Here is a 72,089-nt window from a genome sequence, read left to right on the forward strand (position 1 = left end):
GACCCATCTATATACTACCGACAACAGATTCACTTTAGACCTAAAGACACCTGCGGACTGGAACTGAGTGTGTGGAGAAATATTTATCACATGAACAGATGCCAAAAGAAAGCCAGGGTAGCAATACTTATATTGGACAAACTAGACTTTAAAAGGAAGAACAGAAAAAGAGACAAAGAAACGCATTATATAATCATAAAGGGAAGAATCCAACAAGAAGATAGAACAATTGTATTATTTGTGCACCCAACATGGAAGTGCCAAATATATAGAGCAATTAATAAGAAACACATGAAGAAACTAATTGATAGTTAACAAAATATAGGAATATCAATACCCCACTTACCTCAATGGACAGATCATCTAAACAGAAAAAATAAACAGGAAATTTTAAAAAATCTACCTTATTTTCCTTCTACACATCATGATTTGATTGATCATCACATTTATACTAACGAGATTGTTTTATAGCTCTTTCCAAGGTATTAGCAGATCTGTGACACGACAGGCAAAATTAGGAAGAATGAGAAATTCAAATAATTTTATTGTGAAAATTCAGATAATAAAAAGAAAATTAACCATTGGTTTAACTTTCATTACTATTCATCTTTATGTAGGTAAATACTTTATTATATAGTAATACAGTTTTCTTGTAAGAAATGGGAAATCATTTCAGAGTTTTGAAAAGAAAAATGACCCAAAGGCGTATGAAGAAAGCAAAATTTAAGGAAGACTGGCTTGTGCTATCTAGAAACCTAGAGCACACAATGACAGATACTTACACCTCTAAGCACAGAATGTACCACTGAGGTCACTATATTTTGTATCCACATCTGTAAACATTTGCTATGCTCCCTGAAGAATGGAAGAATGTTGTGATCATTCTTACAGAGGACAGGTAAGTATCCTGGATTTTTAAATGATAGAATTAGGAAGGGAGAGTTGCACATAGTGTTATAAAGGGTACACAGAGGAAACAATGATTTTCAGCCTATTTTTTTGCCACATTTTAGTATTTAAAAAACCTGGGGTCGTACTTGGAAAAATTACCTGACATAAAATACTGGAGTACTTGCAATCCTATTAAGCCATCATGCTCTACAATTGGCTAATCCTAAAATCTGTGAAATCCCACTGTCACTGTTTTCTCCTATATAATCAGGAGATAAAGTTATTCAACATATTTCTTTGCTGTCAACTTGATGGCATATGTCTTAATTCTCAGGTTCACAAGTAGTACCTGGGCTGCAGCATGTCCTATGCCTCACTCAGCAATATGATTTTTATGACAAGACTTGTTATAAAAATATATATATCCTGAATTATAACAAAAACACATTTCATTTGTTGATCAAAATTTGGCAAAAGCTATAAAAAGTTTGGGCTACACCATGGCACCTACGTCAAACTGGCTATGTCCTTTTAAGATGAATATATATACATATGTATGCATATATAAAGAAATTTGCACGTATGTATTATTCCACCATGCACACTTTCTATCCCTAGAAATAGAGGACATTTATCCAGAATAACCGGTTCAACAAAAGAAAGAATGATACTCAGAGATAAAGAAACAATAAGTCACATCACACAAATAAATAAGAACTTTGAGGGGATTTTCTTAAACTCATATGGGATGTTATGATTTACAAAGCATTTTTTTAAAAAACACATGTGATTTATTTTATTATAAGAGGCAACTTACTGTATTTTAAAGTACATGGACTTGAAAGTCAGATGGATTCCAGTTTGAATCTTAACTAGTAAAAGAGGACCAAGTAACAAATATTCTGGGGCCAGTTAATAACCAGTTGGAGTCTCACTTGCATCAGTGATGAAATGAGGGAAATCATAACTACCTGTCAGAGTTATGGTGAAGAATATAAATATATGAAACTCTTAGCTTACAGTTCTGACAACATCACTCAGCAAAGACAGAGTGAGAGATAAGCCGTAAGCATTGTACTTATTGTGAAAATTCCAGCTAATGTCTTAGTGCTTGAACCTTAGAGACCACCTCAGGCACTGCCCTGGGCATCAAACAAGTAGCCCAATAAGTTTTATGGTCAGGAGAAACTTTACTATATACACGGATGGTGGGGGACATTTAGCTAGATACTCAGAGATAAAGGAAAATTTACTAAATAAGTTGAATCATTTTATCTCCTGAGTTCACACTTTTCTTACTCCTTAAGAAGGAAATTCAAATATCACAGAACAGAAACAGGATCTTAAGAATTATGCAGGTTCAGAAAAATTGCTTGCTAATTTCTGTATTCCAGTTGAATTTCAATTGAAGTATAATTAGGGATCTCCTTATAAAAGCCAAGTATTTTTACACTTAACACATTCTCTACATAACCTTTTAAAATTACTGGGACATTTGTCAGGGCAGGAAAATGTCAACTACTTCAGCTTATCTCTCAAGTTATATTATTCTTTTCTGTCATAAATAGAAAAGTATAAATGGAAGAAAATTAGATTTTTAGATTTGTAGTAGCTATAGTCTCATACAACAAAATAATGATTTCATAGGTTGTGGGTTTTGTGAGTTACTATTAGTTTGGCATAAATTTCAAAGTCAGAACTATTGACTTAGGACAATCCTACTTCTACAAAACCTTTAACTTATTTTTTTAATAAATAATATTTAAGATTTTAAGTTTGTGGCTCCAATATTATGATTGAAGGGACATTAAGTCGGTAGTTGGTTTATATATTTGTTTACGTGTGCTTAGTAATCACAATAGAATATGTGTAGGCTAACCTAATTTGGGAAATACACATTATTTTGCCCTCTTCTGTTAAGATATTGTATCAATTCTCTTCTCAGTGTCACAGCAAATGCTGTGGTTCAATGTCAAATCAGAAAATGTTGACTTAAAAGTGCCCAGATGTTTATCTGAAAATATAAACTTTTTAGTACAAGACTGAGTTCTAAATTGGATTATAAATAATGATGCTATGAATACTGGAATGCAGAGATCTTTTCAAGCGAATGATCTTGTTTGTTTAGGCTCGGCAGTTTAATGAATTTTACTTTTTTTTAAAGAATCTGCAAGTTTTACTTAAAAAAATATGTTTCTTTAATTAGATTATGAATTTTATCATATAAAAGTATCATTTGATGGGAAACAAATGTAGCTCCAGTCCTCATTTCAACCCTGTCACAGCCCAAAGGGGACCATTCCCAAGGGGAGAGTATGGCTGGCTAGCCCTGAAGTTGGGGGAAGTATGAACAGCCACAGGGTTGCCTTACTCCTTGAACTTCCACTCTTTGCAGAACATGGGGCAAAGCTGCTGCACCTGCTGTGCATTGAGCCACTTGAGAATACAGTGCATGTGGTAGCAATGGGAGCACTGACCCCACACCAAGGGGGCAGCCATGGCAGGGCACCTTGCCTTCCTAGCAGCAGCCATTGAAGTCCATCTCAGAGATGCTGAGTCCTCCTCCTGGGCCACCCAGAGCCAAGTGGCCACACCCTTCCAGCACTTAATCTTTACCTTCAAGGTGGTGGAGCCTTCCTAACCACGTGCTGCCCTGCCCACCTTCTGTTTTAGTGTTTTCATTTTTTTAAATATATTCCCAGAAATAGAATTTCTAGATCGTAAGTTAGTTCTATGTTTAGTTTTTTCTTTGAGGATCTTCCATACTGTTTTCCATTATAGCTATACCAATTTACATTCCCACAAACAGTGTACAAAATTTCCTTAGCATTTGTTATCTTTTGTCATTTTTATGGCCATTCTAACAGGTATAAGGTGATATTTCATTGTGGTTTTAATTTACATTTCCCTAATGACTAGTGATATTGAACATTTTTTCATGTACCTGTTGGCCTTTCCTATCTTTGGAGAATATCAATTTAGGTCCTTTGCCAATTTGTTAATTATGTTTTGTTTTGCTACTGAGTTATATGCATTCTTTATAGGTTTTATATGTTAACCCCTCATCAGATATACCATTTGCAAATATGTTTTCTCATAAGTTGTCTTTTCACTTTGTTGGTTTCTCTTGTTGTATAGCAGCTTTTTAGTTGATGTAGTCTCGCTTGTTTATTTTGTTGCTTATGTCTTAGGTGTCCTAACCAAAAAAATTATTACCAAGACCCTGTCATGGAGCTTTATTTCTAGGTCTTCTTCTACAATTTTCATAGTTTCACGTCCCACATTTAGGAGTTAAGTCTAAGTCACATTTTGAGTTAATTTTTCTGACTGATGTAACATATGGGTTTAGTTTCTTTTACATGTGAATATCCAGTTATCTAGCACCTTTTATTGAAAAAACTGTCTTTTCTCCATTGAATATTCTTGGTTCCTTTGTCAAATATTAATGGACCTTGTATGCTTGGGTTTATTTTCTGGGCTCTTGATTCTGTTTCATTGGTCTACTGGACTCCTTTTACACTAGTAACATATGGCTTTGATGACTATATCTTATAGTGTAGCTTGAAATCAGGAAGTGTGTGATGAGGAGTCCTGCTTTAGTTCTTTCTCAGGATTTCTTTGGCAATTTAGGGTCTTTTGTGATTCCACGTAAATTTTAAGAGTGTTTTTTTCCTCCTTTGAAAAATGCCATTAGAATCCTGATAGGGATTGCTTTGAATCTATAGATGACTTCTGGTAGTATTGATATTTTATATTAATTTATCTAATCCATGAATATGGGATGTTTTTCCATGTGTCTTTTTCCATTTCTTTAATCATTGTCTTATAGTTTTTAGAGTAGAGATATTTCACTTCCTTTAATTTCTATTATTTTTGATGCTATTGTAAATAAGATTTTTCAGAGAATTCACTGTGTATAAAAATGCTATTGATTTTTGTATGGTAATGTATCCTGCAACTACACTTAATTCATTGATTACAACAGGTTTTTTGGCGGAGTCCTTAGAATTTTCTATTCCAAATTATGTCATCTGAAAATATAGATACTTTGACTTCTTCCTTTCCAATTCTGATACCACTGATTTTTCTTTCCTGGTAGTACTAGATAGTGCAATGTTAATAAGAATGGTAAGAGTGGGGACCTTTCTTTTGTTCCTGATCTTATAGGAAAAGTTTTCAGTCTTTCACCATCAAGTATGATGCTAGCTGTGGGTTTTTCCTATATGGCCTTATTATGTTGAGATATTTCCTTCTATGCCAAACTTAAGAGTTTTTATCATGAAAAAGTTTTTGTCATGAATAGCTATTAAATTTCATCAAGTGCTTTTGCTGTACATATTAAGATCATATAATTATTTTCTTTCATTCTATTAATGTGATGTATCACATTGATTTGCATATGGTGAATCATCCTTGCAGTGCAGTGATAAATCCCATTTGATCACAGTGGATAATCCTATTAAAATTCTGTTGAATTTGGTTTGCATTTTATTGAGAATTTTTGCATCTATGTTCATCAAGGATGTTGGCCTGGTTTCTGGTTTTGATATCTTCATAAAATAACTTTGGGAGTGTTCCCTCCTGATTTTTCTTGGAAGAATTTGAGGAAGACTGGGGTTAATTTTTATTGAAATATTTGATAAAATTCAACAGTGAAGCCATCTGGTCCTGGGTTTTTCTTCATTGTAAGGTTTTTACCCAATTTAATCTCCTTACTAGTAATTAGTCTGTTCAGTTTTCTATTTCTTTCTGTCTAATCATCACTTTTCTCATCTGAATGTGTGAATGTAATAATTATATTAAGATAAAAATTTGATAATGCATTTTCTAATTCAGAAAACACATACATATTACTCTGTAAATTGTACACATTCTTCACATATGATTTGCTCACATGTACAGCTATGGTAAGTTTATCCAATATATCTCATTCTATGCTATTTACATAAAGAATACAATTCCTTTGAGCAAAAATTCCTATCAAAGTATTCAAAACAGTCTATACATTTAGTAAGCAATAGACTCCAAGATTTTTGATGCTTTACTTAGTAAACAGGATGATGCTTAAAGACATATTTCCTATTTATTTTTTTAATATTCCCTAATGTATTTTATTTTATGTTTTTATTTTTTTATTTTATTTTTATTACGTTCAATTAGCCAACATATAGTACATCATTAGTTAGAATGGCTAAAATTAACAAGACAGGTAACAACAAATGTTGGCAAGGATGTGGAGAAAGAGGAACCCTTTTACTATTCATTTTTATAACTACTTTGTCATCATATATTAAGAGCCAATAACATGCCCTTACAAAAATAAAAAAAAGATGCTTACTTTTATTACTTTCAGTACATATCTCTTTCTTGACCTACATAATTTAGAGTCGACTTTACCCTATAAAGAGAAATTTAGTACAAGTAAGAATTCTTTCCCTTGTCATCAAATTTTTTGTTATTTGACTTTTAATGGCTTCCCTATTAAGTATATTAAACTCTCTTTATTGGGGTGCCAGGGTGGCTCAGTCAGTTAAGCATCTGCCTTCAGCTCAGGTCATGATTCTGGAGTCTGGGGATGGAGCCCCACATCAGGCTTCCTGCTCAGTGGGGAGACTGCTTCTCCCTCTCCCACTCCCCCTGCTTGTGCTGATTCTCTGTCAATTGAATAAAATCTTAAAAATAACCTATTAACCAAATTTACAGACTACCAATTGATTCATACTATAAAAATGAGAATATCAGGATCTATACGTACTTCTGCATAGTTTCCCTAACTTTCCTATTTATATCAAGTATAGCAGGACTTGTACAAGTAAAATAAAATCACAATTTGGTTACATAAACTAAAATAAAATCTGACTTCATCTTTCAAGGCTCCCCAAAATATGTAATTCTATAATAAGATTATAATCATGTAAACATGTTTGTAGAATAACTGTATTGTAGAGATGGAGATTGGAGCTATAGATAAGCATATGATTTTCTCTATCTCCAAATAATCCGTTTAATTCAGAATAGTTCCAGCATCCAAAATAAAATTTAAATTTCTCATGTTTTATTAAGTGATTAAAATCATGCTGCATGGGGTGTCTGGGTGGCTCAGATGGTTAAGTGTCTTCCTTCAGCTCAGGTCATAATTCCAGGGTCCTGGGATAGCGCCCTGCATTGGATGGGGCTCTCCGCTCAGCGGGGAACCTGCTTCTCCCTCTCCCTCTGCCTGCCGCTCCCTCTACCTGCCGCTCCCTCTGCTTGTGCACTCTCTCTCTGTCAAATAAATAAAATCTTAAAAAAAAAATTCATGCTGCACGTGTTTTTTTTCCCTTCATATTTGAACCACAGATATTTTATTCAATTCTTGTTTTCTCTGGAGTTTTTGTACCTTTTTAAAATATATTTTTAACACGAGGGTAAGCCTCCTGCAGTTTCTTAATATTAGAATCTTGGGATTTTCTAATGTTAATCAAACTGGTGGTCTTATATATCCATTTGTCATCCTGGAGCTTCTTTGGTTTATTTCATAAATGAGATCTACTATTTCCGGAGTAGCATGGCATCATCCTTTCCAGAGTATTTTAATGGCTAGGATATATAGTTATTTTTTCAAGATAATGTTCAAGAGAAATTATTTTTAATACTTGCCTGCCGAGATCTATTTCTCTTGTTAACATTTGGTACTTTTATTGGGTAGAGCATTCTAGGGTTAAAGTCATTGCTACATTGTTTTCCAACATCACTGCTATCTTCAGGCAAGTTTGGTACCAATTAAGTATTTTCCATTAAATGGAAAATCCTTAATTTAATCCAATCCCTGTAATGGTATCCTATGCCTTGGTCCTCTCCCTCAGAAACCATGGAATCTTTGTTTTCATTCTAGAATGTAGAAATTTTATGACAGTATTTCCAAATGTAAATCTTTTATAATTTTTTTTCTATCCTCTTTCTAAAATGCCTATTATATGGGTCCTCTACCTTTTTTCCTTATATTTTACATTTCTTTTAGTTTTCCCATTAACACATTTTTATATTTCACATGCTTTTACTTTCCCAATCCCTTGTTTTTTCCCAAAGCATTCCTTCTAGCTTATGGAGTCACTGTTCACTCAAATGTCTCTAAGGATACTAACTAGATATTTTTTATGTTTTTCTTCTTTTACATTATCATTTTCCTCAGGTGTTAGTTTTTATTTGTTCTTCTTGACCATTCTCTTTGGATTACTTGCCTTTCTCAAAAGTCTAGTGATCTTTGCTGGTCAATACATATTAATGCATAAAATACTATACTGGTAAATACAGATGTTGGAGTTTTCCTCTGAAAATGCATTAACCTATCCCTTCACTCCCGAAAGTTCTTGTTCCTAAATTCGGTGGCTGACTGCAAGCACTGTGTGCATAGTCTGCCAGACTTCACTTTAGAATAAGCAGGCTGTGGAGTGGTTACAAACTGGAAACTTACCTTATGCAATTACTTCACTATCTTTAACTGAAATTTTTGACTTCTATTTTTAGTATTCAAATAATAAATGCTGTCATATCTTCTTCCAGAGGAAAATTCTTTTACTAAGAAAGTATAGTAGCTGGGTCCACAATCTAGTCATAATTTATAAAAATTTCTAAATTTGAGTACAAATCAAGGGTATCCAAGAGTCTTATGACAATAGCAAGTGTTGGAAATCTGTCTCAGTTTGTGATAATCCATAAATATTAAAGACCATGGATACATTGGATTTTGGATCCTCACTTCTCTACATGCCCTCCATGGATGGATGAGTTATAAGGGATCTCAGGTTCTTTAGTGTTCTAGATATAATTTCCTTGTAACAAACTGCCTCAAAGCTTAGTGTCACAGAAAACCATTTATCACACTCAGGGATTCTGTAGAACAGGAATTTGGACAAGGCACAGCAGAGACAGGTTCTCTCTGTCCCACTAGGTCTGGGGCTTCAGATAAATGATGCAAAACCTTCTTCCTAGAATGATCCAAAAGCTCATTCCCCCATGTATCTAGAGGTCTACTTTGACTGATGGTCAGCAGCCTCAGTTACTCTCCACATGTTTTTTAAGATTTTATTAATTTATTTGAGAGAGACAGAGAGAGAGCACACATGCAAGAGAGAGCACGAACAAGGGACATGGCAGAGGAAGAGGTAGAAGCAGGCTCCTGGCTGAGCAGGAAGCCCAATGTGGGGCTCGATCCCAGAATCTGGGATCATGACTTGAGCTGAAGAGAGATGCTTAACAGACTGAACCAGCCAGGTGCCCCTCCATATGGTTTTTTAAATGGACTATGACAGCTGGAGTCCAAAGACAAGAAAGCAAAGAAGCAGGTAGACTCCTATCACCTATTATGACCTAACCTCAGAAATTACATAGTATCATTTCTGCCACATTCCATTAATTGAAGCCAGAAGCAAAAATAAACTACTTCTTGATAGGGTATGACAAAGTTCTGGAAGAGAATTTGGCCCTGGAATATTGCTGTGATCATTTTTGTAAATATAACCTGCCATCATCTACCATCTGTCCTAACAATCTCCATCCCTTTAACATGCAAAATATACTCACCCCTCTCCACTTAATATTGGCTGTGCTAATTACTTCAAAATGTAGAACTCAGTAGAGAGAGTGTTTCTCTGTTTCCTGTTACCAGCTGAAAATTTTAAGACTGAAAGTTAGAATTCTTTGAAGGTTCATCCCCTCATGTCAGACAGTTAATATCTTTTGCACGGGGCCTCTGTTCCTCTCCACATGGGCCATTTTGAACTTCCTCACAGCTTGCTGGCTAACCCTAAAGGGACGTGTGTGTGTGCACATGTGTGCAGAGAATAGGAGGAAAGAGAGGAAAGGCAGTCTAGGGGAAAGTCCTATCCCATTTTATGATATAGCTTTAAGAATTAGTGTCATTTCAGCTCCTTTTTAGTTGTTAAACAGTTAAAAATCTTGTCTGCATTTAAGGGGGAGAGAAACAGATTTCATTTACTTCAGGAGATGGGCAGATCTAAAAGGGCGTTTGGCCATCTTTGGAAAACAAAATCTGCCACACTTGGTTCTGTTCTACTTGACTCTACTTCCTATGTTGAAGGGCAGTGAGAGAGTGGGCAGCAAGAAGGTATTCATTATAGCCTAGGAACAGAAACAGACTTGCAAAAATTTCTCTTTGTATCATTCAATTCTTCTGTACTTTGCACCCTCTAAAATCAGTCATCACATCTCTAGAATCTTCAGGCTTTGGAGTAAGGGTGCTTTCCTGTTTGTGTGAGTAGTGCCCGTGTCTCTGTGTGCAAGTGCACGTGTGTGTGTTTGTGTGAGAGCGCATGTATCTGTGTGTTAAAGGATCCTTTCTGCCATTCTTTGTTTAATCTGTCTTTTCTTGCCCTGAGCAGTAAGCAGCCAGCCTGAGATCCAGGAAATGATCGATAGGGGGATGAATATGGTTCTGTTTGTATTCAGACCAAAGTCTAACTCAAATAGAAGCTGACAGTAAATCAACAAGAAAAGCAGACTTGGGACATTTCCCTCTTGTAAGAGTGCTGACTCATTTCCTCATCACATTAGAGAATGTATTATAGTCCTTATATGTTCTTATAGTGACAAAGGAGATAAGACTATGTGCTAATGGCCTTGTTGGACTCTGTTTTCTGTGATTCAGCACCATTTCATGGCTAAAGCAGCAGGGACAAGAAACATGTTTATTTTTTTAAATTATAAGACAAGTGAATACAGTATTGTTTTTCCTGCTAGATCTTAAATAATCATGAGAATACAACAATATAACGTGTAATTGGAAAGAAGGAAGTATTTAAAAAAGACAGTATGAATGTACCACTAACCCACAGCCTAGTGAGAGAAAAATTAATACTTAATCCGCTTGATCTGGTGGTTTGTATTATCACACCAAGATTAAATTAAAACTTTCTCCCCATAGGGATTTTCATACTATATAAAACATATATAGTGAAATTTAATAGATTTATATGAAGACTCTAAGCAGTTGACTAAATATCATGAAACACATATTAAGCAATTGGAAAAGATATATTTTATGTATTACAGTGAATGTTCTTATAGTGACAAAGGAGATAAATCAAAGAGTAAACATTAAACAACCTCTATGTTGGGCACAGTCCTAAGACGTATGTACCATAAATAGGTAAAAACCTGAAAATAATTTAAAAACAAAAATCTATTTGTAACCTTCATGTTCACAGCATTGAGCAAGGTAATTCAGTACTTAGGAAGGATATACTCTGTCCTTTAGAGATTTTATTTTTTTTATTTTATTATGTTATGTTAATCACCATACATTACATCATTTTTGATGTGGTGTTCCAGGATTCATTGTTTGCGTATAACACCCAGTGCTCCATGCAATATGTTTCTTCTTTAATACCCATCACCAGGCTAACCCATCCCCCCATCCCCCCTCCCCTCTAGGACACTCCATTTGTTTCTCAGAGTCTAGTCTCTCATGGTTCGTCTCCCCCACTGTATAGGTCTTAAACTATAAAACTTGTTAAGTGCTAAAACAGTATCTCCTTTCTATTCAGTACTATCTCAACATAGTGAGTGTGGATGATTTAGCTGCAGTAGTGACTTGAGTTTACCACAAGCAAGCAGTTACTGCAAATGCAATTTTGACGCCAGATACTCCCTGAAGGGACCCGTCTAGATGCTTGATATAGGAGAGACAGGTTGGCTTTGCTCAGGGCATTTCCTGACACAGTGGTGGTATTTCCTTTGAAGGTTGGCTAAGGTATTTAGCCTGATGCAATAAATATCTGTCCAAAACTCCACATCAGTGAGGGTGGTGGAAGATCACAGAGTTGGATGAGGACAAACTGGGTTCAAATATCAGTTTCATTATACACAATTTGTGCCTTAAGCAAGTTATATAGGGCCTCTGGACCCCAGGTCCCAAAGATAATAAAACCTGTCCTTTTTACAAGTTTATCGTGAAGATCGCGGAACTTTTTAGGGCAGGAACTATGTAAACACAGAGTTCCATACCAGCTTTAATTATACTTATTTTCCTATGGATAAATGAGAACCATGTTTCCCTCCCATTAAATTTTCATCAGTGTCTGCTCCTCTATCATACCTGAAAATTTCTATTTTGAGAGTGTTAGGGCCTATTCCCTTTCTGTATTTCCCAGATATACTTAGGTGCCAATTACTAGGGATTCTTTATTTCTAAAACTGAGTAAGAATTCAGGATTAAGGTCCAAAAACCAGGGGATAACTGAAAAAAAAAAAAAACCCACACATTTTGATCTGCAGTAAACCTTGAGGGATGTTTTCAAGTCTAGTTTACTCAGCACAGTCTGCTTTATGTAAATAAAGAACACGGAATTCAATAGGATTTTCAGAAATATTCAGCTCATAAATTGTTCCCACTGAGCATTACTATTCCATAGACATTACCCTAGTTTGGGAAATTGCCAGAAAACTTAGGTTGGTACACAATTAAATTTTCTTTCTTTTTTTACTATTCTTTACTCTGACAGATTTCTTCCTTTAGCTCTCCCAGAAACAAATAGAAATCCTTCTTTCTTTGGGTCTTAATTCCATATTGCAGCCAATTTGACTCAACCACAGTTATACTAAATACCGTCTTTAAGAACAGTCAAGTCCTAATTGTCCTAATAGAAACTGTCCCCAAAAAAGCCTGTAACAAAAAGCTACTCCTCTGTGGCAGGGCTTCTTGTCTTAGTCACCAGCTTGCCACTACTGGAGAAGGATGTTGGCTGAATTCATAAATATGTATTATCAGGCAAATACAGCATGGCATTTTTTGACTTATCTGTCTTTTCCTTGCAGTAGTTCCTTGCCAGGAGAAAGGGCATGCTACCTTTTTCAGCATATATTCTGAGCATCTCTGTGGATCACAACTGTGTAAGATGCTCTCTCCTCTTTTCTGGGTCAGAACATAGTGGAACAAATATGTCTTTAGCAGATAAGCATTTTCATTTTTACTGTCACACACAAAAGCACAAACATCTACAGAACAGTGTACCTACCATCCCTAACTGAGTGAATAAAAAGTAGCTGAAAACCAAACGCTGGATAATGAATTAAAACAGTACCATAAAAATAAAATGCAGATAATTAGAATCTAAAATAGTTGTTTTTAAAGTTCTACAAAGGCCCTTTAATGGGCGTGTTTATGTTTATATGTAGCAGATGGCTAGGAACATGCAGTGCCTGTAAATTTTAAACATTTGGGAAATAGTAGGCAAGTAATGTTTCTCCTAACCAATACATGTCCTCCTTTGCATGTCTTCCAGAATCTGTTTACTAGCTGCCATATTGGCTCTGTATATGTTCAACAAGTTTCCTTCTCTTTTCTTCTTCTATTATGGTAATTTTACTTAATTTGTTTAATGTGGTACCAGTACCTTATGGGCTGAGGGACAATCAGAGTGGTCAACTAGTCCTGGATATTTTAGAAAAAAAGACCTGCCACTGTTTGCTCTTGAGGGACTTTCTAGGGAGAGTAGACTGAAGGTCACATCGGTGAAGATGCTCCCATCATCATAGGGCAGAAGTTTCTCCCACAGAGAAAAGTAGTGACATTAGCCTTGATTCTCAATCATCATTAGTAATGGCTCTGTGAAAAATATTTCTATGGAGATCATTCTGTGGAACTTTAGGCAATATCCAAGCATAATTGCTCAAAATCCTGGGCGAGACCCTACTGAGACCCTATGCATGGCACAAATTTATCAGGATAGAAAGTTGAGCCATTAGCTAGAGATGACCAGAGGCTAGAACCACCAAGACTGATCAATCAGTGCACACAAAAAGCATATCAATCAGGAATAAACCCAAAAGGCTTCAGAAAAATTCACACTACAAAGGAATTTCCATTCAACTTCACTGAACTATGGCCATGATTTTCAAGAGTTTAGCTGCTTCCTTTTCTAAGAGAAGAGCCATAAAAAAAGTTCACTGTGAGATGCGTGCAGTTATCCAGGAAATCTAATTCCTTTGTAAAAACTGAAGTATTCTCCATGAAGAGAGAACCCAAAAGAAACTTCCAGGTGGCCAACACTGCACAATACACAGTTTGGCGGCCTACTACATATATCCTTTAAAACTGAAATTTAGGGGCACTTGGGTGGCTCAGCTGCTTAAGCCTCTGACTCTTGGTTTCAACTTGGGTCATGATCTTGGGGTCATGAGATTGAGCCCCGTGTCAGGGTCCACACTCAGCTGAGGGTCTGCTTGCAATTCTCTCTCTCCTGCTGCCCCTCCCCCTGCTCACACTTGCTTGTGCTCTTTCTGAAAATCTTTTTTTAAAAATTAAATAATGGAAATTTAGCTTGTAATTCCCACATTTATTCAGCAAATATTTATTGAGCACCCACTTTAAGTCAGACACTAGTCTAGAATAATCAGTGACCATCACAAAAAGTCTCAGCCGGGGATTTCCCATGCAAGTAAAACAATTCAACAGGTAAAAAGAAGTGTAGTTCAGAAGGCTAATAGCATTCGAATCACAATGTCATTCAACTGGTAAGTAGCTGAGTCTGAATTTGAACCCAAAACCAAAACCTATGTTTCTCCCACTGAGCAAATATACTAAAAGTGGGTCTGCATACCTATATTAATTACACAAAACCCACTAGCAATTTCTCTACAGTTAAGAGGATTTATGCCATTTGTATTGTAAGACTATCTAGTTTTCTTTTAAAAGGTTTATTTCCAGACAATGTTCATCTACCATTATGAGGAAAAAAAAAAAAAAACAAGGATTTTAGACACTGCAGATTGTAAAAATTTTGGTAAAAATCATATTTATACTATTTAAGAGGGCATATATACTGTACTCTTTATATTCTGTCAGTATAGGACTCTATATACTGAAAGATGCCATGCAAGAATCAGGCAATTATTAAAGAAACTGACATTTTTAAAGTTTCTTAAAATATAGAAGTTGTTTTTGTTTTATCTAGTCAAAAAATATGCTAGAAATTAGTTGATTTCATCTTTTAATGCATTTTATTTTTAGTTTTTGCAGAGCTCATAATCTAATATGAAATCTCTTAGGCTATTTTGAACAAGACATTCAATTTGACCTATTGATCTCTCAATTCAGAAGATGTCAATGACTGCCTGAAGGCAGCGTCAGAGAGCACAGATCTTCCTTGATTTATGATGGGGTTATGTCCCAATAAACCCACCATAAGTTGAAAATATCATAAGTCAAAATGTATTTAATACACATAATCTACTGAATATCATAGTTTAGCTTAGCCTACTTTAATCATGCTCAGAACACTTACATCAGCCTACAATCGGACAAAATCACTAAAACAAAGCCTATTTTATAATTAAGTGTTGAATATCTTATGTCATTTATTTAATACTGTACTGAAAGTGAAAAACAAAATGGTTGTGTGGGTACAAAATGGTTGTAAGTGTATCATTTGCTTATCCTCATGATGTTGGCTGAATGGAAACTATGGCTCACTACTACTGCCCAGCATCCTGAGAAAGTATTATACCATGTATTGCTAGCCCCAGAAAGATTAGAGTTCAAAATTGAAGTACAGTTTCTATTGAATGCATATCACTTTCACATCTTTGTAAAGTCAAACCATGGTAAATTGGGGACGATCTGTACCATATACTCCAACATGTGGAAGACAGAGGTGAGAATTCCCATAATCATCACCATGAGATGAATAAAAGTTTGTTGGTGATCTCCAAGATGTCCCACAGTTAGGAAAGGTAGGAAAATAAAAAGGATCATGGACTAGACAAGGGCAGTGGAGATGAAGGCCACTGACAAGATGAAGCCCATCAACACAGGATATGGATATGGCAACCTGGCAGGGGGAAAATCAGTTGTGTTGTGTGGGGGGGATAGGTGGCAGAAACTAAGAGGATAACAGAAGACAGTGGTCAGATTTTGAAGGGCCTCAAGTACTAAGCTAAAATGTTTGTTTTGTTGCTACTTTGAGGATCACTGAGATATTATAAGATGGAAAATAACATGGTCTTATTCTGGTTTTAAAAATTATTTTACCTGCTGTGAGGAAGGTAAAGTAGAGAGAATCAAGTCGGGTGGCCATCACAATAGTGACAGCTTGAATTATAACACTGGCAGCAAAGATGTAAAGAGATATTCAAAATATATTTATGAATAAAGTCAGCAACACATCTTTAGTGAATTGATTGAGTAGATATGGGGTACTTAGAATGAGGTGACTAGGCTGATTCCCAACTGTCTGCCTTAGATAGCTGAATAGAATATGGAGTCTAATTAGGGGAACAATAGAAACAAGTTTGGAGAAAAAAGAGGAGTCAGTTTTGGACTGGTGTTTTGGCACAAATGGATGTCCTATCAGCTTGTGTAGTGAGCTGTGGGATACATTGTTCCATAGTCCTCTGATAAATCTGAACTAATGGAGAAATAAAAGGAAAAACAATCCTACAGGCAGCCATGGCTTCCCAAGAAGCCCAGTTCACAAGTAGCATCTCTTCTGGATTCATCACAGTCTGATGTCTGGTTCTCAGTATCATAGACCCTGGGAAATTATTTATTCAGGATCCCAGAATTAATGGGACTAAAGTGTACTGACTCACACTAATAACATTTTAAGGAAACCAATGTATAAAGGAATATAACTGCATAACTTTACTAAAATAGAAAGTAATGATTAAGTACTTTAAATACTCACCAATCTACTTTTTTCATTCTACCCTCTAAGCAGTATTCAGGGAAAACCTAAGAATCGGAAGGTTGGTTGAGGAGCACAGAATCAAAATACTGATAATGCTGAGATAGGGAGCAAGATGGCAGAGGAATAGGAGAACTGGATTTCATCTGGTTCCAGGAATTCACCTGGATAGGGATCAAACCATTCTGAACACCTACGAACTCAACAGTAGATCGAAGAAAAGAATAGCAGCAACTCTCTGAACAGAAAAGTGACCACTTTCTGGAAGGTAGGAAGTGCAGAGAAGTGAATCCAAGGCAGTATTTGGGAAGATAGATGGCGGGGGAGGGGGCCTCTGTCAGCCGATTCTGGCAAGTGATAGAGCAGTGGAGAACAAAATCTGAACTTTTAGAAGTCGGCTCTGCTGAGGGTCATCGCTCCAGTGGCTAAGTGGGGGGTGGAACCCTCGCAGGACAGTGTGGTCTCAGGACCCTTGGGGTCACAGAAAGACTGGGGGTGCCTGAGTGTGGCAGAGCTCCCACGTATCGGAGCAGGGAAGCCGGCTGCAGAGGCGGAGCTGAGGAGCGGGCCTCAACTCAGGGTTGCCATAAACCGTGATCCCCGGCACAGTTGGTCCACTACTCCTCCAATAGGGACCCAACAAGCAGCAGATCCGGGGAGACTCCCCTTCTTCCCCCAGGAGGAGCAGTGTGGGAGCTCACTGCAGGGATCTGCTGGTTTGGAGACTCCACACCGAGTTGGGTGCCAGAGATAGAAACGCTTGGTCACAGGCTGGGTGAGCACAGAGTGTGGCTGGAGACCGGGGAGACAGGAGTGATTGACTGCTTTTCTCTGGGGGCTCACTGAGGAGTGGGGCCCCAAGTTCTCGGCTCCTCCGGGGCAGAGATTAGAAGGCCACCATTTTCCCTCTTCTCCTCCAAAGCTGTACTGAGAGCTTGCAGGGAACAAAAGCTCCCGAGAGCAAACCTGGGCAGATTACTTAGCCCGGACCAGCAAGGGTGGGGCAATTCCGCCTCTGGCAAAGACATTTGGGAACGATGGCAACAGGCCCCTCCCCCAGAAGATCAGCAAGAACAGCCAGCCAAGACCAAATTTACCGATCAATGAGAACGGCAGAACTCCAGCACTAGGGGAATACTGCACATAGAATTCATGACTTTTTTTCACCCTGATTCTTTAGTCTTTCAAAGTTTTTTTTTTTTAATTTTTCTTTTTCCTTTTTTCAACCAACATCTTACCAATCCCTATTTTAAAAAACATTTTTTATTTTTCATTTTTAGAGTCATATTCTATCCCTTCAAAGTAGTTACCCTTATTTTTGGCATATATATATATATATATATATATATTCTCTATTTAAAATTTTGAGATAGTTTCTTCTAACAGATCAAAATATACCCTAAATCTCTAGTGTATGGCTTTGTTCTAGTCTCCTGCCTGATCACATTCTCTCTTTTTTTTAAATCCTTTCTTTTTTTCAAACTTATCAATTCATTTTATAAAATTTATTATAATTTTCATTTTTACATTCATATTCCATCCCTTTATTGTATTAACCCTTATTTTTGTTCATATATAACTTTTACTTTCTTTAAATTTTGGGAGGCACTTTCTTCTAACAGACCAAAATACACCCAAAATCTAGTGTGTGGCACTGAACTATGTACCAGCCTGATCATATTTGATACTCTGTTTTTTTCTTTTCTTTTTCCTTTTTCTTTCTTTCCCTTTATCTCCCCCAGTTTCACATCTTTTCTGATTAGTTTAGAGTATATTTTCTGGGGATGTTATTACCCTGTTGGTATTTTGTTCTCTCATTCATCTATTCTCCTCTGGACAAAATGACAGGATGGAAAAAAATAACCTCAACAAAAAGAACAAGAGGCAGTACCAACTGCCAGGGAACTACTCAATACGGACGTTAGTATGATGTTGGAACAAGAGTTCAGAATGATGATTTTAAAGATCCTAGCTGGGCCTGAAAAAAAGCATGGAAGTTATTAGAGAAACCCGTTCCGAAGAAACAACTAAAATCTAAACAAGTCGAAATCAAAAAGGCTATTAATGCGGTGCAATAAAAAATGGGGATACTAGCTGCTAGGATTAATGAGGCAGAAGAGAGAATTAATGATATAGAAGACAAAATGATGGAAAATAAAGAGGCTGAGAAAAAGAGAAATAAACAACTACTACTGGATCACGAGGGCGGAATTCAAGAGATAAGCAATACCAAAGATGAAACAACATTAGAATAATTGGGATCCCAGAAGAAGAAGAAAGAGAGGGGCAGAAGGTATATTGGAGCAAATTATAGCAGAGAACTTCCCTAACGTGGGGAAGGAAACAGGCATCAAAGTCCAGGAGGCACAGAGAACCCCTCTCAAAATCAATAAAAATAGGTCAACACCCCAACATCTAATAGTAAAACTTACGAGTCTCAGAGACAAAGAGAAAATCCTGAAAGCTGCTTGGGAGAAGAGATATGTAAACTACAATGGTAGAAACATTAGACTGGCAACAGACCTATCCACAGAGACCTGGCAGACCAGAAAGAACTGACATGATATATTCAGAGCACTAAATAACAAAAATATGCAGCCAAGAATACTATATCCAGCGAGGCTGTCACTGAAAATAGAAGGAGAGATAAAAAGCTTCTAGGACAAACAAAAACTAAAGGAATTTGCAAACACGACACCAGCCCTATGAGAAATATTGAAAGGGGTCCTCTAAGCAAAGAGAGCCTAAAAGCAACATAGACCAGAAAGGAACACAGACAATATACAATAAGTCACCTTACACCTTCATTGTATTAACCCTTATTCTTGTACATATATAAGTTTTTCTTTCTTTAAATTTTGGGAGGCACTTTTTTCTAACGGACCAAAAGACACCCAAATCTAGTGTGTGGCACTGACCTATGCCCCAGCCTGATCATATTTCATCACATTCTGTTTTTTTGTTTTGTTCTGTTTTTGTTTGTTTGTTTTCTTTTTCTTTTTTCTTTCTTTCCCTTTCTTTTCACCCAGTTTCAGGTCTTTTCTGATTTGTTTAGAGTATATTTTCTGGGGAAATCGCTACCTTGTTAACATTTTGTTCTCTTATTCAACTACTCTCCTCTGGACAAAATGAAAAGACGGAAAATATCACCTCAACAAAAAGAACAAGAGGCAGTACCGACTACAAGGGAACTACTCACTATGGACATTAGTACGACGTTGGAACCAGAGTTCAGACTGATGATTTTAAAGATAATAGCTGGGCTTGAAAAAAGCACGGAAGCTATTAGAGAAACCCTTTATGGAGAAATAAAAGAACTAAAATCTAACCAAGTCGAAATCAAAAAGCCTATTAATGAGGTGCAATCAAAATTGGGGCTCTCACTGCTAGGATAAATGAGGCAGAAGAGAGAATTAGTGATATAGAAGACCAAATGATGGAAAATAAAGAAGCCGAGAAAGAGAGGGATAAACTACTGGATCACGAGGGTAGAATTCGAGAGATAAATATAAGATGAAACATTAGAATAATTGGGATCTCAGAAGAAGAAGAAAGAGAGAGAGGGGCAGAAGATATATTGGAGCAAATTATAGCAGAGACCTTCCCTAATGTGGGGAAGGAAACAGGCATCAAAATCCAGGAGGCACAGAGAACTCTCAAAATCATTGAAAATAGGTGAACACCCAGACATCTAATAGTAAAACTTACGAATCTCAGAGACAAAGAGAAAAACCTTGAAAGCAGCTCGGAAGAAGAGATTGGTAACCTACAATGGTAGACAGTACATTGGCAACAGACCTATCCACAGAGACCTGGCAGGCCAGAAACGACTGGCATGATTTATTCAGAGCACCAAATGAAAAAATATGCAGCCAAAAATACTGTAACTAGCAAGGCTGTCATTGAAAATAGAAGGAGAGATAAGAAGCTTCCAGGACAAACAAAAACTAAAGGAATTTGCAAACACAAAACCAGCCCTAAAAGAAATATTGAAAGGGGTCCTCTAAGCAAAGAGAGAGCCTAAAAGCAACATAGACCAGAAAGGAACAGAGACAATATACAGTAACAGTCACCTTACAGGCAATACAATGGCACTAAATTCATATCTTTCAATTGTTACACTGAATGGAAGTGGGCTAAATGCCCCAATCAAAAGACACACGCTATCAGATTGCATAAAAAAACAAGATCCATCAATATGCTGTTTGCAAGAGACTCATTTTAGACCCAAAGACACCCCCAGATTGAAAGTGAAGGGGTGGAAAACGATGTACCATGCTAATGGACACCAAAAGAAAGCTGGGGTAGCAATCCTTATATCAGACAAATTAGATTTTAAACCAAAGACTGTCATAAGAGATGAGGAAGGATGCTATATCCTACTTGAAGGGTCTATCCAACAAGAAGATATAACAATTGTAAATATGCCCCTAACATGGGAGCAGCCAACTATATAAGCCAATTAATAACAAAAGCAAAGAAACACATTGACAACAATACAAAAATAGTGGGGGACTTTAACACCCCCCTGACTGAAATGGACAGATCATCTAAGCAAAAGATCAACAAGGAAATAAAGACTCTAAATGACACACTGGACCAAGTGGACTTCAAAGACGTATTCAGAACATTCCATCTCAAAGCAATGGAATACACATTCTTCTCTAGGGCCCATGGAACATTCTCCAGAATTGATCACCTCCTAGGTCACAAATCAGGTCTCAACTAGTACCAAAAGATTGGGATCATTCCCTGCATATTTTCAGACCACAATGCTTTTAAACTAGAACTCAGTCACAAGGGGAAAGTCGGAAAGAACGCAAATACATGGAGGCTAAAGGGCATCCTATTAAAGGATGAATGGGTCAACCAGAAAATTAAAGATGAATTAAAAAAATTCATGGAAACAAATGAAAATAAAAACACAACTGTTCAACATCTTTGGGATGCAGCAAAAGCAGTTCTAAAAGGAAAGTATATAGCAATAGAAGCCTTTCTCAAGAAACAAGAAAGTTCTCAAATACACAACCTAACCCTACACCTAAAGGAGCTGGAGAGAGAAGAGCAAATAAAGCCTAAACCCAGGAGGAGAAGAGAAATAATAGTGATCGGAGCAGAAATCAATGAACTAGAAACCAAAGAACAGTAGAACAGATCAACGAAACTAGGAGCTGGTTCTTTGAAAGAATTAACAAGATTGATAAACCCCTAGCCAAACTTATCAAAAAGAAAAGAGAAATGACCCTGATAAATCAACAGAATCATGAATGAAAGAGGAGAGATCAGAACCAACACCAAAGAAATACAAACAGTTATAAGAACATATTATGAGCAACTCTACGTCAGCAAATTAGATAATCTGGGGGAAATGGATGCATTCCTAGAGATGTATCAACTACCGAAACTGAATCAGGAAGAAATAGAAAACTTGAACACACCTATAACCACTAAGGAAATTGAAGCAGTCAATAAAAATCTCCCAACAAAAGCCCAGGGCCAGATGCCTTCCCAGGGGAATTCTACCAAACATTTAAACAAGAATTAATACCTATTCTTCTGAAACTGTTCCAAAAAATAGGAATGGAAGGAAAACTTCCAAACTCATTTTATGAGGCCACCATTATCTTGATCCCCAAACCAAAGACACCATCAAAAAGGAGAATTACAGACCAATATCCTTGATGAACATGGATGCAAAATTTCTCACCAAAATACTAGCCAGTAGGATCCAACAGTACATTAAAAGGATTATTCACCATGACCAAATGACATTTATCCCTAGGCTGCAAGATTGGTTCAACATCCGCAAATCAATGTGATACATTAATCAAAAAAAGACCAAGAACCGTATGATCTCCTCAATAGATGCATAAAAAGCATTTGACAAAGTACAGAATCCCTTCTTGATCAAAACTCTTCGAAGTATAGGCATAGAGGGTACATACCTCAATATCATAACAGCCATCTATGAAAAACCTACAGCAAATATCATTCTCAATGGGGAAAAACTGAGAGCTTTTCCCCTAAGATCAGGAATGCGACAGGGATGTCCACTGTCACCACTGCTATTCAACATAGTATTAGAAGTCCTAGCCACAGCAATCAGACAACAAAAAGAAATAAAAGGCATCCAAATTGGCAAAGAAAAAGTCAAACTCTCAGTTTGCAGATGATATGATACTTTATGTAGAAAACCCAAAAGACTCCACCCCAAAACTGCTAGAACTCATACAGGAATTCAGTAAAGTGGCAGGATATAATCTCAATGCACAGAAATCAGTGTCATTCCTATACACAAACAAGACAGAAGAAAGAGAAATTAAGGAGTTGATCCCATTGACAATTGCACCCAAAACCATAAGATACCTAGGAATAAATCTAACCAAAGAGGCAAAGAATCTACTCAGAAAACTATAAAATACTCATGAAAGAAATTGAGGAAGACACAAAGAAATGGAAAAACGTTCCATGCTCATGGATTGGGAGAACAAATATTGTGAAGATCTCAATGCTACCTTGAGCAATCTACCCATTTAATTCAATCCCCATCAAAAGACGATCCATTTTTTTCAAAGAAATGGAAGAAATAATCCTAAAATTTGTATGGAACCAGAAAAGACCCCGAATAGTTAGAGGAATGTTGAAAAAGAAAAGCAAAGCTGGTGGCATCACAATTCCAGACTTCCAGCTCTATTACAAAGGTGTCATCATCAAGACAGTATGGTACTGGCACAAAAACAGACACATAGATCAATGGAACAGAAGAGAGAGCCCAGAAATGGACCCTCAACTCTATGGTCAACAAATATTCGACAAAGGAGGAAAGAATGTCCAATGGAAAAAAGACAGTCTCTTCAACAAATGGTGTTGGGAAAATTGGACAGCCACATGCAGAAGAATGAAACTGGACCGTTTCCTTACACCACACACAAAAATAGACTCAAAATGGATGAAAGACCAAAATGTGAGACACGAGTCCATCAAGATCCTAAAGGAGAACACAGGCAGCAACCTCTTCGACCTCAGCTGCAGCAACTTCTTCCTAGAAACATAACCAAAAGCAAGGGAAGCAATGGCAAAAATGAACTATTCGGACTTCATCAAGATCAAAAGCTTTTGCACAACAAAAGGAACAGTCAACAAAATCAACGACGACCGACAGAATGAGAGAAGATATTTGCAAATGACATATCAGATAAAGGGCTAGTATCCAAAATCTATAAGGAACTTATCAAACTCAATACCCAAAGGACAAATAATCCAATCAAGAAATGGGCAGAAGACATGAACAGACATTTTTCTAAAGACATCCAAATTGCCACAGACACATGAAAAAGTGCTCAACATCACTCGGCATCAGGGAAATCCAAATCAAAACCTCAATGAGATAGCACCTCACACCAGTCAGAATGGCTAAAATTAACAAGTCAGGAAATGACAGATGTTGGCAGGGATGCGGAGCAAGGGGAACCCTACTACACTGTCAGTGGGAATGCAAGCTGGTGCTGTCACTCTGGAAAACAGTATGGAGGTTCCTCAAAAAGTTGAACATAGAGCTACCATAGGATCCAGCAATTGTACTACTGGGTATTTACCCCAAAGATACAAATGTAGGGATCCGAAGGGGTATGTGCACCCCGATGTTTATAGCAGCAATGTCCAAAATAGCCAAGCTGTGAAAGAGTCAAGATGTCCATCGACAGATGAATGGATAAGAAGTGGTGTATACCCCCCCACACACACACACATATACAATGGAATATTATGCAGCCATCAAAAGGAATGAGATCTTGTCTTTTGCAACGATGTGGATGGAACTGGAGGGTATTATGCTGAGCGAAATAAGTCAGAGAAAGACATGTATCATATGACCTCATGATATAAGGAATTCCAAATCTCAGGAAACAAACTGAGGTTTGCCAGAGTGGTGGAGGGTGGGAGGGATGGGGTGGCTGGGTGATAGACATTGGGGAGGGTATGTGCTATGGTGAGCGCTGTGAAGTGTGCAAGACTTTGAATCACAGATCTGTATACCTCTGAAGCAAATAATACATTATATGTTAAAATAAAAAAAGAAGAAGAAGATAGCAGGAGGGGAAGAATGAAGGGGGGAATCGGAGGGGGAGACAAATCATGAGAGAAGATGGACTCTGAAAAACAAACAGACAGTTCTAGAGGGAAGGGGGGTGGGAGGGTGGGTTAGCCTGGTGATGGGTATTAAAGAGGGAACATTCTGCATGGAACACTGGGTGTTATATGCAAACAATGAATCATGGAACACTACATCAAAAACTAATGACGTAATCAATGGTGATTAACATAATAAAATAATACTGATAATGCCATGGAAAGGGAATAAAATATAATAAGCATCACTTTCAGGTAACTCACAAATTCAGTAATTTACACAATATTTTAACTGTCCAAAATCACGACTTTTTTCAGATGATCTCTGTGTTCAAAGGAAGATTTCATATTATTGTGGATGACTAAGTTTTTCATTTTACTCAGCAGTTATAAAAGTGCTAATAAGTATTTGTTGAATGAATTAATTAATTATGTCCAGGTTTAAAATGTATTTCTAAAAGATGGCATATGTTCCAATCATTGCAGATTCTTGATTGTAAGGGAAGTCTCTCATCTTAGTTAAAACTTAAAAGGGTTCCAAGTATGAATACCATAGCATCTAATACATCTTCTGTACTCGTTTTCTTCCCTACACCTTGACTATCCACTCTATCATCAGAGTATCAGAGGTATGAAGAATCTAATCCTTAGTCTTAGTGCTTCTCAAACAGGAGAGTACTCTAAAACCAGGGACATTTGAAAATATGTAGAGAAAATTTGTCATAGTGATTGCAGATCTTGAATTCACAGGCAGTGTTCGGAGGTAAACTATGCTAAAATATACAAGACATCCCTGCTCAACGAGGAACTCTCTTGCCTAAAATGCCAACCACCCCCTAGTTGGAAATCATAGATATGGAATGAAAGAAGTTTAGTGGATCTAGATCTAAATTCAGATTTTGTGACCCCTCAAAATACAAGAAAAAAAGAATCAAAGGAATAACTGAGGGACAACCTTAGAAGCCCAGCTGGATCTATTGCTTCCACAAATCTTAATAACTAGATCCATAGATATTTAGCTGAAAATTGAGAACCTAAGTTTATTTGATTTACTTAGGATAAAACTGCTCCCCAATTCAGCTGTGGTATGTGTGCGTGCACACGGGCATGTGTACATGAAAGGGACAGAAACAAAGAGTGACAGAGACTGAAAAGTATAAAGATATACTTTTAAAGATATTGGGAGTATTTTAAACACAGTGTGAGTATTTTTGAACTTTCCCTCCATTCTCCACTCCTACTGCACCCAATTCTGTCAAGAGTTAAAAGGAATCACTTGCCAAGGACACCTAAGATGTGCTAGGAAGGTTACTATCCTAAGACAAATTGGATGTTTTCTACAGACATCACTAGTGATCACCATTATCTGTTCCCCTTTCCTTTTTGGACATAAAGACCATACAACTTAGGTTCTCAGATTAGGCAAGATCAAGTTTCTGGCCAATGCACAGTGAGAGGAAATGCCTAACAAGATGAGGCAGTAAAAAGCCCTCGTAAAACCTGCTTCCTTCCTCTGCTGTTGTTCTCAGGAGGCCTTATGGTGGAAATGGAATCATGGATCAAACTAGCCTGGATCACTAATCACCATATAGAGGCCAACTGCTCTGGACAATTAGCTAGAACCTGAGCAAATTTTGAGCATAATATTTTATTATACGAAGTTACTGCTATATAAGCCCTGCTTATTCCTTCAACATAGGCACACCAACCTAACAAACTCATCTTGCTAACCCCCTCTTAGCAAAGCTTACAAAATATAAGTAACCTTACCTGGATAAGTTAGTAACTGAAGCAGGAAATAATCCAGATGTGGCTGCCATGGTAACCTACTGCACCACCACTACCTTCCACTGAATCCTGTAACTTTGTCCTCTGTAACGCCCCTCACATAGCACTTTTCGATCTCTGACTACCACATTGGCAGACTGTGAATGCTTGGCCTAAAGCAATGGTCTCCAATTCTCCTTTAATTATATTCTAACTCCAATCCAGTCTATGTAGCACTTCCTGACAAAATAATGTCCTAAAATACTCCTTGGAACATGAGTATTCTGAAAAGTTAATGCCCTGACGTGTGTAGGTTAAAATCCATTTAAAACATAAAAATTTCAGACTTAGAGGAACTGTACAATAGTATCAAGAAGAAATTAAAGTCTATAGTCTGGGTGACTTGCAAAGTTGGTGGGGGGATTTACTGAGGTTATGCATTCATAGAACTACCTAAACCCATTTTAATCTACTGTATAAGTTTGAGTTATAAAAAAAAAAAGTTTGTTATAGAACTATAACACCTTGGTTGAATCCAATTTCTGTCAGTTATTTGCTGTGTAAACTTGTCAAGCCACTTAAACTCTCAGAGCTATCTTTCCTCATTTACAGTCTGGGAATAATATTGTCTATCTCAAAGATTATTGTGAGGCTTAAATGAACTCATGTAAGTATTTAAAAGTGTCCTACAAAAGAGAGGTATGCCCTGGCCTGCTCCCCAAAGCAGGAGGGGCACACTTACACCGTGCACCCCCTGCACTCCATTCCTAGGCCCCACCCTGTGCTGAATCCACCTGTTTGCCTCTTTTTCCCCAGTTAGACTGGACTTTAATTATCTTTAAGCACCTAGCATAGGGTGCTGAGGTCCCTCAGCACCTAGCATAGGGACACGGGAAGACTAATACTAAATATCTGCTGGACAAAAAATTATGATAGGATATTTTAACTATTAAAAATTATCCCCCAAAGTCATAATCCAATAAAGGACTTGATTACTGTTAAATATATATATTACTAAATATATATATATAATTATATATAATATAAATATAATAATTATTCCCTCCCAAAACATTTTCTCTACTTTCAGTAGCCCAGTGTTCTCCTTTTCCTTAAGACATGCAATTTGAATTCACACTACTATACTTTTACCTTTCCCAGTTCCTCTGGTTGAGTACATATTTTCCTTTCAATGGTCAGTTTGATACCCCATCTGCTGTTTAAACCATTCTCTGAATGCCTCAGCCCTTGTGATCTCTCCAATCTTAGGACGGATAGTGTGTGTACATGGATGTTCACACACATCAATGTGTATATTCCACACATTTGTTGATTATCACATCCTGTCTTATATCATCTTGTTAGACTCTATACTTTTCTCAGCTTGAAGACTTTGATGAAAAAACTGCTATGTCAAAGAGGCCTACATGGCAAGGAATGGAGATCAGCCTTAGACAAAAGCTAAGTACTGAGGAGCCCTCAGTTCAACTCTTGAGGGCCTGAATTCTGCCAAAAAGCATATGAAGTTGGAACTGTATTCTCCCCAGTTAAGTATTCAGATGGGACCTCATCTGTGGCCAACACCTTGATTGCAGCCTTGTGAAATCCTGAAGCAGAGGACTCAGCCATAGCTGGATTCCTGACCCACAGAAATATAACAAATATTTATTTTAAGCTGCAAAGTTCACAATCATTTGTTTTATAGAGGTAGATAACTAACAGACCTGGGCCAGTTGGAGGGGAAAGGACAGAAATTAGAATCTCACTCTCAAGACTGAGCAAAGCAAACAACCCAGAAGTATGTAGACAAGTGTTGATAAAAGCTCATATGAAAAAAGGTCCTATAGGGGCGACTGGGTGGCTCAGTCTTTAAGTGTCTGCCTTCGACTCGGGTCATGATCCCAGGGTCCTGGGATCGAGCCCCACAGTGGGCTCCCTGCTCAGCGGGAAGCCTGCTTCTCCCTCTCCCACTCCCCCTGCTTGTGTTCCCTCTCTCGCTGTGTCTCTCTCTTCAAATAAATAAAGTCTTAAAAAAAATCCTATAGTAAATGTACTACATGTACATTCACATGTCATGTAGTAAATGAAGTAAATTGGAAGAGGAATTTAAGTTACTAGCAAGTTGTTGCTAGGTGGAGCATCTTAACATTGCTCAGCAAATGTTCTCTATCATCTGTAAACAATAGCAAAGAGCTTGGTGAACATGGCTTAAGTTCCCTAGCACTGAACAAAGAATCAAGAGACCCTTGGAGAACTTACAATTTAAACAAGACCAGACACTATCTCCTGTCCATATTCTCTCAAATCTTGTCTCTTATTTCTTGCTTTGTTCATTTTCTTCTTGCAAAATTTCTTTAGACGGATGTGAAATGTTATAATGTAGACTAAAAAGAGGACTTTTTGCCCTCCTCTCAGTTTAATTTTCCATATACTTCCTCAGAATATAGATAGTGCCTATTAACTTATAAAGAATTACAGCTCAGCTAAAAATATTTGCCTTATGGAAATGGTGCCATGCAGCTGAAAATATCTGTCATGTGGAAACTGATTTGCCTTAATTCAGTAGAGGTAGTGTGCCACAGAATAAGAAAGAACTTAGAATCTAGAAGACATTCAAGTTTGAATCTTGCTTCAATAATATACCAACTCTGACTTTTGTTTCTAAACCTCACCTTAAAACTGAGAATAATAACCCTATCACTGTGTATGTATGTATGTTTGAAGGTTTATTTGAGAGAGAGAGTGAGCAAAAGCAGGGGAAGGGGCAGAGGGAGAAGCAGACTCCCCACTGAGCAGGGAGCCTGATGTGCGGCTCAATCCCAGGACCCTGGGATCATGACCTGACCCGAAGTCAGCCACTCAACTGACTTGGCCTCCCAGATGCCCCTATGTCAGTGTGGTTTTGAGAAAGCTGGATAATGACTATAATGATCTTGTGACCTTGTAATAGTTCTGTTTTTAACTACTTTCTCTCAGCCTACTCCCTAACTCTTCCATGTACCACAAATACACAGGCAAAAATACATTTTTCCCCCTTTTCTACAGTTGTTTCTCAGAGAAAATCACGAGATATTTTGCTCTTGTGAGAGGTTATTTTTTGTATAGCACAGTAAAGTCAACAGCTCATAAAAACACTTCAACTTCTGGAACTATGGCCTGAGTTCCTTATTTCCCCTTGAAGTCCAGTGTAATTTTAATATGAGTTTATAGTTTCCACAGTTCATCTTTGAGACACTCAGATGAAGCTACTTATTAAACTAAATGAATCTGTGGTTCCAGGCAAGTTACATTTCAGAGATCATTCAGAGCTACCTGTGACCCTAATTCAGAACAGAATTTTTACTTTTACAGAAAGCTCTGATATATTTTTATATTTTCATGTTTGAAAATACTTATACTTAGGAGTGTAAATAGGGAGTTTTCTGTTAGTGGGTCAGTTGCAGGCTATCCATGTTGGCATTTGTCTATTCTTTGTCAGAAATTGATATATTTGCCGCATTTTTACTATTTTTAATTAAGGTGATGCATGTTATAAAATTCATAGTTTGAGTGGGCTTATTTTCCTCGGTTAGAATAACTGTTCTGATTTTTCTTGCCATTAAGTTAGATGAGAGGAAGTAGTTTAATTTGGTCTTAGACTGAATATAATCTTATTAATCTTGTGCCTCAAATGAAATCTTTAATTGAATTAATTGGAACCCAGTTTTTAGTGTGCATGTTGATATAATTATGTAATACTTCATTTATTATTTTAAAAAATAAGATTAGGTAACACTGAATGAACATTACATTCCCAAAGTCCATTCTTACATTGGAATGGCACTGCTAGCTAATTGGTATGAAATTTAGTGGTAGCCCTCGCCAACATACTACACCTAAAACCACACAGTATGAGGTATATATTCAGGCTTATTTCAATTTTTTTGTAATAAGATGTTAATGAGGTTGATATCTTACATTTAGTCCACTGAAATCCAACTTTATATATTACTGCCAACCTCAGCAAGAAACTCAAAATGCAGGTGTCTTGTCATTTAGAGTAAAAATTATTAATAACCACATGAAAAAATCTCTAATTTTTATTTGAAAATGTTTCCCCTTTAAGCCCTGTGAATACTGGATCAGTAGGAGAACCAGACAAAATGGAGTAGAAGATCTTCTAAGCAAGGTCGTGTCAGGGCACTTAGTTTGAATTTCCCCCATAACATCACAGAGGTAAAGACTTGGGTGCAGGAAGGTTATTTGCTATGTGATTCCAAGAAGTATGCATTAAAGGAAGGGAGGGAGGGAGGGAGAGAAAGAGAATGAGAGCACATGCACGCAATAAGACAGAGACAGAGAGAGACAGAGAGAGAGAGAGAGAAGGGGTATGTTAACAAGGTTTCTGCTGTAAGGAGTCCTCAATTCTTCCAGGACCTCTTAAAAATTGTATAGAATGCCACCAAGAATTGTTAACCTTATGGAGAGAAGGCTCTAAGATTTATCCCATTTCTGACACTCAACGGCTCAAGAATCATGTTTGGAAGCATTAACAACCCCACACTCTGGAATTTTCTAGTATGTAGGGGCAGCAATATTCCTTGGTATCAGAAAAGCCCCTGAGGCAAAGTGAGAAAAGATGAATGATGCAATCTGAAGCAGGAGACATCAGCAGCACAGATGAATTTAACCCTCTCCGAATTGCAACTGAATAGGAAATGTGTCATGGAATAGGATGTATACACAAAAGCACTTTCATAATTATTGAGTAGATCTTTCCCTTGAATTCTTTCAGCCAATTCTTAAAGTTTCCTTCTTGAGAAGCAATGACTTATCCCTAAATTAAAGCTACATTCAAAAGGGGAATGTTTTTGATAGAAAAAGCTCAAAAACCTTATATTAGGGAATTATCTGATATTAGAGACTTCAATCAGGGTAAATATTATGAACATACTTGGTACCTGAAAGGTGTGGGCATCAAAATATCAGAAGAACACATACAGTTAAGTCTATGTCACTATCATTTTTCCCCAGAAACCTGATCAGTAATATCACTTTCACATATTGGCAGAATACTATAGCTGAATTCCTAGCTGTACGCCCATACAAACATTTTAAGTATTATCTACGTTATCTATTGCTGTGTAACAAACTATCCCAAAACTCATTGGCTTCAAACAACAATTGTGTTATATCTCAAGATTTTGTGGGTTAAGAATTCAGGCAGCATGTAGCTCAGGTGATTCTTCTGTACCAGTTGAAGTCACTTTGTGCTATTCAGCTGGTTAACATCTTGGCTTGAGTCCAAATCTCTGAGATCTTGATGAAGATGGCTACAAGGCTGCACTAAATGATGACTGCCAGCTAAAAACCCTATTTTTGGCTTCTTTAACATGGTGCTTTCAGGGTTCTAGCGAGAGTAATCCTAGAGGCCTGGGCAGAACTTGAAAACTCTTAAAACCTGATGTTGGCATACCAGAATGTTATTTCTGTCATAGTATTAGTCAAACATGTTGCTAAGTCAGGCCAAATACAAAAAAAAAAAAAAAAAAGGAGAATTAGACTCTATTTCTTAATGTAAGAAGTATTTATAGCCATCTTTATCCTACCAGAGTTGTGATATTAGAGCTTATACTTGAATCAATCTTTTTAAGCAGTTTTAAGAGAGCTGTGAAGTTTTCATGGCATTCAGGCCTCTTTTCTTAAAAGGCAGGAAACTAAATCTTAGTTTACATGCCAGTCTCAGGAGGAGAAGGTGGTCAGAGACTAAACAAACAGAATTTTGAAAATAGATGGAAATTTAGCCAAGATTTACCCTACTTATAACTGTTGGAACTTTGAAATGTTGAACAACACAGGTTTGAACTTTGTGGGTCCACTTATACATGGTTTTAATAAATACAATATAGTACTATATATTTTCTCTTATGATTTTCTTAACATTTTTCTCTATTTTATTGTAAGAATATAGTCTATAACACATATAACATACAAAATATGGTTAATTGACTGTATATTGTCAGTGAGGTTTCCAGTTAATAGTAGGCTATCAGCAGTTAACTTCTTGAGGAGTCAAAGACACATGGATTTCAACTGTGCAGAGGAGGTCAGTGGCCTTAACCCTCACATTGTTCAGGGGTCAACTAGAGTTAAGTTCATACCTTGAAATGTCATGTAGTGAGTTACCCTTTGACAAAATTACATGAAAACAAGTGACCTAAAATATTTGCAAAACTTCCCATAAAGACTTCCATCATGTCTAGAAACAAGTATAGCCTCATGTTTTAACTAGACCTGTTATTGAGTGTATGCTTAAAGATGTCATTTTCAAGAAGTCTCTTTTGCTGAATTAGCAGCATAGAATCATCCTATCCCCTACAATTTCCCAGTTAATAGTTAACAAAACCAACCTCCATAGGAGTAAAGCTTCTTCTCAGGTTTACTGTTGGAGCTGATCTTATTTGTAGCTTTTAGAGTAAGTCATAGACTCGGTCTTCCATTTCCCCTGTGTTATACAGGAATGTGTTCAGCATCTGTGTGCTTATTTGGATTGCAATGAATTCCAGGGGCTGCTGTGTTTGTCTTAGCACTCCCAAAAGCACAACTTGAACAAAGATAACAGTCTCAGAGTCAGCAGACTGAGTAGAAAACAACTGCATTGGTAGCCTTGGGACACTTCCACTGATAGTTCAATAGTCAGAGAAAATTGGCAAACAGAAGAGCAGCAGTCCCTGCGTAGGCTCCATATGGAGGTCTAGATTTTTCCTCTCATTCTAGTCTCAGAATGCTAGCACTGGGACCACCAACCAAATGGTTGAGATGGACTAACTTTGAACCCAAGGTCAAGGTTTTAATGTAGAAAAAAATTGATTATAGCTCCTTCTCATGTGCTCCTCTCATATATTTTAAAGTTTCACCTAACCCTAGGTATCTGTCCTGTTCAGCAAAAGGCTTTTTACCAGCTAGTGAGCCAGGAAGAAAATGTTGATTTCAGGCCTATTAGTTTCCTAAATTTCCTTGTCTCTAATATTCTCCACCAATCTAATCTAAAGATCATTACCATATTAATCATTATAAAGGAAAGTTTGTGAAGAGTAGGAAACATTATAGCCTGGGATTTTGCAACCTAATCCATAACTTCATGCTTCACATCTCTAGGTCTTTCCATCATCCAAACTCACTCTTACTATTTTCACTTCCTGGCCTGCTCTTCTAACATGAAGACCCACTTAAAAAGTCATCTTCTGAAAGTCAGCTCTCATTCCCCAACTAAGATGATGACTTCTACCTTCTCTGAAACCCTATTATGAATCAATTACACATTTTTTTTATATCAAGTATTACTGGCTCTTTTGTAGCAGAGATATTTTGAATTACTCTCCCCTTCTTTACCACTACATGCACTGTTGAATAGACTTGGGACAGATATTTTATTTTGAAGTTTTGTATTATAACTTCTATTTGAAAAGTAAAATATACTTGGTAAGGGATATAAACAGAATGAAAACATATATAGTAAAATTTAGGCATCTTTTCAAATTACCTCCACAGAAGCAACAACTACTATTAATATTTATACTTCCAAGAAATTCTATTACATATACAAATGTATATTTTTGTCTTTATATACATATCCTTTTCAAAAACATGCATTATGTTTAAAAAAAAAGGAAGATAGTAGGAAGGGAAAAATGAAGGGGGAGAAATCGGAGAGGGAGATGAACCATGAGAGACTATGGACTCTGAGAAGCAAACTGAAGGTTCTGGAGGGGAGGGGGTGGGGGGATAGGTTAGCCTGGTGATGGGTATTAAAGAGGGCACGTACTGAATGGAGCATTGGGTGTTATATGCAAACAATGAATCATGGAACACTACATCAAAAACTAATGATGTAATGTATGGTGATTAACATAATAAAAAATAAAAAATGATGTAATGTATGGTGATTAACATAACAATAAAATAAAATTTTAAAAAGGGGGAGTAGACACTGTTATATGCTATGGGTTTTCTTTTCTAACAATTTACAACGTATACAATTTTTTATACTAGCACATATTGACCCATTTTAGCAAAATTAATCCAGCAGTATGTAAAATGGACACAACATAGACAAATGGAGTTTATGTCAAGAACGGAAGGTTGGCTTAACATTTAAAAAAAAATCAAGTTTATGTAGTGTACAATGTTAACAAAAATTTTAAAAAGGAAATGGATCCTCAACTCTATGGTCAACAAATCTTTGACAAAGCAGGAAAGAAAAGGAACTTTATGATCATTTTAATAGACGCAGAAAAAGATGCAATTGACCCATCAACAATCATGATAAATTTTTCCAAATTACTAATTGAAGGGAAATTATTCAACATGATAGGAAAATATGATCTCATCTTCTTTATTCAATATTTCCCTGGATGTCCTAGCTAGTGTGATAATATAATTAAAGGACATATGGCTGGGAAATAAAACTTTATTCACAGGTGATAGGACTATCTAGAAAAATCTTAAGGAATTTACAAAAAAGCAAGCTTTTGCACAGCAAAAGAAACAGTCCACAAACCAAAAGACAACCGACAGAATGGGAGAAGATATTTGCAAATGACATAGCAGATAAAGGGCCAGTATCCAAAATCTATAAGGAACTTATCAAACTCAACACCCAAAGAACAAATAGTCCAATCAAGAAATGGGCAGAAGACATGAATAGACATCTTTCCAAAGAAGACATCCAAATGGCCAACAGACACATGAAAAAGTGCTCAACATCACTCGGCATCAGGGAAATCCAAATAAAAACCTCAATGAGATACTACCTCACACCAGTTAGAATGGCTAAAATTAACAAGTCAGGAAACGACAGATGTTGGCGGGGATGCAGAGAAAGGGGAACCCTCCTGCACTGTTGGTGGGAATGCAAGCTGGTGCAACCACTCTGGAAAACAGTATGGAGGTTCCCCAAAAAGTTGAAAATAGAATTACCCTATGACCCAGCCATTGCACTACTGGGTATTTACCCAAAGATACAAATGTAGTGATCCATAAGGGTATGTGCACCCCAATGTTTATAGCAGCAATGTCCACAACAGCCAAACTATGGAAAGAGTCAAGATGTCCATCAACAGATGAATGGATAAAGAAGAAGTGGTATATATACACAATGGAATATTATACAGCCATCAAAAAATGAAATCTTGCCATTTGCAATGATGTGGATGGAACTGGAGGGTATTATGCTGAGCTAAATAAGTCAGTCAGAGAAAGACATGTATCATATGACCTCACTGATATGAGGAATTCTTAATCTCAGGAAACAAACTGAGCGTTGCTGGAGTGGTGGGGGTTGGGAGGGATGGGGTGGCTGAGTGATAGACATTGGGGAGAGTATGTGCTATGGTGAGTGCTGTGAATTGTGTAAGACTGTTGAATCACAGATCTGTACCTCTGAAACTAATAATACATATGTTAAAAAGAAAAGAATATAGTAGGAATGGAAAAATGAAAGGGGGGAAATCGGAGGGGGGAGATGAACCATGAGAGACTATGGACTCTGAAAAACAAACTGAGGGTTCTACAGGGGAGGGGGGTGGGGGGTGGGTTAACCTGGTGATGGGTATTAAAGAGGGCACATACTGAATGGAGCACTGGGTGTTATATGCAAACAATGAATCATGGAATACTACATCAAAAACTAATGATGTAATGTATGGTGATTAACGTAATATTAAAAAAAAAACAATTAAAAAGGAAAAAAAAAGAAACTAGAAAAGAGCAAATTAACTATAACCTCAAATAAGTCTATGAAGAAAATAAAGAGCAGAAGCCTAAATGAAATAAACAAAAGTTGGCTCTCAAAGTATCAAAACAGGAAACAGGAGAGAACCATGAAAGAGGGAATGTAATTACCACTCCTTTATATCTTAGTAGAAAGCCAAGTAAATACTATAGCAACTTGATGCCAATGAATTGAATAACTTAGAAGAAATGGACACAGTTCTTTCAAAAAAAAAAAAAAAACGCTAAAGTACAAGAACCCACTATGGAAGAAATAGATGATATGAGTGTTTTGATGTTTAAAAATTGATATTTTAGCTAAAAATAATCCCACATAAGAATCTAGTCCCAGATAATTTCATTGGTGAATTTTATCAAGCATTTAAGGAAAAAATGACAATTTTAAACAGCCTTCCAGAAACTTGAAGAAGGAACATTTCCTATCTCAATTTATGAAGCCAGTACTACTCCACTAACAAAACCATTTAAACATATGAGAACAGGAAACTATCAACCAATATCCTTTATAAACATATGCCATAACGTATATTAAGATTTTAGCAAAATTAATTCAGCAGTATGTAAAATGGACACAACATAGACAAATGGAGTTTATGTCAAGAATGGAAGGTTGGCTTAACATTAAAAAAAAAATCAAGTTTATGTAGTTTACAATGTTAAAAATTTTAAAAAGGAACTTTATGATCATTTTAATAGATGCAGAAAAAGATGCAATTGACCCATCAACAATCACGATAAACTTTTGCAAATTACTAATTAAAGGGAACTTTTTCAACATGATAGGAAAATACGATCCCATCTTCTTTATTCAATATTTCCCTGGATGTCCTAGCTAGTGTAATAATATAATTAAAAGACATATGGCTGGGAAATAAAACTTTATTCACAGGTCATAGGACTATCTAGAAAAATCTTAAGGAATTTCCAAAAATCAAGTAGCACCATTAAGTACTGGCAAGGTCAAACAAAGTTCAACATATAAAATATCAATTATTTTCTACATATTAGTCACAAACATTTGAAACCCAAATGTAAAGTAACACCATTAACAGCATCAGAAAATAAAGTATTTAGGGATAAATTTAGCAAAATAAATTCAATACCTGTAAATTGAAAATTATAAAGCACTGTGAAGAGAATGGAAAGAGAAACTATGTTTAAGGATCATAAACAGATACTATATTCTACTCTTGAGAAAGTCAATATTATGGTAATAGGTAATTCTCCCCAAATTCATCTATAGATTTAATACAATTCTAATTAAAATTTGATGGGTTTACTATAGAAATTGGTATGCTGATTTTAAGATTTACATGGTAATATAATGTGCCCAAAATAGTTAAAACAATCTTCTTGAAGAAAGATAAAAGGGGTGCCTGGGTGGCTCAGTCAGTTAAGCAACTGCTTTCAGCTCAGGTCATGATCCCAGGATCCTGGGATTGAGCCTCACATTTGGCTCCCTGCTCAGCAGGGAGTCTTCTTCTCCCTCTCCCTCTGCCTGCTGCCCCCCCTGCCTGTGCTCTCTGTCAAATAAATAAAATCTTAAAAAAAAAAAAAGAGGACCCACATTATCTAATTTTAAGATTTACTATAAAGTTATAATAAGATATATGATGTGAATAAGGATAGATATATAGAATAATAGACCAGACAGATCGAAATATACATGTGCAACTGACTTTTTGGTAAAGATGTCAAAGTAAGTCAATGGAACTAATATAGTCTTCTCCAAAAGTGGTCCAATAAACTAGCCCACTCCCTGAGGGCAGACTGAGTTCAGTAGCATAGGGAAGTATTAAAAGTAAAATAAATGGAGGCTGTATGCACTCAGAAGGAACAGGGATGGAAAATAGGTCCTAGAAAACATTTGGTGTGATTAATCAATGACAATTTTAGTTGCTTTTATCTCGTTTAATACAGTTTTCCATTAATCTAAGCCACTCATTTGAGAATTTTATGGTAATTCACTTTCTTAGTTGATGCCTATTAGTCACAGTATTAATGAGCTGATATTAACTTCTGTATTTCTTAGGAACATACAAAAGTGGGGTGTTACTGTTGGGCCACTATCTGCATTAGTTTTTTTCTTCATTAAGTCTGAGTTAAAGTGATTAAGTAAGGATATCATTAGACTGAGGTGGCTCTAATGCCTTAGTGGTTATGCAAGCATGGGACAGAGTCCTAGGACAAATTCAATCCACTAGAATTCAAGAAAATGAAATGTAAGAATAACTAGTAATTTCCAAAACAGCAGAATACTCATTCTTTAAAGTGCATATGGAACATTCTTCAGAATAGATCACATATTAGGCACAAAACAAGTTTCGACAAATTCCAAAAGATCAAAGTCATACCACGCATCTTTTCTAACCACATTATGAAACTAGAAATAACAAGAAAAAAACCTCTGGGAAGAACACAAAGACATGAAGGTTAAATAACCTGCTACTACACAATAAATGGGTCAACCAGGAAATTGAAGAGGAAATCAAAGAATACATGGAGACAAATAAAAATGAAAACAATCATTTTGCAGCAAAAGCAGTTCTAGGAAGAAGTTTGTATCACTACAGGCCTACCTGAAGAAAAATCTCAACCAAACAACTTAACCCTACACATAAAGGAGCTAAAAAAATAAACAAAATCCAAAGCCAGGAGAAAGAAAGGTAAGATTAGAGCAGACATAAATGATATAAAAACAAACAAAAATAGAAGAATGAAACCAGGAGCTGGTTCTTTGAAAAAAATCAACAAAATTGTAAACCTTTAGCCAGACTCAAAAACAAAAAATAAAACAGAGGACTCAAAATCAGAAGTGAAAGGAGAAATACCTGATACCACAGAAATACAAAGAATTACGAGATTATTAAAAAGTTATATGCCAACAAATCAGACAACCTAGAAGAAATGGATAAATTCCTACAAACATCCCAAAACTAAATCTGGAAGAAATAGAAAATTTGAACAGATCAATTACCAGCAAATGAAATTGACTCAGTAATCAAAATAATATTAATCCCAAACAAAAGTCCAGGACAAGAAATCTTCACAGGTAAATTCTACTAAACATTCAAAGAAAAATTAATACCTATACTTCTCAAACTATTCAGAAAAGAAAAAAAAAGGTGGAAGGAAATCTTCCAAATTCATTCTATGAGGACAGCATCACTCTTATACCAAAACCCAAAGCCCGATTAAGACACTATAATAAAAGGAGAACTACAGGCTAATATCTTTGATAAATATAGCCACAAAAATCCCCAACAGAATATTAGCAAACCAAATTCAGCAATACATTAAAAGGTCATTCACCACAATCAGTGGGATTTATTCCTGGGATAAAAACTTGGTTTATTTTTCACAAATCAATCTGATATATCACATCAACAAGAGAAAGGATAAAAACTATAGGATCATTTCAACAGATACAGAACAAGCATTTGACAAAGTACAATATCCATTCATGATAAAAACCCTTAACAAAGAAGGTTTAGAGGGAACATACCTCAATAAAGGCCATATATGAAAAACCTACCACTACCATCATACACAATGGTAAATAAAAACCACCTAAGGGTTTTCCACCTAAGATCTGAAACAAGACAAGGATGTCCACCCTCACCAGTTTTATTAAACATAGTACTGGAAGCCCTAGCCATAGCAATCAGACAAGAAAAGGCATCCAAATTGGTAACTTTCACTATTTGCACATGACATGATACTATATATAGAAAACCCTAAAGACTCCACCAAAAAGAACTTACTAGAATTGATAAATGAATTCAGTAAGGTTGCAGGATACAAAATTAATATACATAAATAGGTTGCACTTCTATACACTAATAATAAATCAGCAGAAATAGAAATTAAGAAAACCAATCCCATTCACAACTGTACCAGAAATAAAAATACCTAGGAATAAATTCAACCAAGGATATGAGAGGCCTGTACTCTGAAAACTATTTTAAATATTGATGAAAGAAATTGAAGATGACACAAATGTAAAGACATTCCATGCTCATGACTGAAAGAGAGGTTAAAGTGTCCATATTATCCAAAGAAATCTACAGATTTAATGCAATCACTATCAAAATACCAACAGCATTTTTCACACAACTAGAACAAAATCTTCAAACTTGTGTAGAATCACAAGATCCTGAATAGCCAAAGCAATCTTGAAAAAGAACAAAACTGGAGGTATCACAATCCCCGATGTCAAGAAATACTACAAAGCCAAAGTAATCAAAACAGTATGGTATAGTATAAAAATATTTACATACATCAATGAAACAGAATAAAAAGCCCAGAAATAAATTCACATTTATATAGTCAATTAACCCTCGACAAAGGAGGAAAGAATATGCAATGGGAAAAAGTCTCAACAAATGGTGTTGGGAAAACTAGAAAGCAACATGCAAAAGGATGAACCTGGACTACTTTCTCACACTATACACGAAAAGAAACTCAAAATGGATTTAAGATCTAAACATAAGACATGAAACCATAAAAATCCTAGAAGAGAGCATGGACAGTAATTTCTCTGACACTCGCCATAGCAACATTTTTCTAGATATGTCTCCTGAGGCAAGGGAAACAAAAGTAGACATAAACTATTGGGATTACAGCAAAATAAAAAGCTTCTGCATAGCAAAGAAACAACCAACAAAAAGACAACCTACTGAACGGGAGAAGAAACTTGTAAATGATCTCTCCAATAAAGGGTTAGTATCTAAAACACAAAGAACTTTTAAAGCTCAACATCCAAAAAAACAAGTAATCCTGAAGACATGAACAAACATTTCTCCCAAGAAGACCTACAAATATTCAAGAGATACATGAAAAGTAGCTCAATATCACTCATCATCAGGAAAATGCAAATCAAAACTATAATAAGACATCACCTCACACTTGTCAGATGGCTATAAACAAGAGAAGAAATAAATTTTGCTGAAGATGTGGAAAAAAAGGAACCCTTGGGCACTCTTGGTGGGAATGCAAACAGTATGGATGTTCCTCAAAAAGTTAAATATAGAATTACCATATGATCCAGTAACTCCACTGCTGGGTATTTTCCCAAAGAATACAAAAATACTAATTCTAAAAGATATATGCACCCCTATGTTTATTGCAGCATTATCTACAATAGCCAAAATATGAAAGCAACCCAAGTGTTCACTGATAGATGAATAGATAAGGAAGATGTGAATAAAGATGTATACACATACATACATCTACATAAATGGAATGTTACTCAGCCATACAAAAGAATGAAATCTTGCCATTTGCAATACAGATGGAGCAAGAGGGGATACTGTTAGATGAAATAAGTCATAGAAAGACAAATACCATATGATTTCATTCATGTATGTGCAATTTAAGAAATAAAACAAGAAAAAAAAAAGAAACCAAAAAACAAGACTCTTAACTATAGAGAACAAACTGATGGTTATCAGAGAGAAGGTAAGTGGGGGGTGGGGGGATGGATGAAAAAAGTGAAGGAGATTAAGAGTACATTCAGCCTGATGAGCACTGAGTAATGCACAAAACTGTTAAATCACTATATGGTATACCTGAAACTAATATAACACTATGTGTTAACTATACTGGAATTAAAATTTAAACAAATAAGAATAACCAGTCACAAAGAGCCAACTAGTCTTTCCCAATAAAGCAACAGCTTCAGTCATACCCAATCAAATATTCCTTGTTTTGCTTCCCCTTTCTCTATAAAAACTTTCCCCCTAGCTCCTATCAGTGGAACACTCCTAACTACTTTTGGTTTAGCCACACTCATTTCAAATTGATGTATGTTCAAATAAACTCATAAATTGTAATATGTCTCAATTTATCATTTAACACTCATGACTACCATGTGAGTCAATATTTCCAAAGTCATTGAACAAAAGAATAAAGCTATTATCCTGAGGTCAAAGGACTTCGTCTTTCTTTTATATATGACTGAAGCATGTGGAATATTGAGAAAGCTAAAACCAGTACTGCTACTTTAGAACTTCTCACACTGGATTGTACTAATTAGTTCTTCCTCACTTGTTGCTTAATTTACCCATTTAACTAAGAAATGAAGACTAATTTTGATGAATGACTTAGTGTTTTCCAAAAACACAAACAAAAAAAATTAACATCACTATTCCTCAACATTTTCCAAAGAACTGTGGAAGAAAGGTAAGTTAAATGAAGCAGAAATTTTAAAAGCATATGTAAATTATTCACCTAAAACACATCGAGCAGAAATCAGAAAGACACCTAGTTTCTATTTGAATCAGACTCAGAGTTCATCCAAGCAAAATCAGATTCTCTGAAATAGCTCTGAATTAACAATAAGTCCAAAATAGGGCCACTTTTTAAGGTAGCCTAAACATTACAGAGAACTGAAAGTACTTACCCATGTATGGAATTCAAGGTGGTACATTTTTTGGATGATTTGTTCCAATAAGCTGGCAAGAGCTCTTAGAAATTCATTTTGTAGACACTCAATGCTATGACACTTTTTATTTTGCTTTTGAAAAACATTGAAGTTGTTTTTTTCCTTTTTCCTCTTCAGAAATAAGAAGTGTGAGGTGGAAGTTTGGAGAATTGCTGAGGACAGCCCAAAAGCCCTGCCAAATGAACATCTTGGGGAATATAACTTCTGTTCATTAGAGCAAGGCTGGCTCACCCGCTGGACATGGGGGAGGGTATTAGGCAGGCAGATGATCATGATTCTTAAAGTGGCAAATTGAGCAGCTAATTTTAAAGGCTAGAACATTAGCTAAAGAATGGTCTTGAAGGACAATGAACTTGTTGACCTATTTTGGAGGATTTTTTTTTTAAATGTTCTCAAGGCACCAGCCATTTTTTTTATTAGGTAAAAGGGAAAAATTGGTCATGTCTAGTATTTTTCCAGAAATTTAAGCCAGCAAATATGGTTACATTATTTTGCTTCTTGTCTTTCACATCTTCAACTCCAGGTCTTTTGAAACTACTTTAACATACTTAGTAGAGGATCATTCTTGGATCCTCACCCTCATAGAGACTGGTATATTCAGGCATGTCAAATATTTGAGAATAGTTTTAATGACAAGTTAGAGGTATTGATCCTTGTGTTTTAGGGAGAGTCTTATCTTAAGAAAATAAAATATTTTAAGTCATTATATCTCAAGTTTTCATGTTCTAGGTCCCAATCAGTCACTGTATTAAAAATCTTGAGTCCCAGGGATGTCTGGGTGGGTACAGTCAATTAAGTATCCAACTCTCAGTTTTGGCTCAGGTCATGATCTCAGGGTCATGAGATGGAGCCTGACATTAGGCTCCATGTTCAGCTTGGATCTGCCTAAGTTTTGCTTTCCCTCTGCCCCACCTCCCATGCTCTAAAATAAATGAATCTTAAAAAAAAAAAAATCAGGATTCCCACCATGATGCTCATTCGTTCATTCATTCATTCACCATTCTTTAATTGAATCTACTACAAAACAGACAATGTTGTAAAAAGTGAAAATGTTTATTGGGTGAAATGGGGAAGGGGTTAGAGAAGAAACAAAAAAAAAGTCATTATATCGTACAATAGGAGATGATGAATACTAGAAAAAAAGTAAGGGGTGTTGGGAATACTGTGAGAGAAGCTGCAGTTATAAATAGGATGCCCTGGGTAGGACTCATGAGAAGGTGATAGGTGAATAAAGATTTAAAGATGCAGAGGAAGTAGGTCCTACCAACATCTGGAAAGACATTCCAAGTGAAGAGAACACAAGTGTGAAGTTTCAAGATTGGTGTGTTCCTGGTAAATTCACGAAGCAGCAAAGTAGAGCAGAGAGAGCAGGGAAAGAATGGCAGTAAATTATGTCAATATATAATACCATTTTCAGGATTTCCCATTTACTCTGAACCAAATAGGGTGTCATTGGAGGTTTTGAGGACTGGTATGAGCTAATCTGCCACACATTTTAATGGGATATTTTGAGAATAAACTATGGAGACGAGGATGGGATTAGGATGACCAGTTGAGAACCTGTTGTATTAGTCAATGCCAGAGATAATAGTGCTTGCAATCAGGGTAGGAGTGATGGAGATGGTGAATAATCGATGGTTCTAGATATGTTTTGAAGGTAAAATTACTGCTAATTAAGAGAATGCAGAGGAGGTGCCTGGGTGGCTTAGTCATTAACTGTCTGCCTTCGGCTCAGGTCATGATCCTAGGGTCCTGGGATTGAGCCCCACATCAGGCTCTCTGCTCAGCGGGAAACCTGCTTCTCCCTCTCCCACTCCCCCTGCTTGTGTACCCTCTCTCGCTGTCTCTCTCTGTCAAATAAATAAAATCTTTTTTTAAAAAAGAGAGAGAATGTAGCATGTGGGTGAAATAAAGGAAGACTTTTGCTTGAGCTACTGAAGATGGTGTTGCCAGTAATTGATATGGGAAATTACAAGTAAACAGTATCAGAAGATTATAAGGTTACATTTTAAACACAGTAAATTTGAGATGTCAAGAGGTCTCCAGAGTTTCCATTAGAAATAAGTTGAAATGTTATCCAATAGGTAGTTGGATAAAGAAGTATGGATTTCAGGGGAGAAGTCAAGCTGGTGAAATAAAGTTTTAAATTATCAGCAAGAGGTCAAATATATATGGAAATTAAATGAGTCCCCTTAAAGGGATTATAACTGAAGACAAAAGTTGTCTGAAGACTAAATTCTAAGGGACTCCAATCTTAATAAAGACTGAGAATGTATAACAGCAAGGAAGAAAATGAGAATGTGGCCACATGAACCCGAGGAACAAAGGTATTTCTTGATGGAAGAAATAATCGGATGTGCCACATGTTTTATTTAGGACAAAAATGTGAGGTCTGAAAATTGACACAGATTTTATAATGGGAAATTCACTGGTGATCTGGAACAAAAAGACTCACATTACTGTGCAAGTTTTTCATATGTTTACAGGCATTTTTAAGATTTTATTTATTTATTTCAGAGAGAGAGAGAGAGAGAGAGAGGGCACACAAGAAGGGGGAGTAGGAGAGGGAGAAGCAGGGCTCCCACTGAACAGGGAGTCCAATGTGGGGCTTGATCCCAGGACTCTGGGATCATGACCTGAGCCAAAGGCTGTCGCTTAACGACTGAGCCACCCAGGCGCCCGTTTACAGGTATTTCTTATGATAAGTAGAAAAAGAAATGCAGTGGTAAATTTGGGGAATATTTTACTGCTATGGCTAATTGCTAAAATTATCTTACAGTTCAATTAAGCTATTAATGTATCCTCTGAGAGAACAGAAATAGCATGGACTTTGCATGATTAAAGACATAAGCTTGAATCTTCATTCTTGAATTTATTAGTTTGCTTAAATATTCAAATTATTTAGCCACCTAGAAACTCTGTCATAAGTATGAATAAGAATAGTAATACTCAATTTATGGGGCTACTATAAATATTATATGTATACCATTCATAAATTCAGCAATGGTTAAAATAATCCATATGTAACATTAAATTATACCGAGTAGCTTAACTAGAATGACAGATTGAACACATATTTATCATTTTTTTCCTTCTGAGACTCAATTATAATGACAAAAAAATAAAAGGGGATAAATATTCAACAACAAGAACAACTAAATAAGCATCAGCAGTTAAAAGATTTCGGTATCATTTTTAGATGTGAAACTGATAAAGCAGGGCAGAAGGAGCTTCTTCCTATGATGTGTATGGTGCAGCCCAGCATGCCAAAAAATTAAAGTGCTTATTTCATTAATCCTAAGAACAATCAAAGAAATCATGTTCTTCCCTCCATTACATTGATGAGAAAACTGAAGCTTAGGCAGGTTAAGATGCATTACTATAATCTTAAAGGTAATAAGTGGTAGAGCCAAGATTTGATTCATTTTCTCCCCTAATTCCACTGGTTGATGTCAAAAGTGCCAACAGATCTATAACATATCCATGAATACAATGTGCCTATCCACCTATGAGATTTTTAACTATTCATGTACTCTAAGACACAAGTTTTGGTATCCTAAAACTCCTTAGTCTTTGAATGTCCTACATGTTTGCATTTCTTTACAATTTCTGAGGTAATATTCAAACAGGATCAATCACTTTCCCTTATTTTTTTTTAAAGGGAGTGACCTAAATACACCTAGAAAAGAGCAGATGAACTAATAAATTTTGACTAGCTGCTGTATAAACAAGAGCAGTTGAGCAATAGGTATAAAACTAAAGAAGGACAAGTTAGCATCAGCAAGATCACTGAAAAGACTAAGAAATGACAAAGAGGAACACTGAGTAGGGAATATGTTATTTATGGATCAAGATGCAACTCTGAGGTAAATTTGTCTTGAATATTATGAGTGATGGTCAGTTTAGTATCCTAGAGGAAAACAGTGTAAATGTGAGATTGGTCATTCTCTAAAACCAATTCCTAGATAGTATGATACAAATCTCTTTTGGGGCACCTGGGTGGCTCAGTTACTTGAACATTTGACTGTTGGCTTCAACTCAGGTGATGATATGAGGGTTGTGAGATCCAGCTCTGCGTGAGGCGCCACAATCAGCATGGAGTCTGCTTGACATTCTTTCCCTCTCCCTCATCCTCTGCCTCTATCCCTACTCACACTCTAAAATAAATAAAATCTTGAAAAAAAAATTACAAATCTCTTTTGACTTCAAGATTCTAGAAATTTTCTATGTCCTGAAATAGATGGTCTCCCCATGTCTAAGCAGCTATTCTTATTTAATGTCTATTATCATGGTAGTGACCCTAAGGATATTAAGTATTATTTGGCAATAAAAAGGTTATAAAATCACAAATTATAGTGCAACTCTAATCCAGTTATTCAATTTAAATCAAAGGTGTGTACACCTTTTATAAAGACAATTTTTAATGAAGACAAGAACAGAATGATAGTGAAATCTGTTGGGCTATTGCAGTGTAAGCCTTGTGGGTAAGTAGAATATGTGAGAGACTAATGCAGGATTCAGAAGTTCAATGTTTGCAGGATATCCAAAAACGATCAGTTTTGTGGCACAGATTTATAGATGTAGATGCCAGCAAGGAATTTAAAATAAATGGGTTATATGTTTAATCACCTCTTATTACTTCCAATTGTTTTTTTTTTTTTTTCTATTTGCAAGATATAATTTCCTAGATTCATTCTTTACTATGGAGAAATTTTAGAAAAATTGAAAGTTGAAGATTTTAAGGGATATATTATTCATTATGCTAGTTTCTGAGTGTTCTTTCTGTATATCAATTTACTCAAACTTGATTGCAATTTGGGAATCACTGGTTTAGTGGTAGTAGCAATGATGGTAGTAGTGGTAAAAACAGGTAATACCTGTTGGATATGAGCCTGGCACTATCTTAGGAACTTTAAATATATTAATTCATGTAACTCCTATAAATGACCCAATGAGATGGGAACTGTATTAGTTTTTTATATGGAGAAACTGAGACAGGTTGAGTAATTTTCCAGGTTCACACAGCTTGTTAATGAAGGCACTGGATTTCAAATCCTGGCACTCAAGCTCCTACTCTTTGCTTGCTTGCTTTCTCCCCTCCTTCCTTCCTTGCTTTTAGAGGAGAGAGAAGGGGAGAGGGAGAGAATCTTAAGCAGACTCCACACTGAGCACAAAGCCAGATGTGGGATTCAATCTCACAACCCCAAGATCATAATCTGAGCCCAAATCAAGAGTCCAACTTCCAAGCAACAGAGCCACCCAGGCACCCCTCTCTGCTGCTTTAAATGAAAATATATCCTGCTTTTGGAATGATTGTAACTTTTCTTGAAAACATTTTGCACCTTCAAATGGGTTCAAGTTCACTAATTATTCATTTTAGGGACATTCTCAACTGGAAGAAATATTTGCACTGATCCACAAATTACCACATATTTTTTTCTGAACACTGGCATATCTTTACAAAGAGGTCAGCCTGATGAGGAGGTAAGTCTCTAGTGATATAACTAAGACTCTTGGGTATTTATTAACAAAAATCTACATGATTCATGGATATTTATTAACAGAAATCTACATGTGATTCTTTAATTTGAATTTATAATGAATTATGCTAGTATTCTGGAGACTGAATAATTCTTTTCCTCCTAGAACGATTCTTCTGTGTTACTAGACAACATTTTGCTACATTGATTCTATTTGCTAGGATTTTATTTAGATTTTTCTGCTTTTATAAGAATATTTATTAATTTATTGGACAATCTTACCAGATTCTGATATTAAATGTGTCCTGGTTTTATAAAATTAGAAAGCTTTCCATTTTTTTCCTATGATTAAAATATGTTCTTTAAAATGAGACAGAACTACTATGATCTTCCTGATTTTTTCTTTTCCATTTTTTTTTACATGGAGATCTTTATTATTATATTCCCAAATAAGATCACGGAATTTTTTTAATTTGGTATTTGTTCTTTTTTAATTTGGTATTTGTTCTAGGGTAACATTATGGTAATTCACATTTTTACTAGAGAATCGGTTATGTCTTTCAGTGTTTCAAATTTGTTGAAATACAGTTACTAGTATAAACTTTCTTTTTTAATGTCTCCCAAATTTTTCATGCATGTCATTTTACTTTTATAACACTGAAAAATGAGTAATTTATGCATTCGTATCAGATTTGAAAGTGAATTGACAAAATTCAGCCTGTTATTCTAAAATATAAATAAAATCTTTCATAACCTAGTCTTAAGTATAGCTTAGATAATGTAGTACTTAAAAGCAACTAAAAGAAATTATTCTAGAGAGGTGGAGCAAGATGGCGGAGGAGTAGGAGACCTAGATTTCGTCTGGTCTCAGGAATTCAGCTGAATAGGGATCAAACCATTCTGAACACCTACGAACTCAACAGGAGATCGAAGAGGAGAGTAGCAACAACTCTCTGAACAGAGAAGCGACCACTTACTGGAAGACAAAATGACAAGACGAAAAATATCACCTCAGCAAAAAGAACAAGAGGAAATACCGTCAGCCAGGGACCTACTCAATACGGACATTAGTACGATGTCGGACCTAGAGTTCAGAATCATGACTTTAAAGACACTAGCTGGGCTTGAAAAAAGCGTGGAAGTTATTAGAGAAACCCTTTCTGCAGAAATAAAAGAACTAAAATCTAACCAAGTCGAAATCAAAAAGGCTATTGATGAGGTGCAATCAAAAATGGGGGCACTAACTGCTAGAATAAATGAGGCAGAAGAGAGAATCAGTGATATAGAAGACCAAATGATGGAAAATAAAGAGGCTGAGAAAAAGAGAGAGAAACAACTACAGGATCAGGAGGGCAGAATTCGAGAGATAAGTGATACGATAAGACGAAACAACATTAGAATAATTGGGATCCCAGAAGAAGAAGAAAGAGAGAGAGGGGCAGAAGGTATATTGGAGCAAATAATAGCAGAGAACTTCCCTAATGTGAGGAAGGAAACAGGCATCAAAATCCAGGAGGCACAGAGAACCCCTCTCAAAATCAATAATAATAGGTCAACACCCCGACATCTAATAGTAAAACTTACGAGTCTCAGAGACAAAGAGCAAATCCTGAAAGCAGCTCGGGAGAAGAGATATGTAACCTACAATGGTAGAAACATTAGATTGGCAACAGACCTATCCACAGAGACCTGGAAGGCCAGAAAGGACTAGCAAGATATCTTCAGAGCACTAAGGGAGAAAAATATGCAGCCAAGAATACTATATCCAGCTAGGCTGTCATTGAAAATAGAAGGAGAGATAAAAAGCTTCCAGAACAAACAAAAACTAAAGGAATTTGCAAACACAAAACCAGCCCTCCAAGAAATATTGAAAGGGGTCCTCTAAGCAAAGAGAGAGCCTAAAAGCAGCAAAGATCAGAAAGGAACACAGACAACAAACAGTAACAGTCACCTTACAAGCAATACAATGGCACTAAATTCATACCTTTCCATAGTTACCCTGAATGTAAATGGGCTCAATGCCCCAATCAAAAGACACAGGCTAACAGATTGGATTAAAAAACAAGACCCATCAATATGCTGTCTGCAAGAGACTCATTTTAGACCCAAAGACACCCCCAGATTGAAAGTGAGGGGGTGGAAAACCATTTACCATGCTAATGGATACCAAAAGAATGCTGGGGTGGCAATCCTTATATCAGACAAACTAGATTTTAAAACAAAGACTGTAATAAGAGATGAGGAAGGACACTATATCCTACTTAAAGGGTCTATCCAACAAGAAGATCTAACAATTGTAAATATCTATGCCCCGAACATGGGAGCAGCCAATTATATAAAGCAATTAATAACAAAAGCAAAGAAACACATTGACAACAATACAATAATAGTGGGGGACTTTAACACCCCCCTGACTGAAATGGACAGATCATCTAAGCAAAAGATCAACAAGGAAATAAAGACTTTAAATGACACACTGGGCCAAATGGACTTCAAAGACATATTCAGAACATTCCATCCCAAAGCAACGGAAGACACATTCTTCTCTAGTGCCCATGGAACATTCTCCAGAATTGATCACATCCTAGTCACAAATTGGGTCTCAACCGGTACCAAAAGATTGGGATCATTCCCTCCATATTTTCAGACCACAATGCTTTGAAACTGGAACTCAATCACAAGAGGAAAGTTGGAAAGAACTCAAATACATGGAGGTTAAAGAGCATCCTACTAAAGAATGAATGGGCAAACCAGGAAATTAAAGAAGAATTTAAAAAATTCATGGAAAGAAATGAATATGAAAACACAACTGTTCAAAATCTTCGGGATACAGCAAAGGCAGTCCTGAGAGGAAAGTATATAGCAATACAAGCCTTTCTCAAGAAACAAGAAAGGTCTCAAATACACAACCTAACTCTACACCTAAAGGAGCTGGAGAAAGAACAGCAAATAAAGCCTAAACCCAGCAGGAGAAGAGAAATAATAAAGATCAGAGCAGAAACCAATGAACTAGAAACCAAAAGAACAGTAGAACAGATCAACGAAACGAGGAGTTGGTTCTTTGAAAGAATTAACAAGATTGATAAACCCCTGGCCAGACTGATCCAAAAGAAAAGAGAAATGACCCAAATCAACAAAATCATGAATGAAAGAGGAGAGATCACAACCAACACCAAAGAAATACAAACAATTATAAGAACATATTATGAGCAACTCTATGCCAGCAAATTAGATAACCTGGAAGAAATGGGTGCATTCCTAGAGATGTATCAACTACCAAAATTGAACCAGGAAGAAATAGAAAACCTGAACAGACCTATAACCACTAAGGAAATTGAAGCAGTCATCAAAAATCTCCCAACAAACAAAAGCCCAGGGCCAGATGGCTTCCCAGGGGAATTCTATCAGACATTTAAAGAATTAATACCTATTCTCCTGAAACTGTTCCAAAAAATAGAAATGGAAGGAAAACTTCCAAACTCATTTTATGAGGCCAGCATTACCTTGATCCCAAAACCAGACAAAGACCCCATCAAAAAGGAGAATTAGAGACCCATATCCTTGATGAACATGGATGCAAAAATTCTCACCAAAATACTAGCCAATAGGATCCAACAGTACATTAAAAGGATTATTCACCACGACCAAGTGGGATTTATCCCTGGGCTGCAAGGCTGGTTCAACATCCACAAATCAATCAACGTGATACAATACATTAACAAAAGAAAGAACAAGAATCATATGATCCTCTCAATAGATGCAGAAAAAGCATTTGACAAAGTACAGCATCCTTTCTTGATCAAAACTCTTCAGAGTACAGGAATAGAGGGTACATACCTCAATATCATAAAAGCCATCTATGAAAAACCTACAGCGAATATCATTCTCAATGGGGAAAGGCTGAGAGCTTTTCCCCTAAGGTCAGGAATGCGGCAGGGATGTCCACTCTCACCACTGCTATTCAACATAGTATTAGAAGTCCTAGCCACAGCAATCAGACAACAAAAAGAAATGAAAGGCATCCAAATCGGCAAAGAGGAAATCAAACTCTCACTCTTTGCAGATGATATGATACTGTATGTGGAAAACCCAAAAGACTCCACCCCAACTCTGCTAGAACTCATACAGGAATTCAGTCAAGTAGCAGGATATAAAATCAATGCACAGAAATCAGTGGCATTCCTATACACCAACAACAAGACAGAAGAGAGACAAATCAAGGAGTCGATCCCATTTACAATTGCACCCAAACCATAAGATACCTAGGAATAAATTTAACCAAAGAGGCAAAGGATCTGTACTCAGAAAACTATAAAATACTCAGGAAAGAAATTGAAGAAGACACAAAGAAATGGAAAAACGTTCCATGCTCATGGATTGGGAGAACCAACATAGTGAAGATGTCAATGCTACCTAGAGCAATCTACACATTCAATTCAATCCCCATCAAAATACCATCCACTTTTTTCAAATAAATGGAACAAATAATCCTAAAATTTGTATGGAACCAGAAGAGACCCCGAATAGCCAGAGGAATCTTGAAAAAGAAAAGCAAAGCTGGCGGCATCACAATTCCGGACTTCCAGCTCTATTACAAAGCTGTCTTCATCAAGAAAGTATGGTAGTGGCACAAAAACAGACACATAGATCAATGGAACAGAATCGGGAGCCCAGAAAGGGACCCTCAACTCTATGGTGAACTCATCTTCAGAAGAGCAGGAAAGAATGTCCAATGGAAAAAAGACAGTCTCTTCAACAAATGGTGTTGGGAAAATTGGACAGCCCCATGCAGAAGAATGAAACTGGACCATTTCCTTACACCACACACAAAAGTAGACTCAAAATGGTTGAAAGACCTAGATGTGAGACAGGAGTCCATCAAAATCCTAAAGGAGAACACAGGTAGCAACCTCTTCGACCTCAGCCACAGCAACTTCTTCCTAGAAACATCGCCAAAGGCACAGGAAGCCACGGCAAAATGAACTATTGGGATTTCATCAAGATAAAAAGCTTTTGCACAGCAAAAGAAACAGTCCACAAAACCAAAGGAAACCAACAGAATGGGAGAAAATATTTGCAAATGACATATCAGATAAAGGGCTAGTATCCAAAATCTATAAAGAAGTTATCAAACTCAACACCCAAAGAACAAATAATCCAATCAAGAAACGGGCAGAAGACATGAACAGACATTTTTCCAAAGAAGACTTCCAAATGGCCAACAGGCACATGAAAAATGCTCAACATTGCTTGGCATCAGGGAAATCCAAATCAAAACCTCAATGAGATACCACCTCACACCCGTCAGAATGGCTAAAATTAACAAGTCAGGGAACGACAGATGTTGGCGGGGATGTGGAGAAAGGGGAACCCTCCTACACCGTTGGTGGGAAGGCAAGCTGGTGCAACCACTCTGGAAAACAGTATGGAGGTTCCTCAAACAGTTGAAATTAGAGCTACCATTTGATCTAGCAATTGCACTACTGGGTATTTACTCCAAAGATACAAATATAGGGACCCGAAGGGGTACGTGCACCCCAATGTTTATAGCAGCAATGTCCACAATAGCCAAACTGTGGAAAGAGCCAAGACGTCCATCGACAGATGAATGGATAAAGAAGAAGTGGTATATATACACAATGGAATATTATGCAGCCATCAAAAGGAATGAGATCTTGCCATTTGCAACGACGTGGATGGAACTGGAGGGTGTTTTGCTTAATGAAATAAGTCAGAGAAAGACATGTATCATATGACCTCACTGATATGCGGAATTCTTAATCTCAGGAAACAAACAGTGTTACTGGAGTGGTTGGTGGTGGGAGGGAGGGGGTGGCTGAGTGATAGACATTGGGGAGGGTATGTGCTAAGGTGAGCGCTGTGAATTGTGCAAGACTGTTGAATCACAGATCTGTACTTCTGAAACAAATAACGCAACATATTTTAAGAAAAAAGAAAAAGAAGAAGATAGCAGGAGAGGAAGAATGAAGGGGAGTAAGTGAGAGGGGGAGACGAACCAGGAGAGATGATGGACTCTGAAAAACAAACTGAGGGTTCTAGAGGGGAGGTGGGTAAGGGGATGGGTTAGCCTGGTGATGGGTATTAAAGAGGGCACATTCTGCATGGAGCCCTGGGTGTTATGCACAAACAATGAATCATGGAACACTACATCAAAAACTAATGATGTAATATATGGTGATTAACATAACAATAAAAAATTTTAAAAAAGAAATTATTCTAAAAATCTAAAGTTAATTTCTATTGAAATTAGGAGCTAAGTAAGCATGCCAATACACACCAGTGTTATTCAACATTGTATTGGAATGTCCAGTGAGAACACTAAGGTAAAAATCTCTCTCACATATTGGAAACAAAAAGCTTTTGATTGACCACATGATAGTGTATGTAGAAAATTCAATAGAGGGGTGCCTGGGTGGCTCAGTCAGTTATGCGTTTGCTTTTGGCTCAGGTCATGATCCCAGGGTCCTAGGATGAAGCCCTGCACTAGGGCTCCCTACTCAGCGGGGAGCCTGCTTCTCCCTCTGCCCCTCCCCCTGCTCAGGCTTTCTCGCTCTCTCTCTCATAAACAAAATCTTTTAAAAAAAGAAATTCAATAGCATTTGTCAAACACTTTTAATCTATATATTTACCAATGGAATGAACATTTTATAACGGAAAGTGGAAAAATTGTAGTTAGAAAATAAACTAAAATATTGAATTTGACAAGGAAGGCATCACGTTTATGTCAAGTAGACAAAAAATTTATTTCAAAGAACCAAGATCATAAGAAGAAAGTTAAACAGAAAGATAACATTCTTGAGTTCTAAGACCCAATATCCACCTTGTAAAAGCCAATTCTAATATAAAATTATAAATATTAGGGCTCCCAAACTTGACATTTTAATGTAATTCCAAATTGATCTACAACCAAATGGGTTTTTGTTGTAAAATAAATTTCATATGAAAAAAATGTCCAAAAGCCCAGAAATGTTTTTTAAAAAGATTAAAACTTGTAAAGTTTTAATGTAGGATGTAAACTTGCATACCTGGCACAAAAACAAACTATAAAGGTATGAAAATCAAATAGATATGGTAATAGCCTAGAAATAGAAGGGAAAAATTTAGAAAAAGAGATCCCTGGAATAGATTATAATGTGTTTGAGAAAGTAATCTATGCTAAGGGAGGTATTTTAATTTATTTAGGAAAGGAAAGAGTAATTAACATACTATTATGACAACAGGCTAATGTGTATGGAAGAAAAAAGTTGCACTCTGTATCAGGGTGTTCTTGGACAGAAGCAAGAGAAAACAACTCACATGTAGGTGTTGATCCAGCTTATGTAGCAAAAAGTCTACAAGTCAGTAGTATAGGCTGAGATAGATGTTATAGTATGTCATAGCAGTCTCCTGCTAGTTTTCTGCTCTTCCAGGTTTTCCGAGGAACTTTACATGATTATCCCTATGATCGCAAAATGGCTACTGCCATTCTAGTCACCCATGAAAGACGAAAAGGAAAAGCGTTTTCCCTTTGCTTTTGCTATTTTTGTAAAAGAAGTTGTGCCTTCTTAGGATATATCTGTATGCCTTTGGTCAGAATTTGATTCTTCTGGCTTCAAGGAAGTCTGCTGAAAGTGAACTTTCTAGTCACCATTATGAAATCAGGCCTTGAAGAAAGCAGTTTAGCCAGAAAGTTGAATAAGAATTTTCAGACTCTGAAAGTATCACTAACTTAACTTAGCACAAAACTATGTTTCAGAAATATTGAATATTTAAATGTAAACTAAAACTCATAGAAAAAAATTTTTCAATGTCTCAGGTTTCTAACTTTGTGAATTGTAAAATTCCCATTTACAAGTTATGGAGATACAGATTAAAAAAAAAAAACCTAGATTTCTATATTATAGAAAATCTAACAAGACTACATGAACTATCTGTGTGTGAAAGATACATTCTAAACCAAATTCTAAAGCTAGAGGCTAACAAAGAAATTAGAATCTTTTGTTTCTATTATGACATTTTCCTGCTTTTATCTTACTTTTTATCATCTTTAAAGATTTTATTATTTGTCAGAGAGAGCGCGCGCACATGCACAAGGAGGGGGGAATGACGGGCAGAGGGAGAAGCAGGCTCCCGGCTGATCAAGGAGCCGGATATGGAACTCAATCCCAGGACCCTGGGATCATGACCTGAGCCAAAGACAGGCCCTTAATTGACTGAGCCACCCAGGCATCCCTCATTTTTAAATATTTATGTTCATAATATAAATATGAAATAAAATGTTCCTTATAAATCTGCCATAGACTCTCTCCTCTTGGGACTCCCTATCAGTACTTCTTAGGGAGGGATTGACTCCTCTCATGCTCAATCTTCTAAATCAACATCTCTTCTCCATCAAGGCATTCACAAATGACATTCTACCTGAAACACTCCTATAACCCACTCCCAGTCCCAATCCACCTCCTCCTCCCTGACCACTCTTACTGTTTTATCTCTTAGGAGGTTTTCTCACCTTCTTCCCCATTGTATTAGGTTATGTCCCCCTTTTATGCCCTCCCATTACACCTTGTACTTGTTATATTAAGAATCATGTTATGCTCTTTTAATTACTGTGTGACTTCCCTGATGAAAGATTTAGATCATAAGGATGGGAACATTTCCATTTTATTTTCTGTTGCTCTTCCAGCATCTAACCTTACTTGGCCCATATGAGTCACTGAGTAACATCTATTGAATGAAGTCCTATAATTTAATGAACTGATAAACTGAATTGTCTTGATTGTTGGTCTGACCTCAAAAGGTAATAAGTCTTTGCTTCATGACCTCTGTTCTAGTGCCTCAATTCTTGACTTCTAGCATAGTAGAGACATGTAACATATAGCAGAGACATATGGAAAAAAGAACAAATCATCATGTTAAAAGGAGTATTTGTGTAGTGGGAAAACATAACCAGCGAAGTATTGGGCAATTTCTGATGGATCAAGTTTCCATTGAGAGAATGAAAATTTCCCCCAACAATCCCTTCTGTATGTTGTTAATTTCAGTTAAGAAATGAATTTCTATCAAAGTGAAGGAAACTAGGATATATTCTACTATAAACAAACAAAAAAAAATGGTTAACACTGATTCTTTGGAGACTCATTTTATACTTGAAGCCAAACTCAATTTGCAGCTAAATTCCCCAATATCCAAAGGAGGATTTACAGCTTAGATGCTATTTTCAAAGTCTGGCAAGAAGGAGTTTACATGCTGTGTCATTAAGCTTATCAAAAGCTTTTCAGATGCTCATTTTCACCTGTTTTTCCCAAAGCCTAATAACCATTCCATTACTGCCATTTTTCTTCCTATTTACATATTCTACTCCCCAAATACCCAATCACAATACACATTCCTTTATTATCCAAATCTCACTTCTGCCTACAGGCTGAAGGATGCAGAGCTGCCTTTTCATTATTCCTGTCCCTATATTGTCTCCCTCTACTGTTTGTGTACACATGCAGACATGTACACATTTCTCTTGCATCCTTATCCTATCATTTGAAATTTTCTTTCCAATATTGGTGAGCCAGTCAGATAAGAGAGCCATGCAAATATAGGTAGGAGAAAGGACATAAAATTTGTGTTTAGGGTAACATTTTTATATGCCTCAGTCCCATCTTAATTGCTTTATAACACTTATAATAATCTCAAATTGAATAAAAAGTTTTGTTGTTTTGATTCTGTTTTTCATTCTGCCTTAACTTTTTTTAAAGTACCAATAATTCATAAAGAAGATGTGGTATATATACACAATGGAATATTATGCAGCCATAAAAAGGCATGAGATCGTGCCATTTGCAATGACGTGGATGGAACTGGAGGGTGTTATGCTGAGTGAAATAAGTCAATCAGAGAAAGACATGTATCATATGACCTCACTGATATGAGGAATTCTTAATCTCAGGAAACAAACTGAGGGTTGCTGGAGTGGTGGGGGGTGGGAGGGATGGGGTGGCTGGGTGATAGACATTGGGAAAGGTATGTGCTATGGTGAGCGCTGTGAATTGTACAAGACTGATGAATCACAGATCTGTACTTCTGAAACAAATAATGCAACTTATGTTAAGAAAAAAGAAAAAGAAGAAGATAGCAGGAGGGGAAGAATGAAGGGGAGTAAGTTGGAGGGGGAGATGAACCATGAGAGACGATGGACTCTGAAAAACAAACTGAGGGTTCTAGAGGGGAGGGGGGTGGGGGGATGGGTTAGCCTGGTGTTGGGTATTAAAGAGGGCACATTCTGCGTGGAGCACTGGGTGTTATGCACAAACAATGAATCATGGAACACTACATCAAAAACTAATGATGTAATGTATGGTGATTAACATAATAAAAAAATAAAAAATAAAGTACCAATAATTCTAAAATATTTAAGTATATAACTTCTCTTCAGCCAGCCCATCTAAACAAATTATTTGTTCTACAAAATCATAGTTACTGGAAGGCCTTGCAACATCACTTACTTGATCAAAATATTACTTATGGCCTGATAATGGAAGATATAAGGAGTGGAGTGTTAAAGAACAGAGAAATTGACACAAACTTTTTCTGGAAGATAGTAGAGTAGCAGGATCCTGAGTTCCCCTGGTCCCACGGACATATCATATCAACAAACACATGTATACAACTAACTCTGAAAATAATCTGAAGTCTAGCAAAACAAATTTTTCACAGCTAGTTGTGGAAACAAGCCACATCTAAAAGGGTAGGAGAGGTGGAGACATGGTCAGGAACCAAATCCCCAGAGTGACTAAGCACCGACAAGAGGGTTATCACAAACACAGATGAGAGGAACAAACCTGAGCACCCCTAGCCCTAGGGACCCGTACTGGGAAGATGAGTCTCCTTAATACCTGGCTTTGAAATTGGTGCAGCTTAACTCAGAGAAGCAGAGGATGATAGAAAATTAAATTCTCACCCTTAAAGATCCAGCACACTAAATAGCTTGGCCCAAGATACAGCAGAGAAGCAACAATTTTTTAAAAATTTTTTATTGTTATGTTAATCACCATACATTACATCATTAGTTTTTGATGTAGTGTTCCATGGTTGTTTGTGCATAACACCCAGTGCTCCACGCAGAACGTGCCCTCTTTAATACCCATCACCAGGTTAACCCATCCCCCCACCCACCTCCCCTCTAGAACCCTCAGTTTGTTTCTCAGAGTCCATCGTCTCTCATGGTTCCTCTCCCCCTCCGATTCCCCCCCCTTCATTGAGAAGCAACAGTTTTAAAAGCCCCTGGGTGAAGGAGATTTGTTAACTAATCTTTAAAACATGTATGGGAGGGGCAGGGATCTGCAGAAAGTTCTTCAAAAATGAAAGTACTGCTGGGTGACCTTTTTCTTGCCATCTCCCAAGCCTAGATAGCCAGATGCTTGCAGGAGCCAATTCTAACACTTTCAATCTATGTTACTAGTACTCTATGCCCCACTTCAGCATTCCCCCGCAGATTCACTTCACCCAACCTACATACCTTGGCAGAAATCCCTCCAAAGTAGCCCTAATACACCCAGCAGGCAGTCTGGAAGAGAACCAATACCACTCTAGAGTGATTCCTGCACTGGGGAAGAGGGGAGACAACTCTACATACCAGAATGTCTGCAGTTCCTTCCGCCAGCCCTCTTAGCTGGCTACACAGGGAATAAGCCCTGTTCTTCAGTGCTCCAGTAGCTGTGGCAGAGGCTTGCCGGCAGCTAGGCTGAGTGTCAACCAAGGCCACTAGGGAGGCCATGGTGACTGCAGGCCTTTTAATAGTGGGTGTGTGTGTGGGGGGGAGGTGTCTTGACTGCAAACAGGCCTTTTAAACCCTGCAGTGCACCAACAGCAGGCAAAACTGTCATTGCAGCCAGCTGGCTGAAGGCCAGCTTTACCCACCAGTGTGCCAGCAGTGAACATGGCTCAGCCACAACAGGAAGATGCAGGCAACCCACAAAGAGAACACCCTTGGAGCATATGTCTCTGGTGGTGGGGGTGGGGATTGTACTACAGGGCACCAAGTACCTCTTGTATATAAAGCCACTACTTCCAAGAGCAGGAGGCATAACTAACCTACCTAATACATAGGGAGCAATAAACAAAATGAGGAAACAGAAGGCTATGTCCAAAAAAAAAAGAAAATCACAGCAACAGAACTAAGTGAAATGAAGATAAGCAGTATGACTAATAGAGACTCCTAAGTAATAGTCAAAGTGAATGAACTCAGAACTTCAACAAAGAAAGAAAATATAAAAAGGAACCACAGAGACTAAGAATAACAAATGAAAAATATACTAGAGGGAATCAGCAGATTAGAAAATGCAGAACAATCAGCACTCTGAAAGACAGGGTAATGGAAAGCAACCAAATTGAACAGCAAAAAGGAAGAATGTAGGAGGTTAAGGGAACTCTGACAACAACCACTGTAATAACATTCACATTATAGGGGTCCCAGAAGGAGAAAAGAGAGAAGAGGTGCACAAAATGTATTTGAAGAAATAATAGGTGAAATATTCCCTAATCTGGGAAAGGACACAGACATCCAAGTTCAGAAAGCACAGAGGGGCCCTAATAAGATGAACCTTAGGAGGTTACACACCAAGACACATAATAACTAAAAAATGGCAGAAAGTAACGAGAAGAAAATCTTAAAAGCAACAAGAGAAAGAAAAAGTTACAAAGGAAAGCACCAGGCTATTAGTTGATTTTTCAGCAGAAAATTTGTAGACTGGAAGAAATGGCATGATATATTCAGTGTGCTGAAATAAAATAACCGATAGCCAATAGTACTCTAGCTGGCAAGATTATCCTTCAGTTAGAATTAAAGGAGAGGTGACTCAGTAAGTTAAGCATCTGCCTTCGGCTCAGGTCATGATCCCAAGGTCCTGGGATCGAGCCCCACGTTGGGTTCCCTGCTCAGCAGGGAGTCTGTTTCTCTCCCTCCCTCTACCCCTCCCCTCTCTCGTGCTTGCTCTTTCACAAATTTTTTTTAATTACATAAAGGAGAGATGGTTTGCCAGACAAACAAAAGTTAAAAATATCATTAAACCAGCCTTACAAGAAATGATAAGGGAATTCTTTAAGTGGGGGGGGAGTCATATCTAGATGTTATGGAATTATGAAAAGAAAAAAATCTTACAGATAAAAGTAAACATTCAATAAAAATAATCACTTATAAAGCATAGAGGTTAAAACACAAAGTAGAAATATCATTCTCAATGGGGAAAAGCTGAGAGCTTTTCCCCTAAGGTCAGGAATGCGGCAGGGATGTCCACTCTCACCACTGCTATTCAACATAATATTAGAAGTCTGAGCCACAGCAATCAGACAACAAAAAGAAATCAAAGGCATTCCAACAAGAGGAAGTCAAACTCTCACTCTTTGCAGATGATATGATACTGTATGTGGAAAACCCAAAAGACTCCACCCCAAAACTGCTAGAACTCATACAGGAATTCAGTCAAGTAGCAGGATATAAAATCAATGCACAGAAATCAGTGGCATTCCTATACACCAACAACAAGACAGAGGAGAGACAAATCAAGGAGTCGATCCCATTCACAATTGCACCCAAAACCATAAGATACCTAGGAATAAATTTAACCAAAGAGGCAAAGGATCTGTACTCAGAAAACTATAAAATACTCATGAAAGAAATTGAAGAAGACACAAAGAATGGAAAAACGTTCCATGCTCATGGATTGGGAGAACCAACATAGTGAAGATGTCAATGCTACCTAGAGCAATCTACACATTCAATGCAATCCCCATCAAAATACCATCCACTTTTTTCAAATAAATGGAACAAATAATCCTAAAATTTGTATGGAACCAGAAGAGACCCCGAATAGCCAGAGGAATCTTGAAAAAGAAAAGCAAAGCTGGCGGCATCACAATTCCGGACTTCCAGCTCTATTACAAAGCTGTCATCATCAAGACAGTATGGTACTGGCACAAAAACAGACACATAGATCAATGGAACAGAATCGGGAGCCCAGAAATGGACCCTCAACTCTATGGTCAACTAATCTTTGACAAAGCAGGAAAGAATGTCCAATGGAAAAAAGACAGTCTCTTCAACAAATGGTGTTGGGAAAATTGGACAGCCACATGCAGAAGAACGAAACTGGACCATTTCCTTACACCACACACAAAAATAGACTCCAAATGGTTGAAAGACCTAAACGTGAGACAGGAGTCCATCAAAATCCTAAAGGAGAACACAGGTAGCAACCTCTTCGACCTCAGCCACAGCAACTTCTTCCTAGAAACATCGCCAAAGGCACAGGAAGCCACAGCAAAAATGAACTATTGGGATTTCATCAAGATAAAAAGCTTTTGCACAGCAAAAGAAACAGTCCACAAAACCAAAAGACAACCGACAGAATGGGAGAAAATATTTGCAAATGACATATCAGATAAAGGGCTAGTATCCAAAATCTATAAAGAACTTATCAAACTCAACACTCAAAGAACAAATAATCCAATCAAGAAATGGGCAGAAGACAGGAACAGACATCTTTCCAAAGAAGACATCCAAATGGCCAACAGGCACATGAAAAAGTGCTCAACATCGCTCGGCATCAGGGAAATCCAAATCAAAACCTCAATGAGATACCGCCTCACACCAGTCAGAATGGCTAAAATTAACAAGTCAGGGAACGACAGATGTTGGCGGGGATGTGGAGAAAGGGGAACCCTCCTACACCGTTGGTGGGAAGGCAAGCTGGTGCCACTCTGGAAAACAGTATGGAGGTTCCTCAAACAGTTGAAATTAGAGCTACCATTCGATCCAGCAATTGCACTATTGGGGATTTACCCCAAAGATACAAATGTAGGGACCCGAAGGGGTATGTGCACCCCAATGTTTATAGCAGCAATGTCCACAATAGCCAAACTGTGTAAAGAGCCAAGATGTCCATCGACAGATGAATGGATAAAGAAGAAGTGGTATATATACACAATGGAATATTATGCAGCCATCAAAAGGAATGAGATCTTGCCATTTGCAACGACGTGGATGGAACTGGAGGGTGTTATGCTTAGTGAAGTAAGTCAACCAGAGAAAGACATGTATCATATGACCTCACTGATATGAGGAATTCTTAATCTCAGGAAACAAACTGAGTGTTACTGGAGTGGTTGGGGGTGGGAGGGATGGGGTGGCTGGGTGATAGACATTGGGGAAGGTATGTGCTATGGTGAGCGCTGTGAATTGTGCAAGACTGTTGAATCACAGATCTGTACTTCTGAAACAAATAACGCAACATATTTTAAGAAAAAAGAAAAAGAAGAAAATAGCAGGAGAGGAAGAATGAAGGGGAGTAAGTGAGAGGGGGAGACGAACCATGAGAGATGATGGACTCTGAAAAACAAACTGAGGGTTCCAGAGGGGAGGAGGTAAGGGGATGGGTTAGCCTGGTGATGGGTATTAAAGAGGGCACATTCTGCATGGAGCCCTGGGTGTTATGAACAAATAATGAATCATGGAACACTACATCGAAAACAAATGATGTAATATATGGTGATTAACATAACAATAAAAAAAAAGAATACACTGTTGTTTAGCAGACAGCTGGAAATGGTGAGGGTACTCAAAAAAAAAAAAAAACAAAGTAGAAAAATCTACAAAAATTAGTCAATGGACACAAAATAAAGACAAAATATAACATACATAAAACATGGCAGGGGAATAAGAATTTGCTTTTAGAATGTGTTCAAAAGTTAAGCAACTATCAACTTAATATAGACTGCTAAACACATAGGGTGTTATATATAAACCCAATAGTGACCACAAATTGAAAACCTATAATAGATACACAAAAAATAGAGAAAACAATCCAAGCATAACATTAAAGAATGCCATTTAAACCACAAGGGAAGAGAGCAAAGAAAAATATTACAAAGACAACCAGAAACCAATTTTGAAAATATCAGTACATAACTATTAATCATTTCTTTAAATGTAAATGGACTAAATGTTCCAGTCAAAAGACATAAGGTGATAGAGACCCATCTATATGCTGCCTATAAGAGACTCATTTCAGACCTAAAACACAGACTGAAAATGAAGGGATGGAAAAACATATGCAAATTGATGTGGGAAAAAAAAAAACTGGAGTAGCAATACTTATCAGACAAAATAGATTTTAAAACAAAGACTGTAGCAAGAGAAAAAGATGGACACTACATAAAAAGGTCAATTCAACAAGAGTATAGAACAATTATAAAAATCTTTGCACCCAACATGGGAGCACCTACATATATAAAACAAGTATTAACAGACATAGAGGGGGAAATTGGCCATAATACAATAATAGTAGGTGACTTTGACATCTCACTTACTTTGATAGGACATGCAAACAAAATCAAGGAACAGTGGCTTTGAGAGACATTAGACAAGATGTACGGGACATATACAGAATATCCCATCCAAACACAACAGAATACACATTCTTTAAGTGTACATGGAATATTTACTAGGACAGACCACATGCTAGGCTATAAAAGAAGTCTCAAAAAATATAAGATAGAAATATCATGCATCTTTTCCGATCACAAAAGTATGAAACTAGAGATCAATCACAGAAAAAAGACTGGAAAAACACAAATACGTGGAAACTAAACAAAATGTTACCAAACAGCAAATGAGTCAATGAAGAATCAAAGAGGAAATAACATACCTAGAGATAGAAGGAAATTAAAACACCAATGGTCCAAAATATTTGGGATACAGCAAAAGCAGTTCTAAGGACAATTTAGTGATACAGTCTTCCACCCCAAATAAGAAAAGTCCTGGGTAAACGAGGTAAGCTTACACCTAAAAGAACTAGATAACAAGATTAGTAGAAAGGAAAGAAACATCAGAACAGAAATATATGAAATAGTCTTGAAAAAAAACTGAAGGCAAGAGCTCATTCTTTGAAAAGATAAACAAAATTGATAAACCTTTAGCCAGACTCATCAAAAAAAAAAAAGAATTCAAAATCTGAAACAAAAGAGAACAAATGACAGAAATATGAAAGAATGTAAGAGACTACTACAAAAAGTTATATGCCAACAAATTGGGCAACCTAGAAGAAATGGATAAATTCCTAGAAACATAATTCTCAAAAACTGAATCAGAAAGAAATATGAAATCTGAACAGACCAATTACTAGCAACAAAATTGAACTGGTAATTAAACTACCAACAAACAAGTCCAGGACCAGATGGATTCACAGGTGAATTCTACCAAACATTTAAAGAGTTAATATCTATTCTCCTCAAACTATTCAGAAGATAAGAGGAAGAAAAGTTTCCAAATACATTCTATGGAGGACAGCATTATACTGATACTAAACCAAAGACAATACCACAAAAAAAGAAGACTATTGGCCAAAATCTCTGATGAACCTAAATGCAAAAAAGTCCTCAACAAAGTATTAGCAAACTACATTCAACAATACATTAAAAGGAACATCCACCACAATCGAGTGGAATTTATTCCAAGATCACAAGGGTGGTTCTATATTTATAAAACAATGTGATACACCACATTAAGAGGAGGAATAAGGGTCCCTGAGAGACTCGGTCAGTTAGGCAACCAACTCTTGGTTTTGGCTCAGATCATGATCTCAGGGTTGTGAAATTGAGCCCTGTGTGAGGTTGCATGCTCACTGCATAGTCTGCTTGAGATTCTTTCCCTCTTCCTCCCCCCACTGTCCATTCCCTCTACTTTCTCCCTTGCATGTACACTTTCTCTAAAATAAATACAATTATATATAAATATATGTAATATATATTTATATATAAATATATCAAATTATTTGTCAGAGAGAGAGTTTGCAAGAGCTCACAAGCAGGGGGAGCAGTAGGCCGAGGGAGAGGGAGAAGCAGGCTCCCCCTTGAGCAAGGAGCCTAATGTGGGACTTGATCCCAGGACCCTGGGATCATGACCTGAACCAAAGGCCGACACAATCAAATGAGCCACCAAAGTACCCCTAAAATAAAATCTTAAAAGGAATAAAAACCATGTGATCATCTCAACAGATGTGGGAAAAGCATTTGACAAAATACAACATTCCTTCATTATAAAGACTTTCAACAAAGTGGGTTTAGAGAGAACATTCCTCAATATAATAAAGGTTATATGTGAAAAACCCACAGCTAACGTTATACTCAATGGTGAGAAACTGGAAAAAACAACAAAAAACAAAAAAATCAAAGCTTTTCCTCTGAGAACAGGAACAAGACAGGATGTGATTTTCACCACTTTTATAGAACACAATACTAGTAATCCTAACTGCAAAAAATTAAAAATTACCCAAATTGGTAAAAGTAAAACTGTCACTATTCGCAGATGACATGATACTATATACAGAAAATGCTAAGACTCCACCCCCCCCAAAAAAACTATTAGAACAAATTCAGTAAAGTTTCAGGATACAAAATTAAAGTATAGAAATCAGTTATATTTCTATGTACTAATAAAGTAGTGGAAAGTTAAGAAAAAATCCCATTTACAATCACACCAAAGTAATATCTAGGAATAAATCTAACCAAGGAACTGAAATACCTATACTCTGAAAGCAATGAGACACAGATAAGAGAAATTAAAGAGGGGCACCTGGGTGGCTGAGTCGGTTAAGCGTCTGCCTTTGGCTCTGGTCATGGTCCCAGGGTCCCAGGATCAAGTCCTGTGTCGGGCTCTGCTCGGTGGTGAGCCTGCTTCTCTCTTCCTCTGCCTGCCACTCCCCCTGCTTGTGCTCTCTCTCCATCAGATAAATAAATAAAATCTTTAAAAATAAATAAAATAAAAAAATAAGAAATTAAAGAGGACACAAACAAATGGAAAGATATACTATGTTCACTGACCGGAAGAATATTGCTAAGTCTATACTACCCAAAGCAATTTACACATCTATAAAAATACCAGTATTTTTCAAAAAATTAGAATATGTAATTCTAAAATTTGTGTAGAATCACAGAAGACCTCAAAGAGCCAAAGCAACCTTGAAGAACAAACTGACACTATCACAATCCAGATTTCAATACATACTACAAAGCGGCAGTAACCAAAACAGTATGATAACTAATGAAACAGGGTAGAAAACACAGAAAGTACATGCTTATATGATTACTCTGTGACGAAGAAAGCAAGAATATACAATGGGGAAAAAGTCATTTCAATGAATGATGTGGGGAAAACTAGACAGCTACAGACAAAAAAAAAAAAAAAATGAAACTGGAGCACTTTTTATACCATATACAAAAACAAACTCATAGTGGATTAAAGACCTAAATGTAAGTCCTGAAACCATAAAACACCTCAAAGAAAACATAGGTAATAATCTCTTTGGGCATCAGCCTTAGAGACATATTTTTGGATATGTCTCCTCAAGCAACAAAAGGGAAACAAAAGCAAAAATAAACCAAAATACAAAGCTCTTGTGCAGCAAAGGAAGGCATCAACAGAACAAAGCACAACCTACTGAATGGGACAAAATATTTGCAAATGATGTATCTGATAAAGGATTAATATCCTAAATATATAAAGAACTTATACAGCTTAACACCAGAAAAAATGCAATTAAAAAACAGGCAGAGGACATAAATAGACATTTTTAGATGGCCACACACAAAAGGATGCTGATCACTAATCGATGAAATGTGAAACACCACCACAATGAGAAGTCATCCTGCACATGTTAGAATAGCTAGTAACAAAGACAAGAAATAGAGTATTGAAAGGATGTGGAGAAACAGGAACCTTTGCACTGTTGGATGAAATGTTATTTGGTGTAATCACTGGAAAACAGTATGGAAGTTCCTCAAAAAATTAAAAATTGAAATACCATATGACCCAACAATTCCATGGCTGGATATTTACCCAAATAGAGTGAAAGCACTAATTTAAAAAGATACAAGGACCTCTACATTAATTGCAGGATTATTTACAATAGCCAAGATATGGAAGCAACCCAAATGTTCCTCAATAGAATAAAGATGTATATACATATGCAATAGAATATTAGTCATGAAAATGGAGATCTTGCCATTTTTGACAACATGGATGCTAAGTAAAATAAGTCAGAGAAAGACAAATACCATATACCTTATGTATGGAATCTAAAAAACAAGATAAAAATCAAACACTCAAATACAGAGAACTGGTGGTCACTAGAGGGAAGGAGGGTAGAAGAATAGATGAAAGAGGTAAAAGTATTAAAAAGTACAAGCTTCCAGTTATAAAATAAGTCAGAGATGGAAGGTACAGCATAGGGAATATATTCAGTAGTACTGTAATTACTTTGTGTGAGTGACTGTACTTATGGTGAGCACTGAGTAACTTAGACAATTATCAAATATGTTGTACACTTGAAACTAATATGACATTGTATGTCAACTATACTTCAATAGAGAAACTGACACATATGGCCTTTAATACCTTAATCATTAACCAGGTTAACGCTAGGCCTCTCATATAAAAGTTTTTTTTCACATACATGGTGATAATATGGGAAATACTGCTACTTAGAAAACAAAGAATATCGGGGAAGATGTTACAACGATAACCGATGAATAATTTTACAGAGCTAATGACATAAAATATTAAGCTGATTAAGTTTTTCTTTCAAAGCTAAATTTTTTTTTCAAAATATGAGTATATTTGGGGCACCTGGATGTCTCAGTTAAGTGTAGACTCGATTTCAGCTCTGGTCATGATCTCAGGGTTGTGAGATAGAGCCCTGTGTCAGGCTCCACCCTGGGCATGGAGCCTGCTTAAGATCCTCTCTCTCCCTCTACCCCTTCCTCACTTCCTCTCAAAAAAAAAAAAAAAAAAAGAAAAAGAAAAAAGAGACTTGACCAATTTCTCAAAAATTATTTTGTGGATTACATAGAAATCAAAGTTACAATGAGGGATTTCTGGGACCCAAAGTGTATAAGATCCATGGTATAGTTGGAGATTCTACTTTATGTGAACTAGATGAAAAGAAATGGAAGAGTGGAGGTTTTACATATTTTTATCACATGGATCTTTACAACAAACTTGAATTCTTACAGGGGTAATAAAAACTGAAACATGAACTATACTTATGATGCAATGGGTAACTTACTGCTAAAGGAAATAACTCCCTTGGTTTACACTGTAAGCAACTTTTTTCCCCCCTCTGTAGATTCATATATTTTTTTAAAATTTTGTTTATTTGATAGAGAGCACAAGCAGGGGGAACAGTAGAGGGAGAGGGAGAAGCAGGAGCAGGGAACCTGACGCGGGGCTCGATCCCAGGACACTGGGATCATGATCTGAGCTGAAGGCAGACGCTTAACCATCTGAGCCACCCAGGCGCCCCTGTAGATTCATATTTTAATATCCAAAATGATCTTGCCTTCCATGAGACTTTGTTATCTGTTGCCAACTGTCAACAACAACAAAAAAAATCAGTGATGTTAAAAGAAGTCAATGATTTGTTTTATTGCTGAAACAGATATTACTTTTCTTTCCCTTCCAAGCTTCTGCATGTCAAAAGCACAATTTGCTTTGAGTTTAATGAAACTTCTAAAATTGCATTTTGGTAAACCCCCAAAGAAAGCACAGAGGATAACAGAATAAAAAAGATTGCAAGTGATCTCAAATATTTTCTTAGTCAAGCATATTAAATTCATGGAAGGCACACTGAACATACTATTTGTATCATGACATTTTAATATCATTTTGTCTTTTAGAATATATAGGGTTTAGAGTTCTGATTCTGTAATAACATTGTCAATGGTTCTACTGGGTAGATTTTTCTTTCAGAATTCAATGATAGAAGAATTATCATTTGGATTTGTATTGATATAACCCCTACAAATACATTTGTGTACACAGCATGGTACCAACTTTGGACCTCTTTGTCACTCAAATTCCTTATTGCCTCATAGAAACTAATACACAATAGATAACAACTGTATAGCAATTAACAAAACACTGTTATCACAACTGTAACTTCCATTTGGTCTTCACAGTTCATGGTACTAAAGCCATAACTGTTATGAATTCATTCCTCACCATGTTATATATGGAGCATACTAGAATGAGAATAGAGAGCCCTACCTCAATTTTAGAGTTGAGAATAAGACCATCTAAATTAATGATCTAAAAATCATATATGAGTCTTTGGGCAAATCACTCAACCTCTTTACATTTGAATTTTCTCATATGTAAATTGAGAGGGTTGAATTACATAAGTGGTTCTCATCACTGGCTATACATTGGAATCATCTGAGGAGCTTTAAAAAATTAGTGGCATGCAGACCCCACCCTGAAGGATTTTTGGAATAATTGATGCAGGTTAAGGACGAAGCATTATTTGGGATTTTTCAGGTAATATTAATGTGTAGCCTGAGTTGAATATTGCTGAATTAGATTTTACCTAACAACTTTTTCAAGTTGAGAATGAAATCAAAAATTGAATTTTTATGTATTCCATTTTTCTTGACTTAGAGTCATTATAAAATAGACTTTTTTAACCACTGCACAAGACAAAGTTACAGCATAGAAAATTATAGATAAGAAACACTTAGGGGACACAGTATTTTTTAAAGATTTGAGAGAGAAAGAGAGCAAGTGTAGAGGGGGGACAAAAGGGGAGGGGAGAGAAAATCTCAAGCAGACTCCCCACCAAACACAGAGCCTGATGTGGTGCTCAGTCTCAAGACCCTGAGATCATCATCTGGGCCAAAATTAAGAGACAGCCAATCAACTGGCTGAGCTACCCAGGTGCCCCATATTTTATACATATATATTTGGTTTTACCATATGAACTTTGATATATTTAATGGCTTTTGTGTCTCAGCCTGTGTCTATGCAGAGTCCATTACTTGAATATAATAGTGAAACACTATACTGATCTGTAACTGAATTGTAGCATTTGAAATACTTCCAGTAGCAGACATACTATACTGCCTGATATGTTAGAATACCTTGGTAACAGCTTCATGAACCTGAATTCCTATGGTGTGTGATGACTTGTTTTGTCAATATAGAGAAAACAACCTATGACTTTTACTCAATGTACTTCAAACTTGATTTAAATACTTTCATTAAATCTGATGCCAAGAATCTGTTCATCATTGAAAAACCACACATGAAGATATGTGAAATTAAACATAAATATGTAAATTTTAAAAAGATTTTATTTGAGACAGAGTGTGAGTGAGAGTGCACGAGTGGGGCAGAGGGTATAGGGATAGAGAGAAGCAGACTCCCTACTGAGCATGAAGCCAAACGTGGGGCTCTATCCCAGGATCCTGGGATCATGACTTGAGCAGAAGGTAGACACTTATCTGACTGAGCCACCCAGGCACCGCTAAATATGTAAAATTTTTAAACCTTCAAAGAGAACAAGTTACCCATTTGAAATCTAAGTGAACCCAGTAACTCTTCATTTCTACATATTTATTTTCATAGTCTGGTCCAAACCACTATTTTTGTCAAAATAGAATTTTTTACTTTATTGATCATTGATCATGAGTTTTTAAATTATTAATTGGTGAAATATGTAACTGTTTAAAGTAATAGTAATACTATTCATGATTGTAGTGTGTGTATATATGTATAAGTGAAATGACAATATTTTAAGGGACCGGAGTGAGAAGTTATGAATAAGGTATTTTTACCACCCACAAAACATACAGGTTGTTTGAAATTGGATTTAGATTAATTTTAAATGTTTATTGTAAAATATAGGGCAGCCATAATTTTTAACAAGGTATGATTAATATACTTAGACAAAATGGAATCATAAAAGTCTCAAAACCAGAAAAAGCAGAAAGATAAACAAAAACCAAGTGTAATAACAGTCACATACATGGTAGACATTAACTACATCAATAAAAATCTTCAATGTGAATGGTCTACATACAATTAAAAGATAGACTGACAAAGTG

At 36.6% G+C, this 72,089-nt stretch overlaps 1 pseudogene; it reads right to left on the minus strand.

Annotated features, from left to right (window-relative positions):
- Positions 1 to 3,258: 3,258 nt before the first annotated feature.
- Positions 3,259 to 59,931, minus strand: LOC114204627 (anaphase-promoting complex subunit 11 pseudogene; annotated as a pseudogene).
- Between the last annotated feature and the right edge of the window lie 12,158 nt (positions 59,932 to 72,089).

The sequence above is a fragment of the Eumetopias jubatus genome, unplaced genomic scaffold (genome assembly GCF_037043125.1).
Source record: "Eumetopias jubatus isolate StellerSeaLion01/CBP00866 unplaced genomic scaffold, mEumJub1_p1.0 scaffold_6, whole genome shotgun sequence".
In the NCBI taxonomy this organism is placed as follows: domain Eukaryota; kingdom Metazoa; phylum Chordata; class Mammalia; order Carnivora; family Otariidae; genus Eumetopias; species Eumetopias jubatus.